Raw genomic sequence first — 72,089 nt, forward strand, 5'->3', positions numbered from 1 at the left:
CCCTCGATACCCCCATCTCCCCGATGGACGGTACCGTAAAACTCTCTAACGAGCCCTGGATATGTGGGGAGGTCCAATGTAAGGTAGAACTCTAAGCCCTGGACCCTAAGTCTTTCACCTATGGTGAACCCTTCCCGGGAGAGGAAGTCGAAATCGACATACCTCCCGGTGGAGACGACCTTTCCGGCCAATGGCCTCGCGGGAACCGCCCTAGGCGGGGAACGAGCCGGAGGTGGTTGCATCGCGGGATCGTGCCGCGCCTTGGAGCGGCGCTCGGGACGGGACCTCTTCCTAACCACGGTCTTACGTGGTATTTTGACCTAAAACGGAATGAAGAACCTAAAGGACGGAGAAGGGTCGACGGAGGAAGCTTGGGACGGACCGGAGATGACCTAGGAACGGACGAAAACCCTAAGAACCGGTGAAAAATCGACGGAAAAAGGGTTGGAGACGATCGGGGACGACCTAGGAGTCGGCTCTAGGGCTTTTTGAACAGTGGCGGCTTGAGAGAAAAGTATTTTCGAAACGACAAATCTAGGGTTAAAAAGTCGGATCCCGACTGCGAGTCGACTCCACTGAGTCGCGAGTCGACTCGACCTCGAGTCGACTCCAGAATATGCGCGAGTCGACTCTCCTTATGCGCCTGTAGGCCTCGAGTCGACTCCCGACAATATGCGAGTCGACTCCCCCTTAGGAGCCGGCTCTGTAACTTACTCGAGTCGTCTCTAACCTTGGCACGCACCTAAAAATCATGCTATAATCGTGCCAAATGAGGGAAAATCACCTAATTAAGATCTGATTTGATGATCATTGAAAAGGAACTCTATTTTAACCACATTGTAATCATCAAAATCAATGAATCTAGTGGAAACTACCACTAGGATGGATCAATCACTCCTAATCCCCTCCTAAGCACACTAAACCTCTCTTCACTTAGGGGTTTTGTAAAAATATCTGCTAATTGATTATCAGTACAAACAAATTGGAGTGTCACATCACCATTCAATACATGATCTCTTATGAAGTGATGTCTTATCTCAATGTGTTTAGTTCTTGAATGTTGAATTGGATTTTTAGTTAGATTTATGGCACTTGTATTATCACAATTAATGGAAATTTTATCTTGTTTAATGCCATAATCTTCTAACTGTTGTTTAATCCATAAGATTTGAGCACAACAACTCCCGGCTGCAACATATTCAGCTTCTGCAGTGGATAATGCAACCGAGTTTTGTTTCTTGCTAAACCATGAGATAAGGTTTTCTTCTAGAAATTGACACGACCCGCTGGTACTTTTTCTATCAAGCTTACATCCAGCGAAGTCTGAATCTGTGTATCCTATTAAGTTTAGGCTAGATTCTTTAGAGTACCATAGCCCTATGTTCTTAGTTCCTATTAAGTATTTAAAAATTCTCTTAACTGCAGCTAGGTGTGTTTCTTTAGGATTAGCCTGATATCTAGCACACATGCACACACTAAACATAATATCAGGTCTACTTGCAGTAAGATACAGTAAAGATCCTATCATACCTCTATAAAGTTTTTGATCTACAGATTTACCTGATTCATCTTGGTCTAATTTGCATGATGAGCTCATGGGGGTGCTGATTGATTTGTTTCCCTCCATATCAAACTTCTTGAGCATCTCCTTGATATATTTAGCTTGATTGATGAAGATGCCTCCTTCAGACTGTTTGATTTGAAGCCCGAGGAAGTAGTTCAGCTCTCCCATCATGCTCATCTCAAACTCACTCTGCATCAAATCAGCAAACTCTTCGCAGAGACGATTGTTAGTAGCACCGAAAATGATATCATCAACATAAATCTGTACTAATAACATATCCTTATTTTGCTTTTTCAGAAATAATGTTGTATCTACATTTTCCCTAGAGAATTCATGTTCTAATAGGAATTTGCTAAGCCTCTCATACCATGCTCTAGGTGCTTGTTTTAAACCATAAAGTGCTTTGTTTAGTTTATATACATGATTGGGATATTGATGATTTTCAAAACCAGGAGGTTGTTCTACATATACCTCCTCATTAATATACCCATTTAAAAAAGCACTTTTTACATCCATTTGATATAGTTTGAAGTCCTTAGAGCATGCATATGCTAATAATAATCTAATAGTCTCAAGTCTAGCTACGGGAGCAAAGGTTTCATCAAAATCTATGCCTTCTTCTTGATTATAACCCTTTGCTACTAGTCTAGCCTTATTCCTTATAACAATTCCATTTTCATCTAGCTTATTTTTATATATCCATTTAGTACCTATAATTGGATATTCAGAAGGTCTCTCTACTAGATTCCACACTTTGTTTCTAGTAAATTGGTTTAGTTCTTCTTGCATTGCATTTATCCAATTTACATCATTTTCGGCTTCTTCTATATGTTTGGGCTCAAAGTGTGAAACAAAAGCTAGATGGTTATTCAAATTCCTAAGGGATGCTCTAGTTCTAACGGGTTGAGATGGATCATCTAGAATTAGTTCCTTAGGATGCCCATGAGCATACCTCCAAGCTTTAGTTAGCCCATGATCCACAATACCCTCTTGGCTTGATGATTCTCCTTCAATCAACTTTTGATTATTATCTTGAAATCCCATCTCATCTATCTTTTCTTCAAGTATTTCAACATCATCATCAAAATTAATCTTCTTACTAGACGAGATGTCACTAGAGTCATCAAAAACAACATGTATAGATTCTTCTATAACTAAGGTTCTTTTATTAAAGACTCTATAGGCTTTACTAGTTGTAGAATAACCTAAGAATATTCCTTCATCCGATTTAGAGTCAAATTTACCTAGATTATCTTTCCCATTATTATGAACAAAACACCTATATCCAAAAACATGAAAGTAATTAACTTTTGGTTTTCTGTTTTTCCAAAGTTCATAAGGTGTTTTCTTTATAATGGGTCTTAACAAAACTCTATTTAATATATGGCAAGAAGTATTAATGGCTTCTCCCCAAAAGTACTTAGGGAGGTTACTTTCACATAACATAGTTCTAGCCATTTCTTCTAGTGTTCTATTTTTTCTTTCCACAACTCCATTTTGTTGTGGTGTCCTAGGTGCTGAAAAATTATGGGTTATCCCCTTTTTACTACAAAACTCCTCAAATGACTGATTTTCGAATTCGGTACCATGGTCACTTCTAATAGCTATTACTGAGTTATCTCTAGCATTGGTTACTTCTTTATGAAATTTCTTAAAGACAGAAAATGCTTGATCCTTATGTGCTAGGAACATGACCCATGTGTACCTAGAATAATCATCTACAATGACTAGACCATATTTATTTCCACCTAGGCTTGTTGTTCTAGTTGGACCGAATAGATCCATGTGTAATAATTCTAGAGGTCTAGAAGTAGAGACAAATTTTATGGATTTAAATGAGTTCCTAGATTGTTTGCCAAATTGACATGCTTCACATATTTTGTTCTTTTCAAATTTTAATTTTGGCAAACCTATCACGGAGTCTCTTTTAACTAGTTTAGTTATTGTGTCCATGCTTGCATGACCTAACTTACGGTGCCATAACCAACTAGCATCATTTTCTTTAGTTTCATTAACAACTAAACATTGGTTATGTTTTGTAAGATCTTCTAGGTCTACAACATATACATTTCCACGCCTAATCCCTTTAAAAACTAAACTATTATCATTAGGATTTGTTATAATGCATAGTGATGGTTTAAATATAACATCATATCCTTTATCACATAATTGACTAATGCTTAACAAGTTATGCTTAAGACCATCAACATATCTAACATTATCTATAAAAGTAGAAGGGGTGATTTGAACTTTACCAATACCAATGATGTGACCTTGGTTGTTGTCTCCAAAAGTCACAGCACCTCTCTTCTTAGCTTCGAGGGTGAAGAATTGATCTTTATCACCCGTCATGTGCCTTGAGCAGCCACTATCCAAATACCAGCAGTTTTTGTTGACGTTGGCTGCAAGACACTCCTACACAAGCAAATCATGTCATCTTAGGTACCCAAGTTTTCTTGGGTCCTTCATGGTTAGTCAAGTTGGTTCCTTTTGGAACCCATACCCTTTTTATTTTTCTTTTTGTTTTACTTTTCCTATAGTCACATACATTTACCTTATGTCCGATAGTTCCACAACAAAAGCAGGTTATTTTCTTAGTTTTAGTTTCCTCAGCTTTAACAAAGAAGTTACTAAGAAGTTTTTGTTTATTTCTTGGTTTATATCCTAACCCCGCTTTATTAAATACGGCTCGTTGACTATTAAGTATCATGTTTAACTTTTCAGAACTATAGGTAAATTTTTCAACTAAGGGTTTGTATTTGTTAAGTTCTTTAGTTAGTGTTTGATTTTCTGCTTTTAGATCATTAAGTTCTTTTGTGAGATCCTTGTTTAGGATTTGTTTATGGTTTTTGGGTTCTAATGTTTCTTTATTTAGCCTTTCATTTTCTTTAGTTAAGGTATTAGTCTTTTGAGTTAAAAGTTTATTGCTTGTCTTAAGTTCCATATTTTCTTTGGTGATTAAGTCCTTATCCTTAACTAATTTATCGTACTTAAGTATGTATGATTAATTAGCTATTTTTAGTTCTTTATTCTTCAAATTTATTGCCTTATATTCTATCATTAATTCATTAAAAGCATCATAAAGCTCATCAAAAGTAAAATCTAAAGGTGATTCGGATGTTACCTCACTTTCATTGGCCATGAAGCAGAGATTGGCCTTTTTCTCTTGTTCCTCATCCGATGAAGAGGATGATGAGTCGGAGTCGGATAGAGTCGTGACAAGAGCCTTCTTCTTTTTGTACTTGCTCCCCTTTTTCAGTAAAGGGCATTCAGCTCTTATGTGACCCGGCTTCTTGCACTCGTAACACCCAATCCCCTCGTTTTCCCTTTCCTTACCTTTGTCCTTGCGGTAGAAATTTGAGGGGCCTCTCCTTTGATGATAGGACTTCTTGTGGTTGATGAATCTCTTGAACTTGCGCACAAGAAGAGCCTCACCATCATCTTCCTCATCCTCTTCTTCGTCACTGCTGCTACTGCAAGATAAGTCCTTGTTAGATGAAGTAGATTTTAGAGCTATTACCTTTTTCTTATGGGAGGACTCTTCCTCGTTGTGTTGCTTCATGGTTAGCTCGTGCGTCATTAGGGATCCAAGAAGCTCCTCTAGTGGTAACTTGTTCAAGTCCTTGGCTTCTTGGATTGCCGTCACTTTAGCTTCCCACGACCTAGGTAGACACCGAAGGATTTTCCTGACAAGATCACTATTAGTATAGCTCTTGCCAAGGCTTTTTAGGCCATTGACAATGTCTGTAAACCTAGTGAACATGCTAGTGATTGTCTCATTAGAATCCATTCTAAATAGTTCATACTTATGAACCAGTATATTTATTTTGGATTCTTTAACTTGATTTGTGCCCTCATGGGTCACTTCAGTCTATCCCAAATCTCTTTTACAGAGTTGCAAGTAGAGACCCTATTGAATTCATTTCTATCTAAGGCACAATAAAACACATTCATAGCTTTAGAGTTTAGTTGTGCCTTCCTCATGTCATGTTCATCCCAATCCGTTTCTAGTTTGGGTACCTTGACACCATCTACATATATGGATGGGATGTATGGCCCATTTACTACAATAGTCCACATCTCATAGTCTTGGGCTTGGATGAATATTCTCATCCTAGCCTTCCAATATGAGTAGTCAGACCCATTAAAGAATGGGGGTCTTTGGGTGGACTGACCCTCAATGTGGGAAGATCCAAATGGGGTTGTCATTTCGATCTTTTACTCTTGGGTGGAAGAGTTTAGGCTCTGATACCACTTGTTGCCCAGATAGACAACCCAAGAGGGGGGGTGAATTGGGTTTTAAAATAATTTAGATAATTTAAAACGTTATGGATGATTAATTAAAAAACTATTGCAAGTTATTTAATTAATTACTATGTGCTGTGAGTAATATGAAATGAGAAGAAGGAGAGACAATCAATCACAAACACAAGTTTTATAGTGGTTCGGAGCTAACCCTTGCTCCTACGTCCACTCCCCAAGTCTCACTTGGGAATTCACTATAATCCCCTTGGATTACAGCCGGTTGTTTTCCAAGCTCACAACCAAACTTGTTGTTTTACGAGCTCACAACGAACTCGGTCGGTTTTTCCAGGCTCACCGACTAGAACCACCCCCGATTGTTTTTCCGGGATCACAATCGAACCCTTACACACGTTGGTTTTAACTCGGCTCACCAACTAACCTCAATCCCCTTGATTCAATCTCCGATTGAACCAAGTAAATACAAGTTGTAGAAAGAAAACAGAAAATGAGCTTCTCAAAAAGCAGATGAAAATAATATGAACAATAAATGAAGTTAAGAAGCCTCAAACGCTTTTAGATTGGAGATGAGGAATGGCTTCTTAAACTTCTGGTCTCCTCTTGAAAGAGTAGTCGACTTGAATGCAGGAGAAGGAGGCTTTAATTGCTGGGAAGATGTAGTTGGAAGCAGTAAATGCAGATCTTCCTCTTTTTCGTTGAAGAGCACGTTGCAGAGCTTGAATGCTTGATTAGTTGGAGTGAAATAGTTGTTCCCCTCCTTGCTACAGTCCTCTGTGGCTATTTAAGCCAACCCCCACGGAAACTAGCCGTTAGAGTGCTTTTTCTGCCCGTTCTGAACACTCTGCGCAGCCTGACAATATGACCGTTGGTGGGTTGGAGTCGACTCGCGCGATCAGGAGTCGACTCGGCTGTAGCGGGAGTCGACTCAAGCTTTTCCGGAGTCGATTCAGCAACTGTTCCAAATTTGAATTAAAGTTGCCTTCACGACTGGGAGTCGACTCGTCTTGACCTGGAGTCGACTCGTCAACTTCTGGAGCTGACTTGGCAATTTTGGAGTCGGCTCATCCACTGAAGTCCGTGGATCCAATTTTGAATTTTGTCCACTCGAGTTGACTCGACTGTCCTGGGAGTCGACTCGAATCTCAGAGCCCGAACTCCCGATCCTCTGTCTTTTGGCTCGTCCAGTCTTGGAGTCGACTCGAACTTCCTTGGAGTCGACTCGGCTCTCAGTTTCCGAAAGATGGTCTTCTGCCTTTTGACGTGAAGCTGTCTTGGAGTCGACTCGAGCTGTCTGGGAGTCGACTCGAATCTCAGAGGCAGTAACTTGGTTTTCTGTCTGTCTTGGGGTCGCGGTGTCTTGGAGTCGACTCGCGTATTGCGGGAGTCGACTCGAATCTCAGAGTCCATAAAATGGTCTCTGACTTTCTTTGTGTACCGCTGAGAGTCGACTCTTGCTTTCTTTGGAGTCGACCTGTCAACCATCGGAGTCGACTCGCGTTCCACTGGAGTCGACTCGAATCTCAGACCCGAAAACTGCTCTCTGACTTTTCTGCCTGTGACTGCTTGGAGTCGACTCTTACTTCCCTGGAGTCGACTTGGTGAACATTGGAGTCGACTCGCGCACTTCAGGAGTCGACTCGTTGACAGGTTTTGAGTTGATCCTTTCTGTTCTTCTGTCTGTTCTCAGTCGGAGTCGACTCGTACTCATCTGGAGTCGATTCGAGCTCGTGCCAGTGAACTTGATACGCTTGGAGTCGACTCGTGATACTCGGGAGTCGACTCGAGTCTCAGACATTGGTTCAAACAGACTCCTTAACTTATCCAACAATTATGAACCAAGTCTTGGGACACTTAGACAGGATTTTCACTGAAACACTCAATTGAATTCATTAGTAATTAAAAGATATACTCAAATGCTTTGAGCTCATCAAAATCAAATGGGGTTTTAATCAATCACTCCACACCATGAAACTTGGGTAACATGTTTATTGTTGCAGCCCGAATCTCGAATTGGGCTGCATTATTGATTGGTAATACTATGCAAGTAGGGGGACTAGCAGATGCGGATGCGAATAATTCATTCAGGGTTCTAATATGTTCACCCATTGTAGAGATCGACGGTTGGTTTACAATTCGCAGATTATGATGAAAAGTTCTGTCAATCTCAGGATCTAATGGGGTTAACTTATCCCTTAATGACCTTCTACCATGCATACATTTTCCACAACTTAATTAGACTCAATCTTTTTTTTTTAAATGAAATCCTAAAAGATAAGAAGAAGGGCTAGACCAAGATGACCACAATCAACACCACACAACAATTTGACCCTATTAGTCTTAGAGCTAAGTGAGGTTTAGTAGGTTCTTAAATCTAGTTGCATAGAGACTTATCAGGTTAAAAAAGTTCCTGAAATTCTTTCTAGATTAGACAGCTCCTAATCTCCCTTTCAGATTAAGCTCGAGCTTACCAGTTAAGTGATCCAGTAACCAGTGACCAGGAAAGTCCCGGGGTGTGCAGTGGTGCCAGAAGGGATACACCGATACCACAATACCCGTAACAGTTCTCACTGTTGTAAAACTTTCCTAGACATCACCAATTACTAAATCCTCACTGGAGTGGCTTTCAGCCGCTTCTTTCCAAGAGCCTAATTGAGCTCGAAAACCCTAAGGCCGACGTCTAATTTGATTTTAATTTAATTTGGCTTAGGATAAGTATGCAAGGTGGTGATTTTTGGGCTAAGGACAGGTAATGACTTCCCGACCTTATCTTTTTAATGGGTTTTGCCCTTAATTACTTTATGCAAATGCTTAATACTAAATGCAGCAAATAATCAATATTTTTTTTTTAAAGTTTATGCAATGTCATTAGGTTGTACTGATTAAATGAGCAAGCAAATTTTTTTTTTATTATTTTTTTTTATTTTTCTTAATTTTTAATTTTAATTTTATGTTGTTTTTTTTTAATTTTTAATATAGGAATAACTTGAATGTAAACTAAAACTAATCCTTATGCGTCAGTCAATCTCCGAATGCCCGTTGAATAAGCTCTGGAGATTACTCCATGAGGAGTCCCAATAGAGGTATGATCACCTCGGGGGATTGCACCCTATCAATTACTAGCAAAAATAATATTTTTTTTTAATTTAATTAATTAATTTTTTTAACTTTTTTTAAAATTTAAATTTCAAATTTCGAATCACAGAATTCGAATTTTGAATTTAAATTTTTGAATTCTTGAAAAAAAAAAATTTTAATTTTTTTTCTTTCTTTTTTTTAGAAAACTTTAATTACGAATTTCAAATTTCAGAATTTAATAACTACGAAATTACTAACTAAAATAATCAAAATAAAAAAAATTAATAAAAATAAAAACTTACTACCGGAGTGCGTTCACTCCGGGCATCCAAAATCCAATTTGATCTTCGTGATAGTTCTTGCTTCTCGATTTGCCTCCCCGGCAACGGCGCCAAAATTTTGTACGTCCCTTTTCTGTCTACCTAAAAATATGCTAGACAGATCGTTGTTAGAACCGACGAACAAAAGTTGAATTTAAATTTACTCTTACCTGTTCTACTCGAAGAATAGTGGTTGTAAGAGGTCGATCCACAGGGAGGCGATTGGAGTTGCTTAAAAATAAAAACGTTCACTGGGATTCAAAAGCGATTTTTGAATAACAAAAGAAAAACATTACGTCGGGGATGTTGATAGATTCTCTAGTCTACCGGAGAATGATTTTTAATTAAAATTAACTAGAAGACATGTACTTAGATTCAAAAAAAACATTTATATATTTAATGGAAAAGAAAAATTTTTGCATAAATTAAAATGGATGAAACTAAAAGGATTGAAGCGAACACAAATTGCATAGAGGAAGATTTAATGTATTGCATAAAAAGAAAAATTCCAAAAGTTGAAGAACAGAGCTTAAAAACAACAGAAATTAAACACAACAGAAATTAAAGCTTTAGCATAAATAAAACTCTTTATTAAACTAAAACCAAAAACCCCAAAACAACATGTCTCGAGATAAAACTCTTACTAAAAAAAAAGTATATTGCTCTCAATTAAACTTAAAATAAGAACAACATGGTACTCAGAACAGAATCACTAAACACAAATTAAAAATATAACCTCTAAAAAAAAAAACAAATAAAACAATAAAAATAAACAAAAGAAACGTAATGCTCTGTTTTCAAATCTGAAAACAGAGCACTACTTTCCGACTGCTTCTTCTCCCCCAATCCTCTGTTTCTTGGCCCCAATCCCGCACCAAGCCGAGCTCTCTTTCTCCTTGGACTCTCCTCCAACCGAGCACACCTTCTTCCTCTTCCTCCTTCCCCTCTTATAGCTGCGGATGCACTTGAAATGGAATCATGGGTCGTCTGGGATGCTGGGATGGACGAGGAAATGGTGGGCGTGCTCCGGACGGCTTCCCTCTTTGGCCACGGACGCGAGATCGCCGGACGCCTGATGCGGAAGGGAGGCGCGGAGTTCCTTCTTTGGGCGCTGCTGGGATCACGGGAGGTTGATGTGTGGACGCTTGATTTGGGAAGGAGCTGGGCGTTGAATGCGGAAGAAGGATCACGGGCTCGCTGGGAATCCGGAATGGGCGCATGGCTGAGAAGCTGGGACGAGCTGCCGTGGGATCATCCGGCTTGGATCACGGCCGAGCTGGCATGGATGCTTGGATGCGGAAGAATCCGGGCGGGATGATGGCGGGATCCGAGGTTTGGACGCGATCCGTGAGGTGGCTCCTTGATGGCTGCCGATTTGGGAGGCTCGGGTTTCCTTCACGGACGCGGGATCGCCGGGGAGGAGCTGACATGGAGCTTGGCTGCATTGGCGTGGAGGATTTGGAAGGAGCTGGGGATGCGGTGGATGCTTGAAGATGGCTTGGGTCATGTGCCAGTTTCTGCAATGGAATTGAATTTTGGAAGAAGGTCTGGGCCTTTCTTTGCCCTCCTGAGAGGGAGCTGGGAGACACCAAGTTCCGTCCAATTATTCATATAAAAAAAATAGTATGATATGAAATTTGGCTTGTAGGGTCATCTGTTCTGACTGGAGGTCAATTGCAAGTCTTTCAAGTCATGGGTCACCTAGCACCTCATAGTTATGATATGGTCAATTTAGATTTGCCCAAAATTCTTTCCTAAAAGCATAAGAAAATTGGACCCGATTCGGACCCGAACCCGACTCGGACCCGACCCGATCTTCAACCAGGTCGGATCTGGGAAGGGATCCTTCTTTAGTCAAATTTGTACTCAATGCGCATTTTATCTCTAATTTATGAAAATCTGTGCCAAACCCAAATATAATATTAATCCAGTGAATTTATCATTATCGGTTAGCAATAATACTAATTTAGGTGACATATAGGTCGCACTTTTGTGCTCTCATCACTAGTCAACCTTCATTGCATGATTATTCCTGAAAATGTAGGACACTTTGAAATCAAACCAGGAGTAATTCAATTGCTGCCCAAGTATCATGGAATGGAATCTGAGAACCCTTATCTTCACCTTAAAGATTTTGAAGAAATTAGCATCACATTTAGGGTGCCAAATGTATCGGAAGATGTCCTTAAATTGACCTTGTTCCCTTTTTCCTTAAAAGATAAAGCCAAAACATGGCTGAACTCCTGGAGACCGAGATCGCTAGGAACATGGCAGGATATGCAAAGAGAATTCTTGAAAAAATTCTTTCCCGCACAAAGGACTAACTTTTTGAAAAGGCACATTAGTAACTTCCAACAAAAAGACCATGAAACATTTTATGAATGCTGGGAGAGATTTAAAGATTTGCTTCTCTCTTGTCCTCATCATGGGTTTGAAACATGGAGAACCATTAGTTTCTTTTACGAAGGGTTGTCTCCACAGTTAAAATAATTTATAGAGACTATGTGCAATGGTCTATTTTTGGAAAAGCAACCCGATGAGGCATGGGACTATCTAGACTCTCTCGCAGAGACTGCACAATTATGGGATACAGGGGATAGAGTGAATAAACCTTTGCCTAAGCCTACTAGCATTCCACACGGGGGCCTTTACAACCTTAGTACTCAGGATGATATCAGGCTAAAATGGCAGCCCTTACTAGGAAGGTAGAGGAAACTGAACTTAGAAGGATTGAACCCGTCAAGACCTTAGAACATAACAGCGAGTGTTGTAGGATTTGTGAGATGCCTGGTCATCTCACCACTGATTGCCCCACAATACCCGCATTCAAGGAAGTCTTGCATGATCAGGCCAATGTTATGAATACATATCAAAAATCTTTTAATAATCCTTTTTCGGGTACTTATAACCCTGGATGGAAGAACCATCCAAATTTCAGGTGGAGGAATGACCAACCTCAACAAGTATATAACCCAACTCCTCCACCTCCGCAGCCTCATTATGCACACGCATCCCCTCAAAAATCCGGTCTCGAAGAAACTTTGCAATCTTTCATGCAAGGTCAAGCTAAAATCAATGATGAATTAAGAAATCAACTGACAATGCTGACCACTGCTTTAAGTGCTCAAGAGAAAGGTAAGCTACCAGCTCAACCACAACCTAATCCTCAAATCTATGGTGGTAGCAATGCATCATCTTCAACTTCGCATAAAGAACAAGCAAAGAGTATAATAACTTTGCAAAGTGGAAAGGTTATTGACCGACCAGTCTCAGAACAAACATAAGTCATACCTAATTCTGACCCTTCCAAGACAAAAGAAAAGGATAATGAAGAAACTGAAAGACCAATATCTACTGAAAAAATTGAATGTCCTTTTCCTGCACCATTTCCACAAAGATTAAAGCCCTTGCAAAAGCTTGAACCAAACTCTGAAATTCTTGAGCTTTTTAAGCAAGTAAAAATCAATGTACCTCTTCTTGATGCAATCAAACAAGTGCCTTCCTATGCAAAATTTTTAAAAGATTTGTGCACTGTCAAGCGTCGTTTAAATGTCAAGAAGAAAGCATTTTTGGCTGAAAATGTAAGTGCAATTTTACAGCATAACATTCTCCCTAAATATAAGGATCCAGGTTGCCCAACTATCTCGTGCATCATTGGCAATTTTAGGATTGAGCGAGCATTGTTAGATTTAGGAGCGAGTGTGAATTTGTTGCCATATACGGTATATGAGCAACTCGGTTTGGGTGAGTTGAAGCCAACAACTGTGACCTTACAATTAGCTGACCGGTCAGTGAAGGTCCCTTGAGGAATTATCGAAGATGTGTTGGTCCAAGTAGACAAGTTCTATTTTCCTGTCGACTTTATCATACTGGACACACATCCGGCTTCCAATTCACCATCTCAGATTCCAGTCATCTTAGGACGTCCATTCCTTGCAACTTCTAATGCATTGATCAATTGTAGGAATGGTATCATGAAGCTTTCTTTTGGCAATATGACTTTGGAACTGAATGTCTTTAGTATAGGCAAACAACCCAGTGATCATGAAGAAAGTAAAGAAGTTGAATGGGTTGAAACCATTGCGGAAGAATATTTGTTAAAAGAAATATTTACTGAATTGACCGACAATGGTTTGATAGATTGGTGTTCTGAAGGTACTGCTGATGATATGGTCCCACCTATTTTAGATAACTCGGATGTCATGATGGTCAATGGGTGGAGACCGAGAATAGAGGAATTTGAACAGTTGCCACCTCTAAAAGCAAAGATAGTACCATCCCATGAACAAACACCTAAGCTCGAGTTGAAACCTTTACCGAAGGAACTCAAGTATGCCTTTCTTGGACCCGAGGACACATTTCCTATAATCATCTCATCTGATCTGGATCATGCCCAAGAAAGAAAATTACTTGGTGTTCTAAAGAATCATAAAGGAGCTTTAGGGTGGTCTATTGCCGACTTGAAGGGGATTAGCCCTTTAATTTGCACGCACAGGATATATTTGGAGAACAATGCCAAAACCACAAGGCAAATGCAACGCAGGTTGAATCCTACGATGAGAGATGTAGTTAAAGCAGAAGTCCTCAAGTTGCTTGACGTGGGTATTATTTACCCAATTTCCGACAGTAAATGGGTAAGTCCTACTCAAGTCGTTCCTAAGAAGTCAGGTCAGACGGTAGTCAAAAATGAGCATGGTGAACTAGTTCCAACTCGTGTTCCGACGAGTTGGCGCATGTGTGTTGACTACCGAAAATTGAATTTGGTCACTAAAAAAGATCACTTTCCCCTACCCTTTCTAGACCAAGTTTTAGAAAGAGTTGCAGGACACAATTTCTATTGTTTTCTCGATGGCTATTCTGGATACTACCAAATCGAGATTTCACCAGAAGATCAAGAGAAGACTACCTTCACTTGTCCTTTTGGCACATTCGCTTTCCGTCGGATGCCATTCGGGTTGTGTAATGCACCTGCAACATTCCAAAGATGCATGCTCAGTATTTTTGAAGACATGAATGAGAAATTTTTAGAAGTGTTTATGGATGATTTCTCTGTTTTTGGCGATTCTTTTGATGATTGTTTGTTACATTTACAAACTGTCTTAGCTCGGTGTATAGAAAAGAATCTGATACTGAATTGGGAGAAATGCCACTTCATGGTGCCAAAGGGAATTGTCCTAGGACATATTGTTTCATCGAAGAGCATGGAAGTTGATAGAGCTAAGATTGACTTAATCGCCAAGCTACCTGCACCCAAGATGGTTAGAGATGTTAGATCATTTTTGGGTCACGCGGGATTTTATAGGAGGTTCATCAAGGACTTTAGTGTCATAGCTCGACCATTATGTAACCTCTTATCCCTTGATACACCGTTCGATTGGACCGAAACATGTCAAGAGGCATTCGAAAAATTGAAGGCTATGCTTAGCACTGCACCCATCGTGCGACCACCTGATTGGTCATTACCTTTTGAGATCATGTGCGATGCTAGTAACTATGCGATAGGAGCTGTCCTAGGACAACGCAAGGATAATAAGCCATATGTCATCTACTATGCAAGCAAAACCTTAAATGATGCTCAAATGAATTACACCACCACCGAGAAGGAATTGCTTGCGGTAGTATTTGCATTAGACAAATTTCGCTCTTATATTCTTGGTGCTCCTATTGTTATCTTTACAGATCATGCAGCGCTAAAATATTTATTGGATAAGAAAGATGCCAAACCACGCTTAATACGATGGATACTTCTACTCCAGGAATTTCACATCACTATCAAAGATAAAAAGGGAGTAGAGAATGTGGTTGCTGACCATCTATCATGGCTAGTTGTTCATGATTTGGTGCCACAGTTGCCCATCAAGGACTCGTTCCCTGAAGAACAATTGTTTGCACTTTCTACTATGCCGTGGTATGCTGATATTGTAAACTTTCTTGTCACGAACCGGATGCCGGAGCATTGGGGATCGAATGATAAGAATAATTTCTTGCGTGAAGTAAGGAGTTATTATTATGATGCCCCCTATTTGTTCAAGTATTGCAATGATCAAATCTTTAGAAGATGCATACCGGATCATGAGATTCAAAGTGTACTCTCTTTTTGTCATGCCAGTGCTTGCGGAGGACACTTTGCATCTAAGAAAACAGCAGCTAAGGTGTTACAATGTGGTTTTTATTGGCCTACACTATTTAAATATGCCCACGAGTTCTGTAGGACATGTGACCCATGTCAACGTATTGGAAGTCTAACTCGTAGGCAAATGATGCCTCTTCAGCCCATTACTGCTATTGAAATTTTTGACATGTGGGGCATGGATTTTATGGGCCCATTTCCACCGTCTTTTGGATATGAGTATATTTTAGTTGGTGTTGAGTATGTGTCAAAATGGGTAGAAGCTGTTGCCTGTAGAACTAATGATCACAAACCTGTTTTGAAATTTCTTAAAGAAAATATTTTTTCACGGTTTGGAATGCCCAAGGTTATAATTAGTGATGGGGGAAAACATTTCTGTAACAAACCTGTTGAGATCCTGTTACGAAAGTACGGTATCACTCATAGAATTGCAACTCCTTATCACCCGCAAACTAGTGGCCAAGTTGAGTTAGCTAATCGGGAGATTAAACGAATTTTAGAGAAAACGGTGAATCCATCACGCAAAGACTGGTCTTTAAAACTTTCTGACGCATTGTGGGCTTACCGTACTGCTTATAAAACTATTCTTGGTATGTCCCCGTATCGGCTAGTTTATGAAAAAGCATGTCATCTACCTGTTGAAATAGAGCATAAATCGTATTGGGCCATTAGACAATTAAACTTTGAACTGTCAGATGCTGGTTTCGCTAGAAAATTACAATTAAGTTAATTGAATGAAATTCGTCGGGATGCGTATGACAATGCTAGACTTTGTAAAGAACGAATGAAAATTAGGCATGATAAATCAATTCTAAGAAAATCTTTTGAACCTGCACAAAAAGTTCTTTGTTATGACTCCCGCTTACATCTGTTTTCTGGAAAGTTACGATCAAGATGGACAGGTCCTTTCATTGTAAAAACTGTTTTTCCACACGGGGCAGTTGAACACAGGATGGCACAATTTTTAAGGTAAATGGACAAAGATTAAAACCTTTTCTTGAGAATTTTACAGATGAAGAGGACTCCTTTCCCTTGGAGGAGCCTTCTTATGACTGAGCATGACGGCCAAGGTACGTGTATATTAGTTAGAATTAAATTTTTTCTTTTATTTCTAGTTTTCTTCTTATTTTGTAGGTCTTCTTTTTTTTGAAAATCAACAGCTCAAGGTATTCTTCTTCTCTCTATTATTTTCTCTATTGTCTCTCATATATAGTTTTCTTGCATTTTTTTTACATTGAGGACAATGCAATGTTTAAGTTGGGGGGAGGGAAATTTTGATCCAAAAAAAAATAAAAATAAAAATAATAAAAAAACAATAAAATAAAATAAAAAAAACTTGTTTTTGCATTTGATTTATTCTATTGCTTTCTTTTCTGAGCAAATGCACATGTATTTTCATATTGAGTTTGTGCAACTATTAAGGCAAGGAACACATGCATACTATGATTGATCAGAGACCTATTATTAGATCCCCACACGTGTACTTAATGACAATAGGAAGGCCTCAGGAGTTCATATTTGTTAACTGCATTTTTGTTAGCCTTATCCATAAAAGAAGTATGAGTATCCTTGTTCGTACCATAAGGTTCAGGATTTGGTTTTCACATAAAGATAGAGGTTGAATATCCCGACTAGATTACTTAGGTGCCTTATGATCCGACTTTGGTTGACCTATAGTCACGATGCAGTCACATATATAATAAAAATATTTATATGGTTCAGTCTACCATTTCTTTTCTTGCATAATTATTATTCAAAAAAAAAATACTTATGATGACAAGTCTGGCCTCGTGGCGTAGTCTGGTTCGAGTAATTAAGTCCGAGGGGTGTTTCACCTAATGTCTTGAGCCAACTGGATCGGGGGTCATTGACTGAAAGCTCGCTACATGGACCTTACTAGAGCCTAATGGGGTTGGATAGCTGTAGTTGTCATGTGTATTGAAAGAAAAAAAAAATGAAATAAAAATAAGCATGAATGAGTTGGTTAGGCTGAACCTAGTGACATGTGGTAATGGCTGGTTTGACTCCATTGTATTGGACCTCTGTGTACCCGGGTTGTTTAGTTGAGATTGATAGCTCTTTCTTTATATGCGAACCATTCTTGACAAATTTAGACAACAAGTGATATTCTGAAAATTTGATGGATCAAGTTCTAATAAAGTGTAGAAAACATTTGTGGACTTGAGTAGTGCACCTAAAACTCAGGCGGTGCTCTGTTGTGGTGGAGGTATTAGTACTCTGAGAAAGTCATATGATTTGATGCACACTACACTTTTATATTCCTTGCTTTGACAGTTGCCATGCTTGAAAATATATATCAATTAATTACATGTGTATTAGCTTAGGATTTATTTCATATTTTTATTAGAATATCATGTCATATAATTCATGATGTTTGTGGGTAACATCCCTGAAAACCCTCACGAGACAACACTCGTCCACTAGGGTAACCTAGGGGTTTAACGGCTTGTTGCACGTGCTAAGTGCAATCGTGATTCCTACGAAAGTGAGTATTTATCTTAATTTTATGCAATTAGTTCTAATAAAACATCAAAAGATCAACCAACACTTTTTGTACTCTCATGTTATTGTTTACTCTGAAATTGCTAGAGACTAGCAATAAGTTAGTTGGGGGGTGTGATGAGAGCACAAAAGTGCGATCTAAATACCCATTAACTTAGCCTAATGCTAGCAAAATAATGATAAATAATAGGTGTTAACATTTGCATGATTAAATATTTTATCCTTAGCACTTATTATAATTTTTATCATTATTTTATATAAATTCATCTTAAAAGAATGCATCTTCCTAACTGCAGAACAGAGCCCAGATTCAGCCATCCACAATGCATCTCGAGCATTTCCACGTCCGCATCCGTGAGCCACATCAGCCCTCTCAAGACCCGTCCGCGTCTCAGGATCCGTGATCAAATCATGCCGCGATCAGCCTTTCTCCCAGCTCTTGGAACCTGCGATCAAGTGTTTCTCTCGTGCGTCCACGAAGCATTCAGCGTCCCGAGTCCAACATCCGGCCGTCCGTGGCGATTCCGCCGCGTCCCAGCGCGTGTGATCAGCTCCCAGCATCCACCACGATTTTCAGCCTTCACCAGATCCCGCAGGAGTCCCAGATCTCAGCTTCCTTCCGCTTCTCCCGCAAGTCAGAGCATACATCCCAGTTCTCCCACGCATCTCAGCATCTGCGATCCTCCGCGTCCGAACCAGCTTCCGTTCCAGCTTCTTCGGAGTTCCAGCCACATCAGCTCCCAGCCTTCCATCTTCCTCGCAGTCTCCGTGTCCCAGCTCCATCTCAAGCTCATCCGTTCGCTACCCAACCTCCCAACATCCTGCAGCCGTCCGCATGCAAAAATCCACCGCGATCCAACCTCTCCCAGACATCCCGCGTCCGTGATCTCAGCGTATGCGTCCCAGGTTCTCCCAGTTCTCAGCAGTCCACGCATCCCAGCTCCTCTCGAATCTCCAACGATCCACCCGCGAAGATCGCGATCCATCCACGTCCGAGCTTCTCGCGTCCGGGATACTCGGCATCTCCATGTATTCCGGGAGATCAGGGACTCATCGCATTTTAAAAGGAGGGCTCTCTCGGCTGGGAGGGGGTATCCCTCATTCGGAAGAAAAGAAGAAACAGAGGAGGGCCCTCTGTCAAAAGAAAAACAAAAGAGAAAGGGAAACAGGGCCTCCCCTGTTTCCGAAAAGAAAAAAAGAAAGAAAGGAAAAGGGGAAAATGAAAGGGGGACTAATTTTTAAAATGGGTGGCTGATTTCTTAGGAGGGAGATGGAGGAACCTTTGATGTATTGCTCTTTGAAGTAAACTCTAAACTTTTGCCTTCAATGAATCATATTTACTGATATGTTTTGATCCATGCATAGTTATTTCGTAGATAGTTCTTAAATGGATTATGATTATTGATATATGGATTGCTTTAGTATTTGATTCGTCGTAGACGTAGAAAGCACGACGAATGCTTAGAAATTGAGTTCATATGTTCATGAAACATATACCATGATTAGATCTATCCTACCATTCATTTTTAATCAAGAACCATAGAGTTTATTTCTTGGGTGCAATATCGTCAAGGGGGATTCTAGATCCCTACCATCTTTATTTTATTAAACTTTGTTTATTGCTATATTGTTCTCCGATTTTAATTTCTGAAAATCAAAACATAATTTTAATCCACAAATTTATTGAATTAATTAATCTAAAATTATATTAAATAATCTCATATACATTTCGTTCCCTGAGGATTCGACCTCGGACTTCCGAGAATTTACTACTTGTGCGATTCTCCTGCACTTGGGAGAACAATTTTATTTTTGCATCAGGCACCAAGTGAGGCAAATATGACAGAAATAACAATGAGAAAGATAAAAAGATAGTCATAATCCCCAAACTGAAACACAACACATTAACAAAGATGCCAGTAAGAAGTACCAACTCACTGACATCGTGCACAAATTCAGAAATCAATTTCATCCTTTATGCTCAAGCATGTTATAGAACACTAAGATGACAATTACGTGATGCCGCCTAGGGCCACCACCTTGGCATCCGCCTAGGCCATCTATTGAAGCACTGGTCTACTAATATAAGGAACACTATTGTAGACAAAATTCAAAAGTTCAATCCTATTTTTGGATTCAATTCAGGCTCGTTGAGTTTTCGGTTTAGTACTTCCAAAGTTATTTTCATCTGAGTTTCAATGTCTCAGTCCAACATCAGTTATTAAGATAATTTCAAGGAAAACCAGAAGCTAATACAAGCTAATACATACATACATGCATACATACATCTAGGCTTTTACTATATTTTGCAGTATATTGTTAGACCATTATCTTTTTTTCCCTTCTTATCATTGAGGTTGCCTATCATCACACAGAATTTTTCATAGCTTTTTAATGGTCGGCAGAGAGGTGTCTGCTCTCTATTTCTATGTTGCAAAGACTTGACTTCATCTAGCATTCTCCTAGAGGATCCCACCTCTATAGACTCAGCAGCAAGGTTCGTCGTCTCGGTACCGGACCCCATACCGGTGCCACACAAACACTGTGTCGGTACGGTACAGTTTTTTTGGTATACCGAGTGTTGGTACGCCATCCGTATTGAGTACCGGTATCGAACCGATATGGTATGCTTCGTACCGGGTATCAGTACCTTACAATCTGTACCACTTGGTTCGGGCCAGTACGACATACCTTGCTTAACAGCATCCATATTTGCCTCAAAAACCAAGAAAAATGTTATTCCTTGTTCTTGGCAAAGTGTGATATATTAAAGTGACTTCTCTTTCCGAACTCCTTGGGACTTGTTCCAAACTATATAGTTTAGCATGTTCGGATGTCTCCATTGTCTCCAACATTCAAAGTTGCAAACCTAGGGCCAATAGGCCTGGTTCAATCTTTTTCCCTCGTAGGAACTCTTTGACACCATTAAAGGAACCCTTACCCATGTCATCTTTCGAAACAACAATGGCATCACAGATCTTGGTACTGATCTTGCCACAACACTCATGCCCAAGGGCCATGTGAACTCATAGCAGAAAAGCTAAACAGAAGAGATTTTGTTATGGTTCAATGTATTATTCAATTGTTTGATAAAAAACCTATTATCAAGTACATATAATGTGGTTGTACTACCAATATGAGACTGATAATGAAGATTAGTATCACAACAAACACCAACTACCAAGACAACAATTGAATGCAGCTCGTTCAACTATAGATAAGATTCCAGTACAGAACTCACAAAACAGATCTTTCTAGGGACCAAGGCGGTCTCAATCTACTCCTTGTAGGCTATATTTTTCTTCTTCATCAAAATATCTTTCAAAAGCCCCAAAAATCTCTAACATTTTGAAAAGGTTAACTCTGTGAAATTCCAGATATCTTAAAGCCATCAGATCATAGGACATACCTGAACATAATTAATTGATGTATCATTTGACACAAGAAATGAATCCAGAAAACAAAAGCAGTCATCTCTTATTGAGATCAATTCTTCTACACTGGCTATCATTGCTAATGAAAATTTATTCTAGTTCTCAAACCAAGGATTGAAGTTTCATCCAAAAAGAAATCCAATTTATTTTAGGCAGAATCAAAACTGAAATTGAAAAGTTCGAGATTAAGATTACGATATAAAGAAGCTGCTATGGGGTGAAAAGGAAAAAAAAATTGAAATAGCTGGTGTGGCAAACGAATATATGAAAAAGACTTTATTGATAGAATTTGTCTGCAAGTGAGAGATTTCATTTAGTTGCAAATGCTTAAGACTAAAAGTTTCACATGATATGATGGTTATGAGGGAGCTGATACATGACATATTGATGAAATGCATGGAAAAAATAAAAAGAATGTAATACTGCTTGATGAATTTCTGATGTTCTGGATCTTTAGCTTTCTAATCAGTGCATCTTTAAAACACAACACGGATAGCTTTACACTAAGACTTCTTTAGTTTCATAAAGCAACCCAAATTAAAGACTAATAAATAATCTAAACAAAAGGTCCTTAAATTCTGAAACTATATTAATATGTAAACCTAACATATACATGATCAAAATGGAGGGATAAAGTACAAAGAATAGACAAATAAATATACATTCTGAAGAACAAATTACAAAGAATGGCTTACTCTGTCATGTCATTAACACAATTACAATATGTAAGATGGATCCAACTAATGAGAGATTGAAGGTAGCTTAGGTAGTTTCACCAATGACAAAACTAAACAACTCGATGCACTAGATCATGCCAAAGAAATTATACCGCATAGCACCAGCTTGAACGCTAGTAGAAATTGATGAATAACCCAATCTAATTCCAAATTGCTCGTCATACTAAAAAACTGATCATTGTGTTTGATCGCCACCTCCCCAAACCGTTTTAATTTTGTTCATATGGGAAGCATAGACTTCTTGTATTCAACTTGTGATTTCATATTAGCTGACTTCTAGCTCTACAGTCTGAAATGATCCAGAGGGGGAAGCTGTTGTCCTCAAAAGCCAATGGCAGCCTAAACCTCCACGGCCTTTTGCAGATTAGGCATGACATGCAAAGAATTATGCAGATCGATCCTCTTCATCTCACTCCTCCATCAAGTCTATCTTTTTCAAACCAAAACTCTTCTCAAACCACTTCATATGAACTTGCAACCCTGCATCTCTTAAAGCATTCAAGGCTGACTCGTAGAGTCTCTCGTCCAACCCCGTCCCCTCGGATTTCATGTCTTGCAGTAGCTTGACTAACTCATCAAACCTACTACCCTTCGAAAAAACACCAACCATTATCCCAGCCAAAGCCCTATCAACCTTTCCTCGATTCATCTTAAACTCTTCATAAAACCTAATGCACTCATCCAATTTTCTAGCCTTGTTATATGCACTAATAATGCTTGTATAGCTAATCTTATCTGGTGCTACTCTCCTTCGTTTCATTTCCTTCCAAACTTTTTCCACCTGCCTTAGGTTCAAGCGTCTTCCATGCATGTCTATGAGAGAATTATAAACATAAACATTAGGCTCACATCCCTTCTCTTTCATCTTGGCCAAAAGCCTAATAGCATCCCTCACCCTCCCAACCTTCCCATACATCGATATCATATTCGAGTAGGCAACCACACATTTGTCGAACCCCTTCTCCATCATCTCCAGAAACACCATCTCTGCCTTCTGGAAGAGCCCCAAACGGCCATAGACATTAATGATGGAAGCATAGGTCACTTGCCCTGGCTCACATCCATTAAAGATGCATTGGTCGTATGCCCAGACCGAAGCCTTAAGTCCTCTTTTCTTAGCAAAGCCATTAACAACTGCACATAAAATGCAATCTGGTACCTTGAGTCCCATCTCCATCATCGCCTCCACAATCCTAATTGTCTTCTCTACCAGCTCCACTTCCACATACATCATCACAAGCTTCATAAAGACAGATGAGTCTCTCACCATTCCCTTCTCTCGGGCTTTTTGAAGGAGGTCTTCTGCCATCTCCACCTCTCTAGTCCCTGCAAAGGAACAAATAAGTGAAGAATAGATGGAAGGATTGGGCTGTATTTCCTTCTTTTCCATCTCTTTGAAGTATTTAAAAGCTTCAAAAGCTCTTCCTGCTCTACCCAACGAATCCAACAAGATCGAATAAATCTCAACAGAAATAGCCAACGAGTTCCAACTTTTCGATTCAAACTCGAGAAACAGGGCAAGCACATTCTCAGTGTCCCCCATCTTCCGGTATGCATCCATGATCCAGCGATAGCAGCCAGAGTTTAGAGGAAGACCAGCCATCCTCACCTGATCGTACACTGAAACCGTACAATTGTGCATATGAAGCTTGTTGTAACCATGCATTGCGGAGCAAAAAGTTGAGATGGCAGTCGTCCCCTTCCTGGTTGCGAGAATTCGAAGCAAAGACTCGGCAAGCTTGAACCTTCTCGCTTTAACGCAACCACTGACCAATCTAGTACACATGGATCGATCTGGAAACAAATTGAAGACACCAAAATCTTCTACTAGAGCTGAGATGGAGCCCCATTGCTTATGTTTGAGCAGAATCCGGATCAAAAGATTGAAAGTCCTGCGGTCTGGATGAAACTTTGGTTGTTTTCTGGCTTTTTGATAGTATTCGAAGGCGAGAGCTTCTGTTTGAGGAACCCTGCACAAACCGCAGATGAATTCGTTAGTGAGGTCAAGGTCTGAGATGGGACACGGTTGTCGGGCTGGAGAATTGGAGGGGACTTGGATAACTGGGACACCATTCGCCGCCTCTTCAAGAAGATGGGAAGGAGAATTGGAGAAGTTGACATTGAGGATTCTATGTCTTTTGGAGGAGAAGGTGATGGATGAACTATGAGAAGTTGAGATGGAAAGAGAAGTTCTGGGGAGGGATTTGCGAGAAGGGATGGAAGCCAGGGAGAAGTCGGAGCTCCATATGGCCATCGAACTTACCCGAAGCACCGGGGAAAAGATGGAGAACATGTCGTTTTTATATACGCACACCCCTTATCCTCTTCATACCAAACCAGCGAGTTATAAGAGGACGCGTGGAAGAAATGATGCCCGCTGTAATTATCTGAGATTTACGACCGTTTGGGCTCGTGCAAATGTGCAGTGCCGTGGACTACCGCTCGCTGGATAGAAAAATATAGCATTTTTTTTTTGCATTGATGTCCTTTTAAATATCAAATTTTACATAAATATTTTTTAAAATTGATATTTACATATATGTCCTTATAAAACTCTGTTATTGTACAAATGCCCGTAATATAACGGTTGTTCTAACGGTATTAAGAAAAATCATATTTATATTAATTAAAAATAAAATAAAATTTTAAAATTAAGCTATTGTCCTTATTTTCTTCTTCTGCTATCGGAATCGCGATCTATTTGTATGTCTACCTATTAAGGATATTTTAGTCATTTTAATTTGAAACCGTTAATTTTTTAACGTCGTTAGATAATATGGGTACATATGTAAAAACAAAAATAAAAAAAAGGATAGAATGGCAAAACAAGTATTTTACGAGGGTATACATGCAAATATCAATTTTGGAAGGATATTCATGCAAAATCCGATATTTAGGAAGGTATTCATAAAAAAAACCTAAAAATATATATATATATAAATATCAGCCTTAAGGCCTACTTTAACACTGTACAGAAAATTATAAACGTAATATATAAATTAAAATTTGGTTGAACTGAAATATTAACAGGTGTATTCCGCGCAAAACCATGAAAAGGGAGTCAATTTTTCAAGACAGTTGATTTTGTTAATTGATATCCATCAAATATTAATTAAAAATTATTCAATTACTCACCACATATCGCAAACGAGTATTTAAGAAATCTCTCTAAATTATAAAATAAAAATACTATATTTCAGGTATCTCAAACAAGTGAAAACCCTAATATTTTTGATAATTATCTAAAAAGGATCTAATAAGGAAGAGAACAACAGTGTACGTAGGAGTTCCATTTTGAAAAGGAGGCAAGACCTAAACTAACAGGAGGCTGAAAGCGAGAGTTCTATCATAAGAACTTGCAATGGTATTGAAGGTAACCTGAAAGAAGAATTATTAGAAACAACACATCAAAACGTACTCCACACTAATGGGGCAAACTTCATGATCAATCAGATAATTACGCCTATTTTGTATGTCTAATGCATACTGTTTACCTCAAAAAAAAAAAAAAGACTATCAGCTGGTTTCCAGTCCTTGAGCACATAAATAATCAAGAATGAGACATGTCAAAACAAGTTCTAAAATCAATCCTTTCACTAATCATGTGCCAATGGGTCTAACAACAAAATAACAGTCAATACAGGTTCTGTGAACAAGGCACCACCAACGAGCATCAATAACCATGATGCTAATTTCTTTCGCAAGAACCTTATGGGAAAAACAAGGGGAGACTTCATCTATAGATCTGAACCAGATTGCACAATATAAAAAATGTATCCTGGCAACAAAATCACCAATTAACATCATCTTGACCCATTTTGGTGGAGGCAAGTATAAGCCAACACGAATGAATTAAAATTCCTGTCTGGAAGCAAGCTAAATAAAAGAAAATTTTCTAAGTTGCATTTGACCACCATATCAGGAAACATCACACGATAATGAACCATAAACCAGTCAATTGGAATCAGAACTTAATGACTGCTGGAGTAACAGTGCAAGCTGGCACTATATTTTTAACTGATATACAGTCCATACCCAAAAAATAAAAAAAAAACAAAGATGCATGGAATTGTATCTCGAGGTAGCAATGGTGCTACTAGAAATGCTTACAACTCAAAAAGCATTCACCTCATAGTAAAATTTTAACAATACTAGGCCAATCCCAGAAAATTTAACCCTGTAAAGTGCTACTCAGCAGAATGCTCTTTTCCATTTACAGTCACCATCAATGCAAGCCACCAATACTTGAACACAAGGTCTCATAACAACAAGCTCTCCCCTTGATACACACAAAATCCAATACCTCAGCAAATTAACCTTTTTCCTCCAAACCACTTCAACTCTCTAAAGGCACAAATAGAGAAAGTGGCTAAATGCAAAAACTCAGACAGCACAGAAGTCCAGAAACAGACCCAGCTTCTGTACGAGGATCTCACGGGCACCATATAGAGGCTTTCCCTCACCGATCCAATTCTTCTCCAAGACTGAAGCTTTTGCATTTGCCTGCATATCAGCCTGGAAAGTGGAAATTATTTGATAAACCGATGTTCTAAGGACATCAGCCATGGTATAAGCTTTAGCATGCAGCGCAGCACCTCTCTTTTTACTCGTAATTGCAGTCACTCCATCTTTTCTGCCTGTGTTGACTGTAGCCCACCTGATGCTTGCAGGACCCATCAGGTGTGCAGGCTGTGGGTTGGTCTTCTTCCCTAGACAAGCCTCAACAGCTAGCAGGCAAGACAACAAAGTCGAGACCACAGCACTGTTGCAACCTGTGAGCTGAGCAACCCCATATCTATCCTCCCAGTGGGATCGTGCAGTCAATGTTGCTAGTGTCCTTGCACACCACGTGCACAGCTGTTGCAGAACCGAAGAGAATTAGCCTCACAAACAGACATAAGAATAAGCATAGGAAACTTCCAAATAACAGAAATAAGAGGCAGCTAATCCTTGTGGATCCTAACCCAAAAAAGGCATTATCTTATTGCAAATACACAAGTTTCCTAAGTTAATAAAGCAAATCAATTATATTGCAATTGTTACTTGAAACTGTATTTACATCAAAAATTCAACTCCTGGAGGATAACTGAACCCAAAAAGAGGTCAAACAATTCTGACAAATGGTTAGCTGGGGCGTAAAAAGTTATGAAAAGATTCAGTTAGACTTTAAACTGCTCACTTCAGTAATATATTTGTGTATCAGAATAGAAGATATAAATAACAATGTAATATCAGGCTGCTCCTTTTTTTATTGGAGGCAAACCCACACAAATTTATTAGTGAGAAGAGAAATTACAATCGAAAAAATAGAACATAGAAGATAAGGAAAAGCACACAATATTAACAATTTACATCCCCAATGAGGTTCCATAACTTAGAAACAAGAGGAAGTTGTCTGATTGTATCCGATTATAGAAAATTCAGGACTTTCTTTGTTTCCAGAAGGAACATAATATGCTGCCACTAATACTTGGAAAACCAGGTTATTTTGTTTCTTCCAATCTACTCACAAGGCTCTAAGTGTGTGGGCATAATACCGTATGTTGAGAGAATTTAATACTTCTGCCCAAATAGCTTAAAAGGACAATCTGATGAATAAACTAGCAAATTAAGATCAGAGGGTTAATGACAAGGATGAAACTGAATACTTTGTTCCTGCATCAAGCTATTAAATGACACTTTGTCTAAAAGGATCAAGCTTATTGTTTCAAATTTGTCCTAGAAGAAAGAAAGAAATAGGCAAAGCTTAGAAGCCAAGCCAAAAAAAAAAGAAAAAACTCTTCTGATTTGCATGTAAAAGGGAGGTAAAAAGGAGACAAAGATGGGATTTTGTTGAATTCTGTGCTAAGCATGGCTTAATATTGCAAACACACCTTTTAAACACAATGAAGCTTCACTCGAAGCCCACTACTAAACAAAAGACAACCAATCTGGCTTATTTGGGCCCAAATCTCTCAAATGACAAAATATATAAAAAATTAACTTCATTACATTTAAAGTGCATGAAATTTTGTAAATGAAATAAAATTTGAAATAGATAGAAGTTACAAAGGGAATATGACATGATGCAAAATATTTTAAGATATTAACTAGAGAATTATATAAGAACCAACTTTATCCAAAGTGCTTATCTATAGAACCATGTTAGCAAGAATTTGTGATTGGCTCTACAAAAGGGCAAATAGCATGGTAGACTGAGACTTACACCCTGCTAGGAAAAAGCTGAGAATTTTCTTGTAACCAATGGATTATTCCAATATATTAGACGATGTCCACTAAGATATAATACAACTAATCTTCAACTACTATCCTCCCAAGCTCTTAACTACCAAGAAATGATGGGACTTTCTCTCCTTTTTGTTCATTTATCAACTATTCTTCTTGCTGTCAAAGGCCTTGATGGCTTGATCAAAAGCAGAATATGCTGTATCCAGAGGAAGTTGAATAAATCAAGCATAGATACAAGACCTCTATGGTTTAACTGCTTCAAAAACAATTCCGATTACAATTTGGCAACACCTCATACTACTCCCTTGTTCAATGCCTACTTGAACAATGTTTATGAAGGAGAATATGTTTTTGTGGCACAAAAATGTCAATTTTTGTTTTTTAGAAATCAACTTTCCTAAGCAATTTTATATATAGTCTTTATATTTTTCTGATGATCATCATGTGATGCAGTTTTTGTATGGGCCTTTGTCAAAATAAGCATTGTAGCTGGCATTTTATGCTTTTTTGGATAAAAAATGCATTCAGAACATCTTGTGAACAACGGTGGTCTTTTCATTCACCTAGCAAACTGGAAATTGCCAACATAATATATCCCAGCCAAGATTTTAGTAATGTTTATGGAGACTGTAGGTGGTAAGCCGGCCATCACAAGACTGCCCAACCCATACTAAGCAAGCACCTAGTCAGGCACCAAGTGAGGCAAATATGACAGCAATAACAAAGAGAAAGCTAAACAGATAGTCATAATCCCCAAACTGAAACACAACACATTAACAAAGATGCCAGCAACAAGTACCAACTCACTGACATCATGCACAAATTCAGAAATCAATTTCATCCTTTAGGCTCAAGCATGTTATAGAACACTAAGATGACAATTATGTGATGCCACCCAGGGCCACCACCTTTTCATTCACCTAGCAAACTGGAAATTGCCAACATAATATATCACAGCCAAGATTTTAATAATGTTTAAGGAGATTGTATGTGGTAAGCCGGCCATCACAAGACTGCCCAACCCATACTAAGCAAGCAGCTAGTCAGGCACCAAGTGAGGCAAATATGACAGCAATAACAAAGAGAGAGCTTAAAAGATAGTCATAATCCCCAAACTGAAACACAACACATTAACAAAGATGCCAGCAAGAAGTACCAACTCACTGACATCATGCACAAATTCAGAAATCAATTTCATCCTTTATGCTCAAGCATGTTATAGAACACTAAGATGACAATTATGTGATGCCACCTAGGGCCACCGCCTTGGCATCTGCCTAGGGCATCTATTGAAGCACTGGTCTACTAATATAAGGAACACCATTGTAGCCAAAGTTCAAAAATTCAATGCTGTTCTTGGATTCAATTCAGGCTTGTTGAGTTTTCGGTTTAGTACTTAGAGTTATTTTCATCTGAGTTTCGATGTCTCAGTCAAAACTTCAGTTATTAAGATAATTTGAAGAAAAAACAGAAGCTAATATAAGCTAATACATACATACATCCAAACTTTTATTATATTTTGCAGTATATTGTTAGACCATTATCTTTTTTTCCCTTCTTATCATTGAGATTGCCTATCATCACAAAGAGTTTTCCATAGCTTTTTAATGGTTGGCAGAGAGGTGTCTACTCTCTATTTCTGTGCTTCAAAGACCTGACTTCATTTGGCATTCTCCTAGTGGATCCTACCTCTATAGACTTAACAGCGAGATTTGCCGTCTCGGTACCGGACTCCATACCGGTGCCACACAAGCATAGTGTCAGTATAGAATGAAATTCTTTAGCATACCGAGTATCGGTACGCCACCTGTATCGGATACGGGTACCGAACCGGTAGGGTATGCACCGTACCGAATACTGGTACCGAACCAGTACGGTACGCTCCATACCACCTGATTCGGGCCGGTACAGCATACTTTGCTCAACAGCATCCATATTTTCCTCAAAAACCAAGAAAAATGTTATTCCTTATTCTTGGCAAAGGGTGATATATTAACGTAACTTCTCTTTCCGAACTCCTTGGGACTTGTTTCAAATTCTACAGTACAGCACATTCGGATGTCTCAAGTCTCCAACATTCAAGAGCTGCAAATATCGGTACCGAACCGGTACGATACGCTCCGTACCACCTGATTCGGGCCTATACAGCATACTTTGCTCAATAGCATCCAAATTTGCCTCAAAACCCAAGAAAAATGTTATTCCTTATTCTTGGCAAAGGGTGATATATTAAAGTGACTTCTCTTTCCGAACTCCTTTGGGACTTGCTCCAAATTCTACAGTACAGCACATTCGGATGTCTCCATTGTCTCCAACATTCAAGAGCTGCAAACTTAGGGCCAATAGGCCGGGTTCAATCTTTATTCCTTGTAGGAAAACTCTCTTTGACACCATTAAAAAAACCCTTACCCATATCATCTTTTGAAACACCAATGGTATCACAGATCTTGGTACTGATCTTGCCACAACACTCATGCCTCGAGGTCGCTGTCTTTCCATGGAGAAGCAATCCAAGGACCATTTGAACTCATGACAGAAAAGCTAAAAAGAATAGATTTTGTTATGGTTCAATGAATTATTCAATTGTCTGATGAAAAACCTATTATCAAGTACATATTATGTAGTTGTACTACTAATATGAGACTAATAATGAAGATTAGTATCACAACAAACACCAACTACCAAGACAACAATTGAATGTAGCTCGTTCAACTACTGATAAGATTCCAGTACAGAACTCACAAAACAGATCTTTCTAGGGACCAAGGGGGGCTCAATCTACTCCTTGTAGGCTATATTTTTCTTCTTCATCAAAATATCTTTCAAAAGCCCCAAAATTATCGAACATTTTGAAAAGGTTAACTCTGTAAAATTCCAGATATCTTAAAGCTATCATATCATAGGACATACCTGAACATAATTCATGCTTATCATTTGACATAAGAAATGAATCCAGAAAACAAAAGCAGTCATCTGTTATTGAGATCAGTTCTTCTACACTGGCTATCATTCCTAATAGAAATTTATTCTAGTTCTCAAACCAAGGATTGATGTTTCATCCAAAAACAAATCCAATTTATTTAGGCAGAATCAAAACTGAGACCCCTCCCCCCACCCCAAAAATAAAAAAAGAAAATTGTGGAATGATTGAGTAAACCCCTAATTGATTTTGATGAGCTCAAAGCATTTGAGTATGTTTTATGTTGTTCTAATGAATTCAATCTAGTGTTTCAGATAAATCTTTGTGAATTTCTGTCTAAGTACCTCGGGCTTTGGTTCAAGATATTTTGGCTAAGTATTAAACTCTATTTGAACCAAAGTCTGAATCACGAGTCGACTCCTGAACCTTGCGAGTCGACTCCTGCACACTTTGAGTTTCTGGCACAAGCTCGAGTCGACTCCGGGACTCTCCAAGTCGACTCCGACTGAAAACAGACAGAAAGACAGAACGATGATTTTTGGACCCTGTTAACGAGTCGACTCCAAAAGGTTGCGAGTCGATTCCGATGCTTGGCGAGTCGACTCCAAAGGGTAACAGACAGAAAGACAGAACAATGAATTTTAGACCCTGTTACCGAGTCGACTCCAGAAGGTTGCAAGACGACTCCGACGCTTGGCGAGTCGACTCCCAGTTTGTCCGAGTCGACTCCCAGAGGAAAACAGTCTGAAAGGCAGAGACTTAATTTCGGAAATCCTGTGAACGAGTCGACTCTAAGTGTTTCAGAGTCGACCTCCAAGTTAGCCGAGTCGACTCCAACAAGGCCCGAGTCGACTCCGAGGCAGATCAGTTCAAAAGACAGAGAATCAGTTTTTGCGGTCTCTGAGAACGAGACGTCTCCTGAAGATCTCAAGTCGCCTCTCAAGTCAGCCGAGTCGACTCCAAGTAAACCCGAATCGACTCGAGGAAGAAAAACAGAAAGTTGAGTTTCTGGAACCCTGAGAACGAGCCGACCCCTAAGTGCCCGAGTCGTCTCCAGCTGTTGGCGAGTCGACTCCAGTTTGGTCCGAGTCGACCCCAGGACGATGCATGCACTTTAATTCAAATCTGGAACAGCGGACGAGTCGTCTCCAGTAACGCGCGAGTCGACTCCAGTAACAGCCGAGTCGACTCCATATCGCACGAGTCGACTCCGATCCCAACGGATACATTGTCAAGATGTGCAGACGGGACAGAACGGCTCCAAATCACTCTCTAACGGCTAGTTTTCGAAAGGAACCATTTAAATAGCCTGAGTGAACAGTAGTAGACAACAAGAGAGCTAATCCATTTGAGCATTAAAGCATTTCAACCACTAAGGGCTTCCAAAGAGTGAATCCAAAAAAAAGAAGGAAGAAGTGCATTCAACTCAACCAAAAAAGTGCTTCCTTCACATTTAAGAAAAAAAGTGCTTCCTTCGCATTCAAGGCTCTACTACTGTCCCCCATCCTTCGGCACATTCAAGAGGAGACTCAGAAATCGAGAAGCCCCCACTTCCTCATCTAAAATCTGTTTGAGGGCTTCCAACTCAACTTTGTTTATATTGTTTCACACTTGTTTTTTAGAAGTTTCTTCCTGTGAACTTTAAACTCTTATTTTGTATACTTGATTCAATTAGGAGATTGAATCAAGGGTTGTAAGGTTTGTTGGTGAGCCAAAGATAAAACCAACAGTGTAAGGTTGTGGTTGGTGTACCGGGAAAAACCAACTGAGTTTGATTGTGATCCCGAAAAAACAATCGTTTGGTTCTAGTCAGTGAGCCTGTCAAAACCGACCGAGTTCGTTGTTAACTAGTGAAAACAACAAGTTAGGTTGTGAGCTTGTAAAACAACCGGCTGTAATCCTAGGGATTATAGTGAACTCCCAAGTACGGCTTGGGGAGCAAACGTAGGAGCGAGAGTTGGCTCCGAACCACTATAAATCTTTCTGTGTTTGTATTGCATCTTGTCTCTCTCACTCTCTTCACTCATTGCATCTAGTGATCTAACTAATTCTCTGGCAATATATTTAGTTAATCACTAACCTTATTTTTAATTGATCAATATTTAATTAAAATCCAATTCACCCCCCTCTTGGGTTGTCTTCTTGGGCAACAAGTGGTATCAGAGCAGGTGCTTTCATATCGATTGGTATTCCAATCCTTAAAAAAAGTAAAAGATTAAAATGACAACCCCTTTTGGATCTTCCCTTAGTTAGGGGCAATCCACCAATAGGCCTCCATTGTTCAATGGAGCTAACTATTCCTATTGGAAGGCTAGAATGAGGATATTTATCCAAGCTTAAGATTATGATGTTTGGAGCATCATAGGTAATGGATCATATGTTCCTTCTATCTATGTTGATAACATTGCTATACCCAAACTTAAAAAAGATTGGGATGATAACGATAGAAGGAAGGCACAACTAAATGCCAAAGCAATGAATGTTCTCTATTATGCCTTGGACCCTAATAAATTCAATAGAATCTCTACTTGTAATTCTGCAAAAGAGATTTGGGATAGACTTGAAGTGACCCACGAGGGCACAAATCAAGTCAAAGAATCTAAAATTAACATGCTAATCCATAAATATGAACTATTTAAAATGGAATCTAATGAAACCATCTCTTGCATGTTCACCAGATTTACTGATATTGTCAACGGCTTAAAAAGCCTTGGCAAAAGTTACACTAACAGTGATCTTGTCAGAAAAATTCTTCGCTCTTTACCAAGGTCATGGGAAGCCAATGTCACGGCAATCTAAGAAGCAAAAGACTTGAACAAGCTGCCACTCGAGGAGCTTCTTGAATCTCTTATGACACATGAGCTCACAATGAAACAACACAGCGAAGAAGAATCCTCCCATAAAAAAAAGATAATTGCCCTCAAGTCTACTTCTTCTAACAAAGATCTATCTTGCAGTAGCAGCAATGAAGAAGAAGACAATGAGTAAGATGAAGAAGCTCTTCTTATGCGAAAATTCAGAAGATTCATCAATAAAAAGAAGCCCTTCCATAAGAAGAGAGTTCCCTCGAGTTCCTTCAATAAGGATAAAAGTAAGGAAAGTGAAAGTGAGGGAATCGGATGCTACGAATGCAAAAAGCCGGGTCATTTTAGAGCCGACTGCCCCTTGCGGAAAAAGAGCAACAAGTACAAGAAGAAAAAGGCCCTTATCACCACCTGGACTGACTCTGATAAGTCATCATCATTATCGGAAGAGGAACAAGAGAAGAAGACCAATTTCTGCTTTATGGCAAACGAAAATGAGGTAATATCTGAAACTCATTTAGATTTTACCTTTGAAAAATTATATGATGTATTTAATGAACTAATGGATGAATATAGTACAATAAACTTTAAAAACAAAGAATTAAAGCTAACTAATCAATCTTACATTCATAAAAATGATAAATTGAATAAGGATAAGGACTCTATTGTCAAAGAAAACTTAAAACTTAAAACAAGCAACCAATTGCTAACTCAAAAAACTGATTCCTTAATTAAAGATAATGAAAGACTAACTAAGAAAATTTCAAAACTTAAAAACAGTAATCATACTTTAAAAGATAATTCAATTACTAATGTTAAATCATTGAGTGAAGAAAACTTAAAATTAACTAAAGAACTTGAAAAATATAAACCCATTGTTGAGAAATTTACTTATAGCTCTGAAAAACTAGAAATGATCCTTAATAGTCAAAGAGCTGGGTTTAATAGAGCCGGGTTAGGATATAAGCCTAATAATAAGCAAAAATTTCTTAAAAACTTCTTTGTAAAAGCCGGTGAAAGTAAAGCTAAAGATGTAACCTTTTTTTGTTGTGATAGAGTAGAACATAAAGCTAATATGTGTAACTATAGAAAAACAAAAGCTAAAAGAAAAATTAAAAAAGTTTGGATTCCAAAAGAAACTAACATAACTAACCTTGAAGGACCCAAAAAAACTTGGGTACCTAAGACTGTATGATTTCCTTGTGTAGGAGTGTCTTGCAGCTAAGCTCAATAAACATTGTTGGTACTTGGATAGTGGCTCTCAAGACACATGACGGGTGACAAGGAGCAATTCTTCACCTTAGAGTCTTAGAAAAGAGGTACGGTGACTTTTGGAGACTAACCAAGGTCACATCATTGGTATCGGTAAAATACAAATCACACCTTCTACCTTTGTTGATAATGTTCGGTTTGTAGATGGTCTCAAGCATAACTTATTTAGCGTTAGTCAATTATGCGATAGAGGTTTTGATGTTTTGTTTAAGCCATCTATGTGCATCATAACCAATTCAATTGATAATAGCTTAGTTTTCAAAAGACTAAGACGTGGCAATATTTATGTAGTAGATCTTGATGATCTTGCTAAAAACAGCCGCTGCTTAGTAGCTAATGATACTAAGCTTAATGAGGCAAGTTGGTTATGGCATCGTAAATTAGGTTACGCAAGCATGGACACACTATCTAAATTAATTAAAAGATATTCTGTGATTGGTTTGCCAAAGCTGAAATTTGAGAAAAATAAATTTGTAGAGCGTGTCAATTTGGCAAACAATCTAGAAGTTCTTTTAAATCTATAAATTATGTCTCTACTACTAGACCCTTTGAGCTACTTCACATGGATCTTTTTGGACCAACTAGGACCACAAGCCTTGGTGGAAACAAGTATGGTCTTGTCATAGTAGATGATTTTTCTAGATATACATGGGTTATGTTTTAGCTCATAAAGATGAAGCATTTTCAGTGTTTAAGAAATTCCATAAGAAAGTAACTAACGCAAAAAATACTTCAGTTATAGCTATTAGGAGTGATCATGGAATGGAATTTGAAAATCATCTATTTGAAAAATTTTGTAGTAAAAAGGGGATAACTCATAATTTTTCTGCACCTAGGACTCCACAACAAAATGGAATGGTGGAAAGAAAGAATAGAACCCTAGAGGAAATGGCTAGGACCATGTTGTGTGAAAGTGATGTTGCAAAGTATTTTTGGGGTGAAGCTATTAACACATCATGTTATATTCTAAATAGAGTTCTATTGAGACCAATTATAAAGAAAACACCTTATGAACTTTGGAGAGATAGAAAGCCCAAAGTAAACTACTTTCATGTTTTTGGTTGTAGGTGCTTCATTCATAATAATGGCAAAGATAACTTAGGTAAATTTGATTCCAAATCTGATGAAGGTATCTTTTTGGGATATTCTACATCAAGTAGAGCATATAGAATCTTCAACAAAAGAACTCTTGTTATTGAAGAATCTATTCATGTTGTTTTTGATGAGACTAATGATGCTTCCTCTAGCAAGAGAGTAGCTTTTGATGATGATGCAGGGATACTTGAGGAAAAGATGGATGACATGATCTTACAAGAGGATGAACCGAAGCAAATTGAATAGACTTCAACAAGTCAAGAGATAATTGCTGACATGGACTTACAAAGGCTTGGAGGTATGCTCACGGTTATCCTAAAGAGTTAATCTTAGATGATCCATCTCAACCTGTTAGAACTAGAGCCTCTCTTAGAAACTTAAATAATCATCTTGCATTTGTTTCACATTTAGAACTTAAAAACATTGAAGAAGCTGATAATGATGTAAATTGGATAAATGCTATGCAAGAGGAACTAAACCAATTTAAAAGAAACAAAGTATGGAACTTAGTTGAAAGATCCTCTGAATACTCAATAATTGGAACTAAATGGGTGTACAAAAATAAGCTTGATGAAAATGGAGTAGTGGTTAGGAACAAGGCTAGACTAGTAGCAAAGGGCTATAATCAAGAAGGTATAGATTTTGATGAGACCTTTGCTCCTGTGGCTAGACTTGAAGCAATTAGACTGTTACTAGCATTTGCATGTTTCAAAGATTTCAAATTATTTCAAATGGATGTAAAAAGTGCTTTCTTGAATGGGTATATTAATTAGGAGGTTTATGTAGAACAACCTTCTAGTTTTGAAAATCATCAATACCCCAACCATGTTTACAAATTAAATAAAGCACTTTATGGTCTAAAACAAGCCCCTAGAGCATGGTATGAAAGGCTTAGCAAATTTCTATTAGACCATGAATTTTCTAGAGGGAATGTTGATACAACCTTGTTTTTGAAAAGGAAAAACAAAGATATGTTAGTAGTGCAAATTTATGTAGATGATATTATTTTCGGTGCTACTAACAATCGTTTTTGCGAAGAGTTTGCTGAATTAATGCAAAGTGAATTTGAGATGAGCATGATGGGAGAGTTGAACTACTTCCTCGAACTTCAAATCAAACAATCTAAGAAAGAAATTTTTATCAATCAAGCTAAGTACATCAAGGAAATGCTAAAGAAGTTTGATATGGATGGAAACAAGTCAATTGGCACTCTCATGAGCTCATCATGCAAACTAGACAAAGACGAATAGATAAGTCAGTAGATCAAAAGCTGTATAGAGGTATGATCGAATCATTATTATATCTTACAGCAAATAGACCTGATATCATGTTTAGTGTATGCATGTGTGCTAGATATCAATCTAATCCTAAGGAATCACACCTAATTGCAGTTAAAAGAATCTTTTAATATTTAATAGGAACAAAATATATAGGATTGTGGTACTCTAAAAAATCAAGCATAAACTAAATAGGATACACTGATTCTGATTTTGCTGGTTGTAAACTTGATAGAAAAAGCACCAACGGATCATGTCAATTCTTAGGAGAAAATTTAATCTCATGGTTTAGCAAAAAACAAAACTAGGTTGCACTATGTACGGCGGAGGCCGAATATGTTGCTGCCGAGAGTTGTTGTACTCAAATCTTGTGGATCAAGCAACAACTTGAAGATTATGGCATTAAGCAAGATAAGATTCCCATAAACTGTGATAATGCAAGTGCCATAAATCTAACTAAAAATCCAATTCAGCACTCAAGAACTAAACACATTGAGATAAGACATCACTTCATAAGAGATCATGTGTTAAATGGTGATGTGATGCTTGAATTTGTTTGTACTGATGATCAACTTGCTGATATCTTCACAAAACCCTCGAGTGAAGATCGATTTTGTACTCTCAGAAGAGGGTTAGGAGTGATTGATCCATTTCTTTGATTCTTTTCTCTCATTCATTGATTTTGATCATTAATTTACGTTTGATATAGTATTCCACGTTTATGATCATCATATCATTCCTTGAGCTCTAAAGACTACCATATCTCTCTTTTGGCACGGTATTAACTGAGATTTTGGTTATGTACCAGAGCTCGAGTCGACTCGGATGATTCTGAGAGTCGACTCGTGGGCGAGTCGACTCGCGAATTTTCAGGAGTCGACTCGAAGTCGGGAATCCGTCTTTTAACCCTAAACGAAATGACTTTTCCCAATCTTTCTTTCCGGCCGTCACTGTTCCAAAACCCTCGAGTCGTCTCCCCCGATCGTCTCCGCCTTCTCTCTCCACTTCTCCTCGATTTTTTTTCCTCCCTTTTCACGTCTCTCCGTCCTTGGGTAGGTCAAGATGCCTAAGAAAGTCGTCCCTAGCCAGAAGAGACATCTTGCAGCGAGAGGTGCCGAGAGACGGTCCAAGGCGCGGAATGAACCCGTAAGGTCACCACCTCCGGTTTCCTCTCCGCCTCGGTCGATTCCCTCGCGTTCGTGCGCCGGAAGGATCGTCTCTACCAGGAGGAAGGTCGATTTTGACTTCCTCTCCCGTGAAAGATTCACTCTAGGGTATCGTCTTAGGGTTCAGGGCTTAGAGTATTTTTGATCCCTTGACCTTCCTACCTATCCCGGGTTAGTCCGGGAATTCTATGGCACCATCACACGGGGTGGCGGTGGTATTCAAAGAAGGGTAGCCAACATCCCTATCTGCATTTCGGAGGACCTCATTGCACGAGTCCTCCACCTCTCTCGAGAGGGGATAGCTCCCACTCACCCCACCGATAGGTCTAAGACCCTTACGGCCATCCTAGGGAGAGTACCCTAATCGCCCATTGAGGAGGTTTTTGCAAATCAGCTCTCCGCTGAAATGCGCCTCCTACTTAGTATCATCTCTCGCACCCTCTTTTCCAAAACCGGTAGATTTGATTTCATTTCTGAAAAAGACTTAGCCTTAATGTTCAATATCTTACATGAAGTCCCTCTCAACTTCCCAAAACTCATTTACAGTTATATTAGTGAACCCCTAGATAAACCTAGATTGAGTCTACCCTACGGTATACTCTTCACATTGATCTTTAGGGAGTTAGAGGTTCCCATCCCTGAGGGGGAACCCTCTCGTTCACTCCGTTTCACTGACCATATGGGCGAGGGAACTCTTCACCGAATGGGTTTCCACAAGGTTGAGGGTACATGGGTTAGAAAATCCTCTACCTCCATACCATCTGACCCCACTGCTCCTCACTCTCCCACCTCTGACCATGGCAAGGACATCTCCGCAAATCCTCCCACCTTCCCATCCACTACTGGCCCTTCATCCACTGTCGGCCCTTCGTCCTCTGCTAGACCTTCATCCACAGTGCCACCACCTCAGCAGCCTCTAGAAGTATGAATTAGTCCTGAGCAGCTTAGAGCTTTGAGGGATGACATTGTAAGAGAACTCAGAGGAACCACCAGTACACCCTCCACTGAGTTGACCCCCTCCACAGTAGTAGTGTCTGTCATGGTAACTGAAGTCAAAGAGGAGCTGTCCAGTCTGAGGAATCTAATTCAGGGTCAGTATATGAGATTCTCCGAAATTCAGGAAGCTATCAAACAAATGCAAGACTCGGTGAGGTCACGAGCTACTAAACCTGAATCAAGGAGCAGAAAGGGTTGCAAACGCAATGATAGATAAGCTTGATACAATCAACGAAAGCGTAACCCAACTGACCCAGACTCGAGCTAGGACTACTTCAGAAATAATTGCGCAACTGGGGAATGTCTCTGAAGGAATTAGTTTGGTTTTGCAGTGTCAGCGAAGAAATCTGGGAGCTTCATCTTTTTCTTCTAGACGTCCTTAGACTTGTATTTTGTTTTTGTTATCATTTAAAATCCTTTTGGACTTTCAATCATTGTACTCAAATTTTGTAATACTTAAAATGAATTGAAGTCTTTTTCTAAAAACTTGTGTACATTGTGCTTTCTGTGTTATGAGCATTGTCTACATTGATTCTTTGATACTTCACCTTTTTGCCATGATGACAAAAAGGGGAAGAACATATGAGATATTGTATGTAAAGGGAATCACTAAACAAGAAAACCTTTAAGCAAAATGAGATTTGTTCTCAGTGGATTCGATACCTCGAGGCTCATTATCTCTCTGTTGGGGCTCCTCAAGGAGTAATCTCCAGAATCTGTTCAAGGGATATTCGGAGATTAGTTGAATCATATTCAAGAACAAATCGTCAGATTTTCCCTTCTATAATTAAGAACTTAAGCTCAAGTTTAAAACATTAAAAGAAAATTCAGAAAACTCGAGCAAAATTCAAACAAAATTGAATGCACATGCTGAGGGGGAGAATCTAAAATTCTAAGAAAGCAAATTCATTAAAGACGCATAAGCCAAACAATTGATTGCATGATTTGAAGGCTTATATAATTCTAAATAAAAGAAGGAGCTTTAATTTCAAAGTTTACTGACTCATACCTTTCAATTTTGGATACACTAAATGACTAGACATTTGAATTCATTTCAAAACTTTACTACGAATCACTTCTTGAATGAGAAATTCACTTTACAAATACTCAATGTTTTGTCATCATCAAAAAAGAGAAGATTGTGGAGTGATTGAGTAAACCCCTAATTGATATTGATGAGCTCAAAGCATTTGAGTATGTTTTATGTTGTTCTAATGAATTCAATCTAGTGTTTCAGGTAAATCTTTGTGAATTTCTGTCTAAGTACCTTGGGCTTTGGTTCAAGATATTTTGGTTAAGTATTGAACTCTATTTGAACCAAAGTCTGAATCACGAGTCGACTCCTGAGCCTTGCGAGTCGACTCCTGCACACTTTGAGTTTCTGGCACAAGCTCAAATCGACTCCGACTGAGAACAGACAGAAAGAAAGAACGATGATTTTTGGACCCTGTTAACGAGTCGACTCCGATGCTTGGCGAGTCGACTCCAGATGGTCCCGAGTCGACTCCAAAGGGTAACAGACAGAAAGACAGAACGATGGATTTTAGACCCTGTTACCGAGTCGACTCCAGAAGGTTGCGAGTCGACTCCCAGTTTGTTCGAATCGACTCCCAGGGAAAAACAGTCTGAAAGGCAGAGACTCAGTTTCGGAGACCCTGTGAACGAATCGACTCTAAGTGTTTCAGAGTCGACCAAGTTAGCCGAGTCGACTCCAACAAGGCCCGAGTCGACTCCGAGGCAGATCAGTTCAAAAGACAAAGAATCAATTTTTGCGGTCTCTGAGAACGAGATGTCTCCTGAAGATCTCGAGTCGCCTCTCAAGTCAGCCGAGTCGACTCCAAGTAAACCCGAGTCGACTCAAGGAAGAAAAACAGAAAGTTGAGTTTCTGGAACTCTGAGAACGAGCCGACCCCTGCCCGAGTCGTCTCCAGCTGTTGGCGAGTCGACTCCAGTTTGGTCCGAGTCGACCCCAGGACGAGGCATGCACTTTAATTCAAATCTGGAACAGCGGGCGAGTCGTCTCCAATAAAGCGCGACTCGACTCCAGTAACAGCCGAGTCGACTCCATATCGCACGAGTCGACTCCGACCCAACGGATCCATTGTCAGGATGTGCAGACGGAACAGAACGGCTCCAAATCACTCTCTAACGGCTAGTTTTCGAAAGGAACCATTTAAATAGCCTGAGTGAACTGTAGTAGACAACAAAAGAGCTAATCCATTTGAGCATTAAAACATTTCAACCACTAAGGGCTTCCAAAAAGTGAATCCAAAAAAAAGAAGGAAGAAGTGCATTCAACTCAACCAAAAAAGTGCTTCCTTCGCATTCAAGAAAAAAAGTGCTTCCTTCGCATTCAAGGCTCTACTACTGTCCTCCATCCTTCGGCACATTCAAGAGGAGACTCAGAAATCGAGAAACCCCCACTTCCTCATCTAAAATCTGTTTGAGGGCTTCTAACTCAACTTTGTTTATATTGTTTCACACTTGCTTTTTAGAAGTTTCTTCCTGTGAACTTTAAACTCTTATTTTGTATACTTGATTCAATAGGAGATTGAATCAAAGGTTGTAAGGTTTGTTGGTGAGCCAAAGATAAAACCAACAGTGTAAGGTTGTGGTTGGTGTACCGGGGCAAACCAACTGGGTTTGATTGTGACCCCGGAAAAACAATCGTTTGGTTCTAGTCGGTGAGCTTGTCAAAACCGACCGAGTTCGTTGTTACCTCGTGAAAACAAGTTAGTTTGTGAGCTTGTAAAACAACCGGCTGTAATCCTAGGAATTATAGTGAACTCCCAAGTGCGGCTTGGGGAGCAAACGTAGGAGCGAGAGTTGGCTCCGAACCACTATAAATCTTTCTGTGTTTGTATTGCATCTTGTCTCTCTCACTCTCTTTACTCATTGCATCTAGTGATCTAACTAATTCTCTGGCAATATATTTAGTTAATCACTAACCTTATTTTTAATTGATCAATATTTAATTAAAACCCAATTCACCCCTCTTCTTGAGTTGTCTCCTTAGGCAACAAAAATAAATAAATAAATAAATAATGAATTGGTTTCCACTAGAACCAAGATGAACCCTGAAACTCAGTTCTAATCTGTCTGAGCTGAAACCAACCAGCTCCAATCCCATTTCAGTGGCTTCAGCTAAAATCGACCAGAACTAGTTGTGGATATTGTCTTTATTCATTATGCTGGTATTTAGGTGTAATTTCAGGGACATTTCTCTGTTAAGTAAATCTGACTAAAAAGTGTCCATTTTGAATAAAGTTTTCATTTTTTGAGTTGAAGAATACTTACTCATGGATGATAAATCTGAACTTTAAGTACTTTTTTCATTTAAAAATATAAAATTTTAGAATTTGTAATGAAATTTAAAGCATTTAATAGTTTGGCAATAAAGAGTTGAACAGAAAGGTCGACTTTTCTAAATATTGGAGAAAAAAACTACTTTTTTTAAGTCAATCAAGCACTGGGAATAGTGTGCTTCATTTGTATCTAATTGCATTCCTTTTCATACATAATAGACTACAAGTTAAATGTTGGTACTTGTGCTTGATATGATAGTAAAGTATCAAATCAAGTTTCATATTCATATGCAATCCATGTTGATGCATTTTCTTTTACAGATATTTAAATTGTTTGATGTAATAAGAATTAAATTGCTATTAAACAATTGAATGCAATACAGTTTTCTGACATCATTAATTTTTAATATTTTTTCAGAACAACACACCTAAATGTAAAAAACAATGAATCTAAATATATGTTCTTAATAACTTTTCTAAAGTCATTTAATTTTAATATTTTTTTCAAAATAATGCATCTAAATATATGTTTCCTTGGTTTGCTTTATTTATCTTACTTTCATGATTATTTCAAATTTTTCAGATTGGCTGAATCCTAGAAGCTAGATACAGAAGTACTAAAATCGAAACTCAACAGGCCCGACTGAAACTAAAACCAAATCCAAGTTTATCAAGCTTGGTTGATACTAAATATGAAATATTAAAAATTGACCAACCAACTATGAAATATTAAACATTGAGAACCAACTTTTTAAATTGCATTTCTATCTGCAAAAACGTAAGTTTGAATTGCACATTGATAGGTTATGTAGCATGAAACAAACAAACTAATTACGCTAATATCTACTATTTGGAAGAAAGCAAATGAATGTCAAGTATTTGGAAGAAAGATAAGGGACATATCTACGAATTCACACCTCTAACAGAACTCTAATAATCTTAGGCGGCTTAAGAAGTTAATCAATGCTGGCAAAGGAAAAATTATCATACATGTGGGAAATCAAGCCCCAAAAAATGAGGAATGCTAGGAATCACTGTGTCAGGCCTACTGTCTTATTGAGTGATAGTTGATGATCTTTTATGGATCTTGTAGGTTATATTTTCCCATCACAATAATAGTACATGAACTTTAATTAATATCATTAACTGTAGGAAAACAAGGGAGGCATGTCTAGCCTGGTTAACAAAAGGACATCATGCCAAACATGGTAAATTTGGCAAGTCATCCTGCCAAGTTCAGCTGACCTTGATCTTTCCATCGCTTAGAGACTGTTTGGCTCCCCGCAGTTGAAGATACACTGCAGAGCTGCTTGTAGCTGGTATTGCAGCAATTCGAGCTGCATGTAACTTTTCAATACTATGTTTGACTGGATACAAATTGCAACTACTTTTCATTTGTTTGGTTAAATGCACTTGTAAGAAATATTTTCACCCTACAAGAGAAGTGGTGTTTAGCTTCTCCTCTTTCCAGAACAATCTTCATCATGAAAAAGGCCTCTCCAAAACCAATAACCTGTTCTTTCAGTTCTCTTCTCCAACTATGACTAGAATTCTTTTCTAGTCCTCCTCCCCTTCATAAAATGAATTACTTTTTCTTTTAATTCTCTTCTCCACCCACCACAACAGCACCATGTGGATCCCCATTCTTAAGGAGATGTTAGATCTAGACTTCACCTTTCTTCCCCAACATGAAATCATAAGAAACCCCACCAAAATATTGCATATTTCTTAATCACAGCAAGGATACTGGAAGCCCTTGTCCTAGCTGGTAAAAACCTTGATCTTGAACCCTGAGAGGAGATCTTGGTTGGAGCTGTCTCGAATGGAGAGGTGAAAACAGCACAGATGCAGCTAATAGGAAGATGGAGGGCAACGAGGGCTTTGGAGTTGGATCATGGTGCGAGCAGGATCATGCTATGGCCGAGAGAGAGGATTGTCTCCCTAAGGAGGCTGAGGTGAGGAGACAAAATATAAAAGGCAAGGTCTGGAACTTGAAATTGTTGATGCCCCTATCAATGACGGTGAGGAAGAGAAGAGATACCTCTTTGATAGGAGAGAAGGATCGAGGTTTGGGGAGGGAATCTTGAATGGAGCTTTGTTCGAGATCAAGAAGCATGGTGATCTTTTACCTATATATCTCAGAAGCCTGTATAAGCATTGAGTTGTTATAGCTCGACCCATGCTCATTTTGGCGACAAGTCAAGTTGCCGCAAATCAGCTCTGAACTGCAGCCTTCCAGCAGCTCGAGTTACAGTGCTCAATGGAGTTGCAGCCTGCCAAACAACTGGGCTGAGCCATAGCTGCAGCTCGACTCGCATCCGGGTCCAATTGCAGCCAACCAAAAAGCCCCTTAGAGCATCTAAGTTAGAAACAACGTTGCTATAGACATCAATCAACTAAGAATAGGAGACTTAGAACCAATGACTCCTAATTCATCTAAAAGAGACATCACGAGCTGAAGTTAAGGACTATATCTCTGATTTCCCAAGTTAGATGCCTACCTTAGTAGGAGTCTTCCATCTAAGGTGGCAAACCACTTTAGAATCTCTCCAAAAACTCATCCTTGCACCGACTTATTGAATTTATTTTAAGCCCAAATCTTCTACCACAACCACATTCCCTTCTAGTAACTAAAGAATCTACCCAAGTTATGCCATACCGTACCAAACCGGACGGTATAGACATACCGTACCATCTGTTTCAGTACTGGTACAGTCGATACGCCAAACAACCTCCGTGCCAGATGTACCGACATAGTAACAGAGTAGCACTGGTATGGGGCCTGGTACCCAAATGGCGTACATTGAATCTACCACTTCATTTACCTACTAAAAAGTTATGTTTAGTGAAGTTTCTGGTTATTTTAAATCATTTTTAACCAATAACACAATTTGTTTTCTTTCAAAAACAGATATTATGTTCACAGCAATGTCCAAGTGATTCCATATTCTTGATAATTGAAAACAAACTATAACAATCAACATGTTTGAATGTTGGACGTGTTATACTAGGAAGACTAAATTGAAAAGGTTGTGTCATCCACATTTTTATGAAATGAGCTTTTGTTCTTCCTCCAATTAGATGCATCCAAAGGATTGTCGATAAGCAACAAGTAAGAGAGAAAATTCAGAAGTCAGAAGTTATACATCCAAATTAAGCAAAGTACCTGGGAGTCATCAAAAGCTTCATTAAGCTTTGAGTCCCCTTGAATAGTTGCTGGTGAATTTAATTGTTGGGACAAGAAATCTGATTTGTCCACAGGAAAAGCTTCCAAACCCTCAGCAATCCTTGATGTTAGCTGTTCAAGAGGCCTCAAGCACATATTTACAACTCTTCTGTAGGTTTCACCAGTTTCTTCAAAAACAGCAGCTCGACGCCAAGGTTCAACATTGTTCTCTGCAACCATGCATAAATCAAGATAAGCAAGATATTGCAGAAGCGATCTTGGACTGCTCTGCTCCAAAGTTTCAAGGAGAGTTTCACTTGGGTTTGTTTCTGCAGCAGCTGATCCCTGTGGTGGTGCAAATATACACCTCCTTGTATGTACCACCTAAAACATCACAGCAGAAGCTTTACATGATATGTAAAAAGGAAAACAAAAAGAAGACATGTCACAGTACATTCACCAAGATGAAATATAAAGTCAAACTGATAACAAGATGAAAGCATAACTTTAGCAATGAAAATGGAAAGCAATGAAAAGAAGCATGGGGTGGTGATCAACGAATAGTAAAAAGAGGGGATGGAAAGTCTGATCAGGGTCATATACATAAAACAGATCAGTCTAAATAAATTTTGAAAGAGCTAACCTGGAGCAAGTGGTGACTTATTTCCCAGCAGAAAGAAATAGCAAATGTCCCAATGTAAAATTTGATCTGCTGCATAATATATTTTCTCATTGTGTTTGTGTATTTAAACTGATCCGGCAAAAACAGCATCAACAGGCTCGAACAGAAGAATGCCTGAATTGACACCTTTAGAGCTCGTTTAAATGACGATGAAATCCCCATTTTGAAGCTGTAGAAAAGAGGTCGCTGCAGATGTAACCAGTTGAGAGAACAGCCAAACTAAGATAATACATATTATTTAGCAGATGCATCATAAGGAGCACCTTGAGCTAAAGCTTCCAATATTGCAAATTAAAGGGTAAGCATCATCATTGAGAATTTATCATATAATCCTGCAGTTAAGTAATCATCAACTTATTGCTTCCAAATGTTATTGGACCAAAGTGAAGCTAATTATTTTTTCTATTTTAGTCTATTCATCCTTTTGGATTATTCTTGGAGAGATTTTCTTCTTGGCATTGATTATTAACTTCTTCAACTTATGGCTAATTCTGGAAAGCATGGAGAAAAGACAAGTAATGCACATAAAATAAGTGATATTAAGTAATGGAAGAAGCCTTGCTTTGTGCATGAAGGTGGTGCTATAGAATGTAGTCTTGGGATCAAAATTACAGCTCGAGTATTCTTATTTTAGCCTTCCTTTTCTCTTCTTTTCTTTGTAGCAACACATAAGATAGAACTGGTTAATTGTACCAAAATCATGTTAGCTTAAATGCACTTCTGATAGCTTGTAACAATATCAACTGAAATCAAGCCAAATATTTGGAACTGAAACTTGAAATTCTTGATGCATTAGTTCCAACTTCTAAATATATAGATGTGCATTAGATATCTAATCTGATATTCCAATAACCTCTCCTCACTACTAAGACCAGATATCAGCTCAGGTCACCGGAACACTCTATCTCCAGAAAGCTATTCTCTTTCCTAGGAAACGTGAGCATCATATGATAAAAGCATATGAAGCATTTCGCACCACAATGAATAAAACTTAGTTCTGCACGGTGAAATGTAGTTTCCTGTACCACCTTAAACCCTAAACTCGCACAAATCATAAAAACTCATATACTGTCATCTAAGTATCAACTCAAGAGTTTCTTCTACCATAACCCCCCTCTCCCTCTCCCCCCCCCCCCCCCCCCCCCCCCACCGACAACCAACCAAAAAAAAAAAAAATAAAGTAACCAATAAGAGTAAGGGAAATGGCAAAAGAAGAAACAAAGATATATGCTACAAAAACAGATAGATAGTTTCCACGCTCACCTGAATGATTGGAAACTTAAGGATCCACCTTTTCCTGAAAACATAATGCAGGCCATAAACCAATCCAAAGATCGACCCTCTCAGCCCCAACCCGACCAGCCTCAATCCGTAAAGCAGCTCCCTCTCCCCGCACACCGCCGCCACCGAGAGAAACCCCGAGACGGCGCAAATCACCAAGAACAGCGCCGATGCCAGGGCCCTCCTGGCGCGGCGGCGAGCATCGGGGGTGGAGGAGGGGTGGGAGAAGCCGCCGACGAGGGAGCAGAGGGAAGCACGGAGGAGGGCGGCCGCGAGCTCGGGGAGGGAGGCCGAGGGGTCGGGGTGGGGGGAGGAGAGGAGGAAGAGGGAGAGGGTGAGGAGGAGGAGGGAGAGGTGGAAGGCGAGGAAGGAGAGGATGGCGAGGGGGGAGGGCCGGTGGAGGAGGAGGAGGAGGGAGGTGGAGAGGTAGACGGTGGTGGAGGCGATGGACTGCCAGATGAGGAACCCTAGCCACCGGTTCTTGACGACGACGTAGGGGGAAGACATGGCGGAGGAGAAGAGGAGAAAGAGAAGGGCCTTGCTTTGGGGGTTTTAGGAATTAGGAGTAGGCGGCAAGCGAGACGGGCTCCATCACAATGTCGTCTCTTGACCAGACGCCGATGCTCTCACCCCGTTTAAATTTTAAAATAAGGCTTGGGGTGCCTGGATGGTCGCTGGCAAGGGTCCGATATATTGAGACTGCGTTGCGACGGTGTCCGCACAACATAGTTTGTTCGGTTGAAAAGGTGGTGATTAACCGGTTATTTTTTTTTTTTTAAAGGATGGATATATTATATGATCCTGGAATAAATAAAAAATTCTGAAGCTCAGGAGAAGCAGCAACAGTTGAGTTCCACAGGGGCAGCCCAATAAATATAAAATATTTAAAAATTTTATTTAAAAATAATTCACCTAGCTTTTTGAGATGCAAAATTACTAATCAAACTTTTGTACTCAAGATTCATTAAAATACTATTTTCAATCGATAATATAGCTAATCCATTTAATCTTTCTTGCGACATAGTTGACCGTAAATAAGATTTTATCAACTTTAATTTTGAAAAACTTCTTTCAGCAGAAGCAACTGTTACAGGTATTGTTAACAATATCCTGTAAGCAATGCATGCATTTGGAAAAGAATCTGTTTTTTTTATAAAACTTAAAATATCAATAAGGGTACTAGTTTCTATTTGTAAAACTTCTTTTAAAACTTTTAACTCTGAAAACAGATCAAGACCATCAATATAAGAATTTTCACCATGCTTTAAAAAGTTTTCAAGATTAAGGCAATACTTTTTCAACTCCTCTTCATTCAAAGATTTAAACTTTCTAAAATTAAACAAAAAACTAAAAATATCTTCATATATGGTGAATTGTTCAAACATATTTTGAATTGAAGAAATAGCTTGATCTACTATATATAAAAAGTAATCAATTCTAAAAGATTCTTCGGTTGATCTTTCTATCTCATCATCACTATTTTCATCAAATTGTTTTTTCCTACGGATCACACGTTTTTCACGAAATGTAGGTTCTATTTTCATTTCAATTGCAGTTTCTTTAGATGAAATCAAAGCGGTCATGAATCCATTTTCTCTATAATTTTTCAAATAAGAAAGAAGATCTTTTAATTTATTTATAGCAACATCAATATGCATATCTTCAGATTGTAAGTTTTTACTAACTGAATTAACAGCAAACAATATATCATACCAAATATTCATGCCTAATAGGAATTCAAAATTTTCAATCTCATATGTAGCTAAGCATATGGCTTCACTCTTTTTGTTTTAGGATCTTCGCTAGTTTCTGCTAATTGAATTAAGGCATCTCTTATTTTAGGAGCTTGGTTTTTAATTGCTTTGATACTTTCAATACGACTTTCCCAATGCGTTTGTGATAAGGGTTTAAGAGTTAATGTGGATACATTATTTTGTAAAATTTTCCATCGTTTTGTAGAAGAAGAAAATAAGGTATAAATTCGTTGTATCACTCCAAAAAAAGATATAGCCTTAGGACATGAGTTAGCGGTATCACATAATACTAAATTTAAGTTATGACATCCACATGGTGTGTAAAACGCTCTAGGATTTATATCTAATAATCTTCTTTGTACACCTTGATGTTTTCCTTTCATATTAGATCCGTTGTCATACCCTTGTCCTCTTATATCATTAACCTCAAGTTTATGTTTTTCTAGTATATTTATAAGTTCACTAAAAAGACCTTTTTCAGTTGTATCATCTATTTCTAAAAATTCTAAAAAATATTCTTCTACTTTTACTGGACTTGTTGTAGTATCTACACATCTTAAAACTAGAGTCATTTGTTCTTGATGGCTTGCATCAGGAGTGCAATCAAGTATTATAGAAAAGTATTTTACTTGTTTAATCTTTTTAATTATTATAGTTTTAATTTCAGATGCTAACATTTGAATTAATTCATTTTGAATCTTATGACCTAAATAATGATTGTGAATTTCACCTTGTTGAATACGTCGAACATGCTCTTGCATTATTGGATCAAATTCTGCAATTATTTCAATAAAACTTAGAAAATTTCCATTATTGCTTTGGTATATCTTTTCATTCTTTCCCCGAAATGCTAAATTATTTTTTACAAGATTTTTCACAACAGCAATAATTCTTAATAGTACTTTTTCCAATGGTCCTTCTCTTGGTTTATTTGTTCTTGGAGACTTTTATCAATTGTCTTGTTTTCTAACAATCTTACTTCTAAATCAATCCATTTATTCATGCTAGTAATATGTTCATTAGTTGTTTCATGATTTTTGAGCTTAATACCTAGATTTTGCTAGTCCCTTGTTCCTTTATTGACTAAATGAGTCGTGCTATGTGTTGAATAAAAGAATTTACAACAAAAACAATATACTCTATCCAAATTCTTCGAATACACTAACCATTTTGTATCATATTTTTCACCATTAGGTAACTTACGAATATAATGTATAGTAGAGAAGTGTCTATTATTTTCATCCCTAGGAAAGTAAAGATCATAGTCTCTAATTGGACCTCTTTCCACTAATAGATCTCTCAACTTTGTATCAATATTTTTCCATTGACCAGAATCATATATATTTGTAGGATTAGAACTAGTTTCATTAAACTCTATACTATCCTTATTTATCTTATCTCCATCTAATTTTTCATTGTGTTCTTCATTAGAGATTGGTTCATCAGATGTTTGAATACTATTATGAATCTAATTGTCAATCTCATTTTGTTTCATTCTTTTTATGTCATCTTCAAACTCTATTTCATTCTGAGTTGAACTTGATGTAGTATTTTGTTTATTTGTAACAATAAATCTATCTAAAGCACCTGTTTGAGATAGAATAAGTTTTTTAATTTTTTTTTCTTTTTGAGTTTTTCATATCCACATTCAAATTTTCTATTAGACATTTGAATTTAAAAATAATATTATCAAATAAAACAATTAAGACAATCACTATAAACAAATTAAAATATAAGAGAGTTAAAAATGATAAAACCTGAAATGTCAACAGAAGCAGTGTCGGACGGCCCGGATTCGACGACGAACTCAAGTCCCGACAAGCGGTATCGAGCTCAACGGCGAGAAGTAGTGTCGGAGCTACTGTCAATTTTAATGGGGACCCTAAACATGAAAAGCTACTGTCAATTTTAAAGCAATAGACAATAAAATATGCATAAAAGAGGAAAAGATGAATAATCGAAAAGTAATTTTTTTTTCTTTTTTCCCCCCTCCCCCTCTTGAAAGGATCTTTCTTTTAATAGTAAGAGTTCTCAGATGACACAATGACACTACTCAGGGGCGGCCCAAGCCCCAAGGGTGTTATTTGTCTCTAAAAAGGCCGAGGTATATCAATGGAAATGTCTTGAAACAACTAATTCAGCTTTTGTATAGGAATAAGGAATTGACCTTAAATGCTTTATTTTATAGGCTACTAAAGAGTAAAGAGCTCCAAGGGCGTGTAGGAAAACTGAGACAGATGTATGGTTTTGGGATCAGATCATTGGATGATTTAGCAGGTGAACTAGATGAAAATTCTCAATCAACTTTTGGAAAACTGCATTCACAAGTCATTACATATTTACATCGTATATTCCATTCTTTCAAATAGGTGCTCCAGGAATTTTCGCTGACAGGGAATTTAGGGAAAGAAGGAAAATCTGTTAAAACTTTATTTTATTCAATCACCCAATAACCTGCAATAGGATTATGAGTATATAATAACAAAAATAAGTAAGTAATAACTAGTTAACTACCATTACCCAATAACCCATTACCCAACCCAAGTAACCCAACAAACAAACAGAACACAGAACACAGAACACATAACACCCTAAAGGTTAAAGGGCCTAAACCCATTCTCGGAGCTCGGAAGGCGGAAGCTCACCTCCGGGCTCCGACAACGGCGGCGAGGACGGAGGGCTGCCAGGCTGGGTCGAGAAGGAGAAGAGATGGGCGAAGGACCGAGGACGGAACTCGAAAGTCGGAAGAATCGAGCCGAGGACGGCGAACGGGCGAAGGACGAAACTCGGACAGTCGGAGTCTCGGAAGTTGGAAGAACCGAGCGGAGGACGGCGAACCAGCGAAGGACGGAACTCGGAACTCAGAGAGTCGGAGTCTCGAAAGTCGAAACTCGGAACGGAAGATTGGGCCGCCCCTGCTCGGAAGAACCGAAGATTGAATCAACTAGGGCTGGGGATTAGGGAAGGAAGAACGGAAGATTGAAGAAGAGTTTAGAAGGAGAACTGGAGAAGGACTCTCTCTGGTTATCTACTTATCTGGGATTCTGCCAAGACTGCCATTCTGGTGACTACAGCCGGTGGATGGAGAAGATGGGCTATGGGGGAATGAGGATCGTAGGGGCATAGGGCCCTCCATAGGTTGATAGGCCATAGCCCCGCTGTCCATTGCCCGTTGGGCGTTGCCGCATTGGCTATGCTGCCAGTGCCATGCTTGGAGAGTGGAGGCTGGATCGTACTTCGTAGGCAAGAGGAAGGCAGCTAAGGCTCGTAGCTTCCTTCCGTGACTCTTCCGACTTCTTCTTCGGCGGCGAATGGTGATCCCAATCCCAAAATCGTGATGCCCTGGCAGGAGAGTGGAAGGCCGGAGCCCGGAGGCCTTCCTTGAGGCCGAGGCCTTAGGCGACCGCCTCGGTCGCCTAGGGCTTGGGCCGCCCCTGACCATATGCAGTACTATTTACTTCTCTTTAAACCTGTACCACCTTAAAGGAGTGCAGAGTAGTCACCACAGACAATCCAGATCAAAGGATGAGAACCGCTATTGTTGCTGGAAAATAGACCCGGGAGTGACCGCGAACCAAGGAGGAGGAGCTTCTGCTGCAGCGCGGTGGCGGACGACTGGCTCCGGCGGACCTGCAAAAAGTTTTTGGCCGGAAAATCCGGCAAAAGCTCTCCGATGCTTAAGTCAGAGAGGAATTTGGAGATATTTTTAATGTAGAGGTGTTTTCTAGCGAGGGGAGAAGATGCCCCTCTCTCCGGAGTCTCCCCCTCTTTATAGGAGGGGGTATAGCGGTTACACGCAATCGGATGTGATTGCGCAAATCTTAGTTTAAATGAATTACCTTAGATGACACGAAATTTCAGGCTTGCTGGTGATCGGTTGAGATTGAGAGGATTCAAATATTGATAGCCGTTGTGGTGGAGATTGCAGAATTTGATCCCAGATATGGAGGATTTGGTGGTCCTTTTCTTAGGCGGACCGGCTTGACTGTTAGTGGAGTCGGGGTCGGTCTCAGCTTCTGACTAGGCCTTCCTTGACCTCGAAGTCAATCGGGCTCTGCTCAACCGAGACCATGCATGCCGAGGTCCTACCAACCGAGGTCATACCTGCCGAGATTGTGCCTATCGAGGTCATGCCTGCCGAGATTGTGCCTGTCAAGGTCATGCCTGCCGAGTTCGTGCTTGTCGGGGCCGTGCCTGCCGAGGTCGTGCTTGTCGGGGCCATGCTTGCCGAGGCTGTGCTTATTGAGATTATGTCTGCCGTCGGATTCGGATGCTTTAATTGTATTTGTGGGGTGGTCCACTTTTTCCCCCATCACTACCCCTTGGCTTCAGAGTTCGAGCCGTTTTCGAGCTCGGACGAAGGAAGTAGCTAATTCTATCATGCTGATGAGATTAGGCGGCTTCCAATCATTTTGTCATTTCGAAAGAAGGAGAAAAGGTGCTTTTGGATGTTTTTAATGAAGGCACGAGGTGGCAGCTTTTTGTTTTTTGAGGCAATTTGTGTTGCGGCTTCATAATGGGACTCCAGTATTTAAAGAGATGGCTGCTCCCATTTCGCTTTTAAAGCCGCGATCCAGGTTGATATGCTGGGCCGATTTTCGAGACTGGCACGTAGCGTGATCTGGACGGAAGGCGCGGCTTGCTTTTGTCGATCCGATCCGTTGGGAGGGTCTATATAAAGCCCAGTCCAGCCCTAAGAACCTTCATTTGGCCGCCATAGCCTTCGCCTTCTTCTTTCTCTATTTTACTTTCCTCCGATCGTTGTTTAGTGTTCCCCGAAGGTGCCTCTGAGTATTTTCTGGAGGTTCTTCTTGATTCTCCATTTCTAGCTGTCGGTGCTTTCAGCGAGGACCACGGTAGGTTTTCCACTCACGCTTGCTCGGAGGCTTGCTTTTTCTCCTTTCTCTGTTTCTTCGTCCTTCTTCCTCTTTCCTTGTTCTCTTCTTTCATCTCTCCCCTTTTTTTTTAAATTCGTGAGCGAGACAAATGTCGGGTGGTGCTTCATCTTCTGCTGGGGCTCCTTCCTATAGGAAGGAGGTCGAGCTAGAGGTGGGCCATGGCCCAGACGGAGTCGGGTCGAACCTGACTAAGGAAGAACTGGGCATGATTCAAACCCAGTTCTCCTTTCCGCGCGAGTTCGTTTTCGAGCTCGCGGGGTCGGAGGACCAGCTCACGAGACCCCCCCAGGTCGGATTAGAGTGTACGTGAAGACACTTCGGGCCGGTCTGAGATACCCCCTGCATGAGTTTGTGAACAATCTCCTGATGATGTATCGTCTCGTCCCAGTGTAGCTCGCTCCAAACTCGTGGAGGACAATCATCGGCTTCCTGTCCCTCTGCCTTGCTCATGGAATACCGACCTCGGTAAATGTCTTCCGCTGGTGTTTCATGCTGAAATCGAACCTCGCGGATGGAGGATGGCTGTACTTCGCCCTTCGGGAAGGTAGGCCGTTCTTCCGAGGTGCTCCTTCCTTTATTCGTGGGTGGAAGAAAAAGTTTTTCTTTCTTTTCTCCGAGCATCCGTGGGGGTTCAATCCATTGTGGGACCCGCCATGACTCAAAGCCAATAACAAGACCCCCGAACTCACCGCGAATGAGCAGAAAATCCTTGATGCTCTTCGTAGTTTAAAGGGGGACATCCTTCTGACCGACCTCCTGAGTGAGAAGACCTTGATGAACGTCGTCCTAAGCTCGGCGCACCCTGAGGGTAAAGGCAGTTATACTGCTCCTCCCTTCATTTCGTCGTCCTTCATTTTACTTCTGCTTTTTTATTCTTTTTTCTCCTTTTGGGGTCAGTTTGAGACTTGAGTTTCTTTTTTCTTTTTCAGAGATCGCAGGGATGGTGTCCAGCAACGAGGCCCTTCTCGCCAGGTACAATAAAAGAGCAGCCGAAGACGGTAGAGCTCGCCCCATGCCTAGGAAGAGGCCTAGGCCGGCCTCGACTTCTGCCCCTATGGAGGTTGAAGATCTTGAGGCCGAGACCTCCCAGCTTGTTCGGAAGAACAGCAAGAAGAAACTAAGGGAGTTTAGATCGGAAGAGGCTCCCCCCGCCGAGCGCGCAACTCCTGCCGAGGCCGTAGAGGAATCAGCGGCCCATGCTTGCCCGTCCTCGGGCCTTTCAAAAGTCCGCAAGGTCATCCGTTTGCGGTGCTCGGGACCTGAGCCAGGCAACAGTCTCGAGGTCTCGAGTTCTTCAAGACTCGACCTCCCGAGCTCTTCAAGACTCGACCTTTCGAGCTCTTCAGGGGTTGAGGATCGCCCCGAGAGGAGACCCTACTGCCCCGAGTGGTCGGTTTTTGAGGACGACTCGGCCCTCCACAATAGCGAGGTTGCTCGCGAGGTCATCTGCTATGCGCTGCTCCCAGCTGACCGAGCCGAGCTCAAAGCCGGCGAGGTCAGCAATTTTGTTGATCAGGCCTACTGTTCTGCCATCCGAGTAAGTTTTTCTCATACTTTCACTTTCATATTCTTCCAAGCTTTTAATCTCGGTTAACCTTTACTCCTCCTCATTGCAGCACCTCCATGAAATTGACGTGTTAGTCTCCACAGCGACTGACTACCAAAGCCAGGCTCGGAGGAGCCAGAGGGGGCAGGAGGTCGCGGAGAAGAAGCTGAAAGAATAGATGCCCTACAAGCCAATCGCAATTTGTATTGCAAAGATTTTTCTTTTGATTTTCCAAATCATGTTTGTGACATTTGATTATAAATAAAGGCATTGTGTTTCATTATATGCTGTCTCTTATATTTGTGATGAACCCCTTAGATTAAGGCAATGGTTTTAGGGCTATGATGAGATCATACTAGTGAGACCTAAAATCCTAAAACCCTAATCTTAAGTATTTCCAGTCGTTGGTTCATTGAGTCGGAGATCAATGCTACCGGCAAGACTGGCACATCTTATGTATGCTCGATCCAGAGGGTGATTGATCTCACAATCACTTGTGTGGAGACACTAATATAAAGATGTAGGTGCTCATTAAGAGGAATAAGTTTCCTAAATTGACCTGTCAAGAGAATATCTTTATGGAGTCTTACTTACATGTCTAAAGATGATTCTCTTAGTAAGAGTTGTGCAACTAATCCTTTGACCTGAGATCACCATGGTATCTTGTGCATATGAATCCATGTTTTGGTTTATTCTCATTCATGACAATAAGTTGTGCACGAAATCTTCCGGATCTGGTGGATTGTATACGAAGGTTATGAGTAGGTCGACAAAGAATCAATCACTTCTAGTAAGAGAAGACCGCATCCTATTTATTCTAATCATATGATAATTCAAAAAATCTTTGATCAAAGTAGAATAAAAATTAGAAAGAGTTTCTAATGTTTCATTATTCGAATTATCATTAAAAGATTGAGAGAAATATGAATATATAATTGAGGTTTGACATAGATCCATACTCATATACATATTCGGAATGCAGTTTGATTGAAGGATTGAATTGCACAGTAACTTACCACTGAAGGGTATTTTTGATATTTTCACCAAATTTCATATCTTCCGGGTAGACATTACATGTTGCTAGACATCAATCTTGTCTTGTAGATTTGATCGAATTAAAAAGTTTAATTCGATCACCAATTAGAAAGGATTCTAATTGTTAAGTTTGGGTTCGCGCAGTTTGGATCTAAATCGATTAGAAGAGTTCTAATCAAGTTAGGTTAACTCGCACCCACACCTACTTCTGGCTAAGTATGGAACCTAATGGGTCACATACAAGAAAACTGATGAAGGGTCTAATTAGATTAGATCATGTTTGCAAGATGAACATGCTAGCATGTGTTGTAAACCTTAGCTCCTAATTCGAATTAGATTCAAATCTGATTCTTGATTGATCTAATTTGATTAGATCATATCCTAATATGGGTTAGCCAAGAGTTGGCACCTAATTGGCTTGGTTTGAGTCTAATTGGATTAGATTTGATAAATCATTCATTTTTGACCGTTAGATCTTCATCTACCGTTGGATGAAGACATAATGGAAAGTTGATTTGAACCCAATTAGATTGGGTTAAATAGGGGCCTTTAATCATGACCATTTGATCTTCATCAGCCATTGGATGAAGACATAATGAGATCATGATAAGGTGTCTTGAATTAGGGCCTTTGGATCATCATCAAGCCGTTGGATGATGACATAACTCCTTTTTTGATAGCGCCTTCAATCATAGCCCTTGATTTTTATGTCCACCATTGGATGGGGACATAATAGGCTGGTAGCATGATGGGGCTTCATAGGAGGACGTGATGAATGATGGCGTGATGGATTGTGGTGTGAAAAACAAGGAGAGAGAACACGTGGAGGTTATAAGTGGATAAGGATGAAGCGTTCTCTCTCATCCTTATCACATCTCTTCATGATACGGCTCCCTATTTTTGATAGCGCCCCATCCTATGATATGCCTTCTCATCAGGAGGCACATCCCTTGGATCCTACGCCTCCTTTCATTAATGAAAGGATGGGATACATGCATCCCTATGCCATCTATAAAAGGAGAACTATTCCACCGTATTTCTTCATCCCATTCCACCGCATTCTCTTTCCCTTATTCCTTCTTTCTTACAAGAGCTTGTCTCTTTCTAGGATTGCTTCTAGAGTGTTCTAATCCAAGACAAGGTGGTCTTCTTTAGGACAAAAGGATTAGAAGTGATTTTAGAAAGATGAGGAAATTAGAAAGGAAGGAAAGCAAGCCATTAGAGTTCTTTGGAAGAATTCTGCATTAAGGATCAAAGTCTTTGGAGCTAAAGTCTTGAATCAAGCTTTCGTGTGGATCAATGTTGGAGGGTGAATATTTGGACACCTAGTGAAAATTCTGCATATTGGATTAGCGTTAGAGGTATTCTTCTATTTCTGCATTTATATTATATTATTTGATTGCTTCCATTAAGGTGATTCATGTAAAGAAACTTTATTAAGAAATTTTTAAAATTCCTAACTTCCGCTGCCCCCACATGACATGTTAGAACCCTACAGTGGTATCAGAGCAACCCTTAATTGGTTCAATCAAATGATTATACATGATGTATTATTGTTTATTTACTATAAGATAGTAATGTCATATGTTTAGAAGAATGCTGAATTATATGATATGATATATAACAAAATGTCATAATATGATTTTTTTATATGAAGATATGTTGAAGCATGTTAATTGATTCAATCAATTGGTAATAATTTGTACATGCTATGAGATAGCTGTGATGTATGATAATTACTTTTCATTTATATATGATATATAGTTTATTGTAGCATATACATAGACGTGTTAAATATGTTACAATTATAGAATGTGCTTGAGACTAGTAAACCCTCAATAAAAATTATATTAAGACATAGTGTTGAAAAACTTTGAGCTAACTCATTCTAGAATAATTAATCTAATTGGTGACTAGGAAAGCACTAAAAGTGGTTACTTAATTAGGACCCTACTCTTTGAGTAAGGAGAGCCTCCCACCTGCTTACCTGGCCAATTGTTTGATTGCCTACTATGGATAAGCTTAATATTGATAAAACATTACTGATATCCTTCCTTCATATCTCGACATTATTATGTCAAGATCCATGCTAGTTTGTTGTGCAACCACAAGGCTTGTAATGGGGATTGATGTTATACTGTTTTGGTGCATAGAGATGCTTATGTCAAGATCCATGCTAGTTTGTTGTGCATCCACAAGAGCAATATTATTCGAATATGACTATATGGAAATGAAGGGTTTGACTTAACTAAAATATTATAGTTTGTTGTGCAACCACAAGGCTATAAGTGTTTTAAGAGGACAAGATAAAGTTGAGAATTGCATGAGATGCAATTGAAAAGAGTTTCCTACCTTTGAGCTCATAAGGGTTTGTTGTGCAACCATAAGACTTTTATGATGAATTAGGATCTCAACCCTACTAAGAAAAATTAGACTTTCTTGTTTATCATAGGAGAGGGCTATGATATTCGATAAAAATAGTAGGAGACGATTAGATAAAAGTCCTTATTTAATTGTATACATGTCACCATGATTGGTCTGCTTATGTTAGTTTTATTCTTGCTTATGTAGAATTATTAAATGGCTTCTTCACTTTCACTAAGAAGCATCTTAGATGCCAACAAGTTAACCGGTCCTAACTATGTGGACTGGTTGAGGAATCTCAAAATAGTTCTCACTCGGGAGAAAATTTCCTATATACTTGAAACCCCTGATCTTGGAGATATAGGGGATAATGCTACTGAAGAGGCGGTTGCCACATATAAGATGTGGAAGAATGACAGCTTGACTGTCAAATGTATCATGCTTGCCTCTATGAGTAATGAATTACAAAGGCAACATGAAAGCATGGACACTCTATCCATACTTCTAAATTTAAAAAGTTGTATGGAGAGCAAAGCAGGACTGCCAGATATGAGATATCCAAGCAGTTGTTCCGTGCTAGAATGAATGAAGGAACACCAGTGCAAAATCATATTCTTATGGTTATAGACTTGATCACCAGATTAAGTCAATTAGGTTTTGCTATGGACAGCGAGCTCAATCAGGATTTGATCCTTCAATCACTACCTGAATCATTCTCTTAGTTTATTGTGAATTTTCACATGAACAAGCTGAACGTCTCCCTGCCTGAGCTGTTAAATATGTTAAAGATAGCTGAGACCCATATCAAGAAGGAAAAGGGTCTGATCCTTCTTGTTGATAAGGGCTCAAGGAAGAAATTAGGCAATAAGGGTTCTAAGAAAAGGTTGAACCCTAAAAGTAGCAAGATCAAGAAGAAGAACGATAGAAAATCTCCGAATCAAGTACCTATTTCCATTGCGGCAAGGAAGGCCACTGAAAGAGGAATTGCAAGAGCTTTTTTGCAACTGCAAAGCCCGATGCAAGAGTTGTGTTGCTCAAGGTGACAAGCCAGGAGGGGGGGGGGGGGGGGTGAATTGGTTTCTCTAAATTTTTTCTATCTTAATTTAGTCAATCGATGAGTGAGTAAAGTTAAAACAATACACAATGCAAACACACAAGAAGTATCGTGGTTCGGTGCTCTCCTAAGCACCTACGTCCACTCCCCAAGCGACTTCTTGGGAATTCACTATAATCCCGCGGATTATAGTTGGATTGTTTTCCGGGCTCACAATCCAAAAACCTTTACACTTCGGTTTTCCGGGATCACCAAGAACCTATGTTGGTTTTACGGGCTCACCAACGAACCTTCACAATTGGTTTTACAGGCTTACCAACAAACCTACACCGTTGGTTTTACGGGCTCACCAACAAACCTTTATAAGGTGATTAAAAAGAAGAAGAAAGTTGAAACTCCTAGATGAGCAAATATAACAATTATAAGCTATAAAGAAGAGTTTAGAAAATAGTTATCGCTTGATGAGACTTCTCTCTTCTTTGTCAAGAATGTTTCACTCTTCAAGGGTGGATTGAGCTCTTAATGTCTCTTGGAATCTGCTCAACCACTTTCTTTTGACTCTTTGAATGAAGCACTTGGATGAAGAAAATTAGGGCTCTTGTCTTTCTTGCGTAAGCTTTGATATTTTGCAAAAGGATACTTTCTCTGATGAATAGTATCACTTTAAATAGTTTCTCTCATCCATTGGACACCCCCCATTGGTTAGATTTCAAAAACTAGCCGTTACTTACTGTTGGGAGGATAAAAAGTACTTCTGCAGAACTAGCCGTTATGCTTCTGCCCGTGCTGGGGTCGACCCAAACTTTCCTGGGGTCGACTCAAACCACTGTTCATCAGACTTGGGGTCGACTCAACTTTCACTGGGGTCGACCCAACTTTTACTGGGGTCGACTCATGCTATATTGGGGTCGGCCCTCTCAGGAAACACAGAACCTTATATTTCAGCCGTTTTTCACTGGGGTCGACTCAACTCTTTTTAGATCGACTCAAGGTACAGTGGGGTCGAATCAAGTTCCATTGGGGCGACCCTCTCAGGGATTCCAGAGACCCAGTTTTGAATGACACAGCCTTGGGGTCGACTCATGTTCAGTTGGGGTCGACTCAAGGTGGGGTCGACTCAAGTTCCATTGGGGTCGACCCTCTCAGGGATTCCAGAGACTTGTATTTTTGAGGCTTGAAGATGGGGTTGACTCAACTTTCACTTGGGTCGACCCAAGTACTGTTCATCCGTGCCATTTTTGCAAAAATGTGCCAGATGGTTTCTTGATGTGCCGGGGTCGACTCCACCAATCTTGGGGTCGACTCATTTTACACTTTGCTGCAACTTAAGGTTAGATTCATCCATATAATCAATGAAATATACTTCAAGCAATTTTGAATATATGTCATGGTGGTGCTACATACTCTAAACAATGAAAATTACTATTGTCCCCTTAGGAGTACGTTTCACTTAAAACTTTGCCGAATTGGAATTTAGAATTCACTATCCCTTTTCTATCGCAAATTTTATCTCATTGGTAATCATTGAAGTACATCTTGATCTCACTCTTCTAATGTACCGTGGGTGACGAACTTAGTAATGATGTATCATATTACCTTGTCATATTTAATTAGATATTCTCTTAGTGGTTGTGTTAATCATCAAAATACCACTATCATCCTCAATCTCCTCCTTTTCGATGATTACAAAATATTGAGTATGAGCAGATTGTTACTTAACTTAAAATCAGTTTTAAAGGAGCTCAAGTTACTGAATTTCAGCTTTTCAAATTTGAGAGTGAATTCTTCCCCTTTTTCATCCAAATATTGCCAATTTGAACTTTTTGATTTACTCCCCCTTACTTTTATATTTGGTTAAAAATGAAACTTCAAAAATTTGAGATAAAGCAAGAGTTTCAGATTATGTATCGAGGTGTGAAAGGTATGTGCCAAATTCTAAAATTTGATTAAAAGTTTAGACTTTAACATTTTCATTGTTACATATCGCTCCCCCTTAAGTGTATATTATCCCCTTTTATTAATTTTCAACCTTATTTGATAACTTATTGCCACTTCTTTCTTTCCTTCCTTCTCCCCCTTTTTGTTATCATCAAATAGGTGCATGGCAATAGATAAGTAGACACAGTAAATAATAAACAATCAAGTTTCATTGATCAAAATGGAATATTGTAGTACATTAATGCCAAAAATACAATGTTCTTCTATCAAAGTGCAAAGTACATGATCAACACAAAATACATATGAGAACTAGATAAATCCTAGGCACTAATCATAATGCTAACATCAGCCTAGGGGGTATCTAATGGCTGTGATCTAGTCTTCATCTTCCTAGCATAAGTGGCGAGGGGAGGTCGAGCCTGATGGGACTGAGTCTGGTGTGGACCTCGCTGAGCTGGATGACTCTGTGCCGACACCTCTGACTCAGCTGCTCGGGGCACAGATGGACCATGAGCCTCTCTCTCTCTGCGTAATGCTCCCACCTCCTCTTTGAGGTCGCTAAGCTCAGCAGTCATGATGTCCATCCTGCTCATCAACCCGTCAGTGATAGTCCTCGCCTGAGCTGATATAAGATCAGTCATCCTACTCCAAAACTCATCTATGCACCCCGTGGGTACGGATGATGAAGGTCCAGCCTCTGAAGGTGCTGTAGGATGATCCGCAGGTACCTTAGCCTCAGGGATGGGGTCTCCAATCTCTGGTGCATCACCCTCTGGTGCATATATCCCTGCTCCTGCACGCACCTACTGCCCGTTCACCTTCTCATAACCCATGCGAATTAGGGATCGTGCAGTGTAAGTGTCAGTAAATAATAGATGCCTGAAGATCTCTCCCTCTACTGATATGTCATGCTATCGGAAGACCAGGGTGAGTATCATACCATAGGGCAAAGAGACTCTCGATTTGCATATGGCCTCTCGCATCTGCCTGATCATCATAGTTGGAAGATTCAGGGGAATGCCCTGAATGACATGCTCCATAATGACCATGTCTCGCTCAGATATATGATCGAATCTTCCACTCTTCGGAAATAATATCCGACCTATGAAGTTATGCAACAACCTCATCTCAGCTGATAAAGAGCTAGCTACTAAATTTTCTGAATAATCAAAATCCTCTCTCTCAAAAATCAGCTGTAGAGCTCTCAACTTACTTTTTGGTCTTTCCGGTGTAGCTCCTTCGCAGGAAAGATGAAGCAACTCACTCAAACCTTCTTCTGAAACCCTAACCCTTACTCCTCGGACTTCAGACATAAGCCCTCCCATTCCAACTTTCAGAAAGGCATAGAACTCACGAACCAAGCCCGGGTAGGTCACCACATCCAGGGAGCAAAGATACTCCCATCCTTGCCTTTGGATCCAATCATCCAATCGGAACCCTTCTTGATCCAAAAATTCGGAGTGGATCCTTCTCCCCGTGGTCACCAGTCTCCCCGCATATTTTGCAAGTTGTACGGAGGGGGAGGGAGGAGGAGGAGGCTTTACACGTGTCTCACCTTGTGGAGGCACTGTAGAAGACTCTCTAGCATGTCTATCAACACGGGTTGTCTGTGAAACTCTCCCGGATCTCTTAGCAACGGCTCGCTTGGGTCCCATTCCTTCCAAGATCTTGATCTAATGGCTTGGGGAAGCTCCCTTCTACTGTTTGGAGATGATTGGAAGAGATTGAAAAGTGGAAAATAGGGTTTTAGGAAGAGGACAAGATGAAACAGTGCCCTAACATTGCTCACGGGTCCCTCTTTTAAAAATAGGGTCCCGCTGTTGGGTCGACCCCAGATTTTTCTTGGGTCGACTCAACGTGGGGTCGACCCCATTCTGGCTCGGGTCGGTCCCAGTTCAGAAAATTTTCTTTCTCTTCCTTTCCTTTTAAAAATTCTTCCTTGGCTCCAATCCTTACAAATTCTTTATGGGACACTGATACATGAGTAAGGAATCTATAGATGAATAGTTTGACTAATGTTTCATCGATTTTTCGAAATGGGAGGAGAGTATCATGAGATAACTTGCTCCTTTTTATATCTCCTCAATCAAAAGGATCACATATGCCTAATTCCCTCCTGAGCATGCAAAATCTGTCTTCACTTAAAGGTTTTGTGAATATGTCAGCTAATTATTTCTCAGTACATACATGCTCAATACATATGTTCCCATTTTGCACATGATCTATAATGAAATGGTATCTTATTTCAATATGTTTAGCTTTAGAGTGCTGAACCGGATTTTTAGTAAGGTTAATGGCACTAGTGTTATCACACTTTATAGAAATGTTGTCAAGTTTAATTTCATAGTCCTCTAGTTGTTGCTTGAGCCATAGTACTTGAGCACAGCAACTTCCGGCAGCTATATATTCGGCCTCAGCCGTTGACAATGCTACTGAATTCTGCTTTTTGCTAAACCATGATACTAAGTTACTTCCTAAAAATTGACATGTTCCACTAGTGCTCTTTCTATCTAATTTGCAACCAGCAAAATCTGCATCAGAATATGCAAGTAAATCTAGATAGGAGTCTCTAGAGTACCATAAACCTATGTTTGTAGTTGCTCTCAAATATCTAAGGATTCTTTTGACAGCACTTAGATGTGACTCCTTAGGATCTGATTGGTATCTAGCACATATTCCTATACTAAACACTATGTCTGGCCTACTAGCAGTAAGGTAAAGCAAACATCCAATTAAGCCTCTATAAAGCTTTATATCTATACTTTTCCCTTTTTCATCTTTGTCTAGCTTACTAGTGGGATTCATTGGGGTGCCTATTCCCTTGTGATTTTCATTCCCAAACTTTTTTAATATTTCCTTTGTGTACTTAGTTTGATGAATGAAGATACCTTCCTTAGTTTGCTTGATTTGTAATCCGAGAAAGAAATTTAGTTCTTCCATCATACTCATCTCGAATTCTCCTTGCATTAAGTTAGCAAACTCTTTGCAAAGATTATCATTAGTGGCATCAAAAATTATGTCATCTACGTATATTTGAACTACTAGCAAATTTTTGTCTTTTCTTTTGAGAAAACGTGTTTTATCTACATTTTTCCTACTGAAATTATTATTCAGTAGAAATTTGCTTAGTCGATCATACCAAGCCCTAGGTGCTTGTTTCAATCCATATAATGCCTTATGTAATTTAAACACATGATTAGGCAATTCATGATTTTCAAAACCAGGAGGTTGCTCTACATATACTTCTTCCTCTATAAAACTGTTTAAGAAGGCACTTTTAACATCCATTTGATATAACGTGAAATCCATGAAGCATGCAAAAGCTAGAAGTAATCTAATAGCTTCTAATCTGACCACGAAAGCAAATGTTTTCTCAAAATCTATCCCTTCTCTTGATTGTATCCCTTAGCTACAAGTCTAGCTTTATTTCTTATAACTACCCCGTTTTCATCTAATTTATTTCTAAAGATCCATTTTGTTCAAATTACTGAGTTATGCTTTGGTCTCTCAGTTAATGTCCATACATTGCTTCTTTTAAATTGATTTAATTCTTCTTGCATAGCATTTATCCAATTTGTGTCTTTTTCAGCCTCTTCATAAGTCTTAGGTTCTAATTGTGAAACAAAAGCAAGATAATCATTTAAATTTCTAAGAGAGGATTGAGTTCTTACCCCTTGAGATGGATCACCAATGATTAGGTCTTTAGGGTGTCCATGTGCATACCTCCATCCCTTTGGCAAGTCTTGAGATTGTGGTGGCACACGTTCATTTTCTTTTTCTTGATTTGGCACGTCATCAAGATTCAATTTTTCAAAGTCAATAATTCCTGCATCATCATCAAGAATATTTTCTCTCCTAGGAGACTCACTATCAGATTCATCAAATATGATATTAACTGACTCTTCAACTACAAGAGTTCTTTTGTTGAATACTCTGTATGCCCTGCTAGATGTAGAGTATCCTAAGAAGATACCTTCATCTGACTTGGCATCAAATTTACTTAGATCCTCCTTGCCATTATTTAAATGAAACATCTACATCCAAATACTTTAAGATATTTAGCAGTTGCTTTCTTATTCTTCCAAAGTTCATAAGGAGTTTGAAAGAGTAGATGCCCTACAAGCCAATCGCAATATGTATTGCGAAGGATTTTTCTTTTGATTTGTCCAAATCATGTACATGACATTTAAATATGAATAAAGGCATTATGTTTTATCATATGCTGTTGATTATATTTATGATAAACTCCTTAGATTAGGGCAATGGTTTTAAGACTATGATGAGATCATACTAGTGAGACTTAAAATTCTAAAATCCTAATCTTAAATATTCCCAGTCATTGGTACATTGAGTCGGGGATCAATGATTACCGGAAAGACTGGCATGTCTTATGTATGCTCGATGCAGAGGATGATTGATCTCACAATCATTTGTGTGGAGACACTAATACAAAGATATGGGTGCTCATTAGAAGAATGAGTTCACTGAATTGACCTACAAAGAGAAATCTTATGAAGTCTTACTTACATGTCAAAAGATGATTCTCTTAGTGGGAGTTGTGTAACTGATCCTTTGACCTGAGATCACCATGGTATCTTGTGCACATGAACCTATGTTTTGGTTTACACTCATTCATGACAATAAGTTATGTACGAGGTCTTCTGGATATGGTGGATTGTGTACGAAGATTATGAGTAGGTCAACAAGGAATTAATCACTTCTAGTAAGAGAAGATAGCATCCTATTTATTCTAATCATATGATAATTCAGGAAGCCTTTGATCAAAGCAGAATGAAAATTAGAAAGAGTTTCTAATATTTCATTATTTGAATTATCATTAAAAGATTGAGAAAAATATGAATATGAAATTGAGTTTGACATATATTCATACTCATATACATATTTGGGATGCAGTTTGATTAAAGGATTGAATTGCATGGTAACTTGCCACTGAAGGGTATTTTTGGTATTTCCACCAAATTCCATATTTTTCGGGTAGACATGACACGTTGCTAGACGTCAATCTTGTCTTATAGGTTTGATCGAACTAAAGAGTTTAATTCGATCATCAATTAGAAAGGATTCTAATTGTTAAGTTCGGATTCGCGCAGTTTGGACTTAAATCGATTAGAAGAGTTCTAATCAAGTTGGGTCAACTCGCACTCACACCTATTGCTAGCTAAGTATGAAACCCAATGGGTCACACACAAGAAAACTTATCAAGGGTCTAATTGGATTAGATCATGTTTGCAAGATAAACATCCTAGCAGGTGTTGCAAACCTTAGCTCCTGATTCGAACTGGATTCAAATCTAATTCGAACTGGATTCGAATATGATTCGAATTGGATTCGAATCTGATTCTTAATTGATCTAATTTGATTAGATCATATTCTAATATGGGTTAGCCAAGAGTTGGCACCTAAATTGGCTTGATTTGAGTCTAATTGGATTAGATTTGATAAAACATTTAATTTTGACCGTTGGATCAACATTTGGATGAAGAGAAGGATCAAATGGATGGCGCCATAGATTAGAGCCATTGGATCTTCATCATGGGATGATGGGAGATCATGATCTCGTGATGGACTTGTGATATTGACTTAGTCAACATCAGATGGCGTGAGAAAGAAGGGAATACGGTGAATTTAGAATGGCGCCTCATGAAGAAGTGCCACTTGGATTGGATAAAGATGACACGTCATCATATCCTAACTACTTTCCCTTCAACCGCATCATTCTCTCTCTCCTTCTTTCTTATGGCGCCACCAATAAGGGCCTTTGGATCATCATCTAGCCTTGATCAATGGTTGAGAATGCTCCCTATTTTTCATGCGTGAGAAGAAATGAAGAGAGGCATGAGTACGGTGGATTTCATGAAGAGATGCTTAGGGAATGGATAAGGATGAAGCGCCATATCATAAGCACTTCATCTTATCCTAACTACTTCTGATATGCCCTCTCATCAAATGACTCATCCCTTGATCTCACGCCCCTCTTCATGCATGAATGGATGGCTACAATGCATCCGTACGCCATCTATAAATAGGGAATGCTCCCGGTGTTTTCAAATCATCGGAAATCAATCCAACTCTCTCTCTCATATCCCTTCTTTCTTACATTAGTTTCTTTCTTTCTAACATTGCTTCTAGTGTGTCCTAAGCCAAGACAAGGTGGTCTTCTTTAGGACAAAAGGATTAGAAGTGATTTTAGAAGGCTAAAGAAAAATAGAAAGGAAGGAAAGCAAGCCATTAGAGTTCTTTAGAAGAATTCTGCATTAAGGATCAAAAGTCTTTGGAGCTAAAGTCTTGATCAAGTTTTCGTGTGGATCACCATTGGAGGGCGGACACTTGGATGCCTCGTGGAGATTGTACACTTTGGATTAGCGTTTGAGGTATTCTACTAATTCTGTATTTATTTTATATTATTTGATTGTAATCATTAAGGTGATCTAGGCTTAAAAGAGTTTCATGCATAGGGACTTTATTAAGAAAATTTTAAAATCCCTAGCTTCCGCTGCCCATTATGACATGCTAGAACCCTTCAGTGGTATCAGAGCTATCCTTAATTGGTTCAATCAAATAATAATGCATGATGTATGATTATTAATTTACTATGAGATAGTAATGTCATATGCTTAATGAAATGCTGAAATATATGATTCATATATGATATGATATGTAATAAAATGTCATGATATGAAATTTTCCATATGAAAATATGTTGAAGCATGTTAATTAGTTGCTTATAATTTATACATGCTATGAGATAGCTATGATGCATGATAGCTTATTTTAGATATGTTAAATATATGTTACAATTAAAGAATGTGCTAGAGACTAGTAAGCCCTCAATAAAAATTATATTAAGTCATAGTGTTAAAAAATTTTGAGCTAACCCATTCTAGAACAATTAATCTAATTGGTGTCTAAGGAAAGCACTAAAGGTGGTTACTTAATTAGGACCTTACTCTTTGAGTAAGGGGAGCCTCCCACCTGCTTACCTGGCCAATTGTTTGATTGTCTATTATGGATAAGCTTAATATTGATATAATACTATTGATAGCCTTCCTTCATGCCTCGATATTATTATGTCAAGATCCATGCTAGTTTGTTGTGCTAACACAAAACTTGCAATGGGGACTGATGTTATACTGTCTTGGTGCATTAAGATGCTTATGGCATATTTTAATATATTGCCTTGTTGTGCAACCACAAGGGCAATATTATTCGAATATGACTATATGGAAATGAAGGGTTTGACTTAACTAAAATATTATTGTTTGTTGTGCTAACACAAGGCAATAAGTATTTTAAGAGGACAAGATAAAGTTGAGAATTGCATGAGATGCAATCGGAAAGAGTTTCCTACCTTTGAACTCATAAAGGTTTGTTGTGTAACCACAAGGCTTTTTATGATGAATTAGGATCTCAACCCTACTAAGAAAAATTATATTTTCACGTTTATCATAGGAGAGGGCTATGATATTCGATAAAAATAGTAGGAGACAAATTAGATTAAAGTCCTTATCTAGTTGCAAACATGTCATCATGATTGGTCTGCTTATATTAGTTATGTTCTTGCATATGTAGAATTATTAAATGGCTTCTTCACTTTCACTAAGAGGCATCTTAGATGCCAACAAGTTGACCGGACCAAACTATGTGGACTGGTTGAGGAATTTAAAGATAGTACTCACTCAGGAGAAAATTTCCTATATACTTCAAACCCCTGATCTTGGAGATCTAGGGGATGATGCTACAGAAGAGGAGGTTGCCACACATAAGATGTGGAAAAATGACAGTTTGACTGTCAAATGTATCATACTTGCCTCTATGAGCAATGAATTACAGAGGCAACATGAAGGCATGGACACTCAATCCATACTTCTCAATTTAAAAGAGTTGTATGGAGAACAAAGCAGGACTGCTAGGTATGAGATATCTAAGCAGTTGTTCCGTGCTAGAATGAATGAAGGAACTCCAGTGCAAAACCATGTTCTTATGGTTATAGACTTAATCACTAGATTAAGTCAATTAGGTTTTGCTATGGATAGTGAGCTCAGTCAGGATTTGATCCTGCAATCACTGCCTGATTCATTCTCTCAGTTTGTTGTGAACTTTCACATGAACAAGCTGAACACCTCCCTGCCCGAGCTGTTAAATATGCTCAAAACAGCTGAAGGCCATATTAAGAAGGATAAAGGTCCACTCCTTCTTATAGATGGCACTTCTAAAAGGAAATCGGGAAATAAGGGTTCTAAGAAACGATTGAACTCCAAGAGTAGCATCAAAAAGAAAAAAGAAAAGAAAAACTCCGGATCAAGTACCTGTTTTCATTGCGGCAAAGCTGGCCACTGAAAAAGGAATTGCAAGAGTTTTCTTGCAAGTATGAAGACCGATGCAAGAGTTGCATCAAAAGGTATGTTTATGTTACATGCCAACTTGTCATTAAGTTCTTCAAATTCAAATTCATGGGTATTGGATACCGGCTGTGGTTTTCACATTTGCAAATCTTTGCATGGACTACAGAAAATTAAAATTTTGAAGAAAGGTGACTTCGAGCTGTATGGCGCTGGAGGAGAGTCCATTCAGGCTGAAGCTGTTGGAACCTACAACTTGGAGTTACCTTCGGGAGAGCTCCTACAATTAGAAGATTGTTATTATATGCCCAAAATTATTAGAAATGTAATTTCCATTCCTTTGTTGTTAAAGAAAGGATTTGAAATTAATGGAAAGGGCAATGGTTGCTCTATTTATTTTTCTAATAAGCATCTTTGCAATGGCATTATGGAAAATGGTCTTCTTGTTTTATTACTTAATGACAATGTCTTTCATATTAATAAAAGCAATAAAAGAAAGAGAGAGGAAGTAAATAACACCCTTCTTTGGCATTGCCGACTTGGTCACATAAGTGAATCAAGAATCAACAAGTTATACAAAGAAGAGTTCTTTGATCCTTATGATTATGAATCATTAGGAACTTGTGAATCTTGTCTTATGGGTAAAATGACTAAGTCTCCATTCACTGGACATGGAGAAAGGGCAAGTGAGTTATTAGGACTTATACACGCAGATGTATGTGGTCCTATGACAACTCCAGCTAGAGGTGAATACTCTTACTTCATCACATTCACTGATGATTTATCAAGGTTCGGATATGTGTATCTTATGAAACATAAATCCGAAGCTTTTGATAAGTTTAAAGAGTATCAAAGTATGGTTGAAAAACAAACCGGAAAGTGTATTAAAATCCTTCGATCTG

General features: G+C 39.0%; 2 protein-coding genes and 1 pseudogene across 3 annotated transcripts; all 3 read right to left on the bottom strand.

Moving 5' to 3' along the window:
* Positions 1–11,556: 11,556 nt before the first annotated feature.
* LOC149768024 (small nucleolar RNA R71) lies at positions 11,557–11,654 on the bottom strand (annotated as a pseudogene).
* A 10,291-nt stretch (positions 11,655–21,945) lies between these two features.
* Positions 21,946–24,332, bottom strand: LOC103698560 (Pentatricopeptide repeat (PPR-like) superfamily protein). The gene has a single exon (XM_008780594.5). It carries the CDS (start codon positions 24,298–24,300, stop codon positions 22,456–22,458), a length of 1,845 nt encoding a protein of 614 aa, XP_008778816.4. The 5' UTR covers positions 24,301–24,332; the 3' UTR covers positions 21,946–22,455.
* A 1,653-nt stretch (positions 24,333–25,985) lies between these two features.
* LOC103698227 (nucleoporin protein Ndc1-Nup protein) lies at positions 25,986–48,898 on the bottom strand. Of its 2 annotated transcripts, XM_039122175.3 has the most exons (5): positions 48,221–48,894; positions 46,919–47,143; positions 46,593–46,659; positions 46,276–46,505; positions 25,986–26,903 (listed from the first exon to the last, which is right to left on the bottom strand). In XM_039122175.3, the coding sequence occupies exons 1-5, from the start codon at positions 48,743–48,745 to the stop codon at positions 26,430–26,432; spliced, it is 1,521 nt and encodes a 506-aa protein (XP_038978103.2). In that variant the 5' UTR covers positions 48,746–48,894; the 3' UTR covers positions 25,986–26,429. The 2 variants fall into 2 exon arrangements, with proteins under 2 accessions (XP_038978103.2, XP_038978102.2); XM_039122174.3 differs by having other exon boundaries at positions 46,276–46,659; positions 48,221–48,898.
* Positions 48,899–72,089: the final 23,191 nt, after the last annotated feature.

This window comes from Phoenix dactylifera, chromosome 3, assembly GCF_051530095.1.
Source record: "Phoenix dactylifera cultivar Ajwa chromosome 3, Ajwa_hap1_PhDact_Kaust_v1.1, whole genome shotgun sequence".
In the NCBI taxonomy this organism is placed as follows: domain Eukaryota; kingdom Viridiplantae; phylum Streptophyta; class Magnoliopsida; order Arecales; family Arecaceae; genus Phoenix; species Phoenix dactylifera.

Coding starts and splice junctions, on each gene's coding strand:
- LOC103698227 (XM_039122174.3), bottom strand. CDS start 48,745: ATGTCTTCCCCCTACGTCGTCGTCAAGAACCGGTGGCTAGGGTTCCTC. Junction 46,660..46,918: donor TAAGTCACCACTTGCTCCAG/GTTAGCTCTTTC, acceptor GTGATGTTTTAG/GTGGTACATACAAGGAGGTG. Junction 26,904..46,275: donor AAGCTTTTGATGACTCCCAG/GTACTTTGCTTA, acceptor GTTCTGCAACAG/CTGTGCACGTGGTGTGCAAG.
- LOC103698560 (XM_008780594.5), bottom strand. CDS start 24,300: ATGGCCATATGGAGCTCCGACTTCTCCCTGGCTTCCATCCCTTCTCGC.